Genomic DNA, 72,089 nt, shown 5'->3' with positions numbered 1-72,089 from the left:
ACGGGTAACGGTGCTGAGGGACTCAGGAGCGGATACTGTGTTAGTGAGGAGAAGTCTGGTGAATAAAAAGGATTTCACAGGGAGAATAGGCACAGTGGTCTTTGTAGATGGATCCAAGAAGGAGTTACCCGAGGCGAAAATAAGGTTAGATACTCCTTATTTCGTAGGTGTACTCACAGCGAAGTGTATGGAAGATCCCATCTATGATGTGATATTGGGAAATAGGCCAGGGGTAAGAAGGGTGGATGACCCAGTACAGCGTGAGAAATATGCTAAACACAGGAAAGAGGTAACTGGAAGCCCCGAGAGCATTGAAGCTAGTAGGGGAAGTGGGAAGAGCGAGGCACGAGGCAACGATAGAGTGCCAATGTTGGAGTGTGTAGGTGTAACCTCTGAGGAGTTCTCAAATGAACAGAGGAGGGACAGAACTCTGAGGCACGCGGTAGATAGGATTGGCCGTAAACCAACCAGAGAGGGATGTAGAGACGGAGTGTCCTACGAATCAGTCAAGGAGTTAATTTTCCGTAAGTTTTGGAAAAGAGGGACACCAATTAGACAACTGATGGTGCCCGCATGTTATAGACGGGTCATTTTAGAGCATTGGTATGCGAATGGGTTCAGAGATACACAGAACCTGCGTAGGGAAGTGACGAAGGAGGCATTTTGGCCAGGCATACAGAAAGATGTCAAGCACTTTGTGCAAAGTCACCAATGAAGCGACGGATTGTGGCATGGTGTAATCTGGTACCTTAGAGATCTTAGTGTTCTGGACAATGAACATGTGGTGTGTAGAACTAATGATAGTGGTGTTGTATGAACTATGTGCGGTGAAGTAAATTGTGAGTGAAAGTGCGTGACAAAGTGGGGAAGTGAAGGTGCGCACAAGTCAAGCAAGGAAAATGGAGCACAAGCTACAAGACACTATCAGAAGAGCAGAGGGCCATAACCATAAGGAGGAGGACAGAAGCAGTTTTTTAAGAAAAAACTCTTAAAAGGGGGCCCAATGTCATGAGTAAAGAGGCACGGGGCGCGTGCCGGACAGCGCAATGCGTCGATGGTGTGCGGGGAATGGAAAAGTACCCGATGGTGTGCACCCCCGCCACGTCGACGCAAGCCATTGGCCGGAGAAAGGCGCGTGCCACGCGACCCGAGCTGAGGTGTGGGACCACAGAAGAAGAGTTGGGCATTGTTCGGTGGAGTCGTCGAGGAGCAAGGTGGTACAAGCCAGCGTCGCACCCGCGACGAGAGCAGCAGGGCTGAGTTCTGGAGGCAGCGTTGTGCATGCCCCGGGAGGGTGGCCGTCGACCTCGGGGTCTACCGAGCGAGGCGTCCTGGGCTTGCGGCAGCCTCAGCACGCAGTTCTCGTGGCACCTGCAGCACTACCACAGCTCGGCAAGGCGACGGCGACCCACCGACAATCACCGAAGAGCCACGTCGACAGTTCGACCCGGTGGCACCAAGGAGAGGCCAGGAGTTAGGCCTAACTGGGCGAGACAGATGTTCTCGACGAAGGGCCGGAGGACCGGCGACGAGGAAGACTAGCGACGCGGCGGATCGACGACAACGACCCCAAGACGTCGACAGCAGCTGCGACGACGGGGCAGGGCGTCGATCTTCGCATCGAATCGAGGCGACGGGCAACACGAACCGTAAGAACGTTCGATTCGCGTAGCGAGACTGAGGCGCCATAGTGGCCAGACATTGGAGTCCGTAGAAGTTAAGCACAGCTTGCAGGCTTTGCGATTTGTTAGAGATTGCACGATATAGCGTCACTGTTTCTAACGTTACATTTTGATGTAAATTTTTTGGTGTTAACTTCTTGTTTGCAGTGTTGAGTTCTATAAAGTGTGTTTGTCGTGACGCCACGGTCTCCCGCATCTCTCACTCTCCCAATTCCATCACACATTGCAAGCGCTCCCGAGATACGTGACACAATAAGTGGCGTATTGCCACTTATTGTGTCACGTATCTCGGGAGCGCTTGCAATGTGTTGCCACTTATTGTGTCACGTATCTCGGGAGCGCTTGCAATGTGTGATGGAATTGGGAGAGTGAGAGATGCGGGAGACCGTGGCGTCACGACAAACACACTTTATAGAACTCAACACTGCAAACAAGAAGTTAACACCAAAAAATTTACATCAAAATGTAACGTTAGAAACAGTGACGCTATATCGTGCAATCTCTAACAAATCGCAAAGCCTGCAAGCTGTGCTTAACTTCTACGGACTCCAATGTCTGGCCACTATGGCGCCTCAGTCTCGCTACGCGAATCGAACGTTCTTACGGTTCGTGTTGCCTGTCGCCTCGATTCGATGCGAAGATCGACGCCCTGCCCCGTCGTCGCAGCTGCTGTCGACGTCTTGGGGTCGTTGTCGTCGATCCGCCGCGTCGCTAGTCTTCCTCGTCGCCGGTCCTCCGGCCCTTCGTCGAGAACATCTGTCTCGCCCAGTTAGGCCTAACTCCTGGCCTCTCCTTGGTGCCACCGGGTCGAACTGTCGACGTGGCTCTTCGGTGATTGTCGGTGGGTCGCCGTCGCCTTGCCGAGCTGTGGTAGTGCTGCAGGTGCCACGAGAACTGCGTGCTGAGGCTGCCGCAAGCCCAGGACGCCTCGCTCGGTAGACCCCGAGGTCGACGGCCACCCTCCCGGGGCATGCACAACGCTGCCTCCAGAACTCAGCCCTGCTGCTCTCGTCGCGGGTGCGACGCTGGCTTGTACCACCTTGCTCCTCGACGACTCCACCGAACAATGCCCAACTCTTCTTCTGTGGTCCCACACCTCAGCTCGGGTCGCGTGGCACGCGCCTTTCTCCGGCCAATGGCTTGCGTCGACGTGGCGGGGGTGCACACCATCGGGTACTTTTCCATTCCCCGCACACCATCGACGCATTGCGCTGTCCGGCACGCGCCCCGTGCCTCTTTACTCATGACACGGCTTAGATTCGAGTACAATGATTAAGCTTTTTTTCTGGCCTTGCGCATTTCGCGGGTCGGCTTATAATCGGGGCCGGCCTAGATTCGAGTAAATACGGTATATCTACACATTTTCCAAACCAATTTGAATCTACGGTGACAACATGTACGCATTTTTCCTTATTTTGAAGCTGTTTACATGCAGCATTTCCTGTGCTTAAATAAAGATTTGTTTCTTTTATCAGGAAAGGAGAATATACTTAAACGTGCCTGTTTTTATTGCGTTATTTACTAGAGTGCTGGAAGCAACACCTCGCCGGTGTAGCTCCAAGAAGTTCACGAAGTCCGCTGCGGCAGTGGCTCCGGTGCTCGGCTGCTTACCCGAAAGTCGCGGGTCCGACCCCGGCCGTGGCGGTCGGATTTCGATGGAGGCGAAATGCTAGAGGCCTGTGTACTGTGCGACGTCAGCCCATGTTAGAAACACCAGATGGTCGAAATTTCGGAAGCTCTCCACTACGATGGGCCTCATAATCATATCCTGGTTTTGGCTCGTAAAACCCCAGATATTATTTAAAAAATTGGAATATATTTGGATTATGCAAATGCAATATAATGGTATTTTTGCCATTGCATTTGGCTAAACAAAATATTTTTGCGTATCGCTTGTGCAAGTGACATAACTACTTTTTAGTACTGAGGAATGCTTTTCTATGACAATATATATAAGCCGATCTTTATGCATAAAAAATTATGTTCCCGAATTAAAATGCAGTAATGAAATAGCAGGAAGACAGTGACAGAAAACACAGCCTTTGCTACTCGGTATCCGAACTTGTACTTATAGATAACGTTTCTGTAAACGAAAACGGACACTATTAGCGAAATAACAGAAAAATGAAAACAGAAAACAGTTTTTTTCAGTGTCTGAAAAGTGAAACATGTTTTTAAACATAAAATTTCTGTACTGCAAAAGAGAAGATAACAGTGAAATAACAGAAAGAAGACAAACAGAAAACCAAGTTTTTTTCTGTTACGGAAAAATGAACATTGTGTTTATGCAGAAAACTTCTGTAAAGTAAAACGAAAAAAATCTGCTAAAACACAGAAAACTTCAAAATAGAAAACATAGCTTTACAGAAATTTTGTGGCAATAGAGCTGCCAGACAATTTCTGTTTTTTTTTTTTCACAAAATATTTTTTACAGTGCAGATAAACAATTTTTTAGAAGCCTATATCATTTTCATATATTAATTTTTGTCAAGGATACACGCCATGCGCAAAGTTTGGAAAAGAAGTCTTTGCAAGCACCTCTTTGTGTTGCTATTTTTACCGCTATATCATAATGAAGATTAAGACACTATCCCACTATCTCCAAAAATTTCATAAAAACTGTTTTTTACATGCCTTTTTTCTATAGGTTTGAAATTCTTTGAATATAACGTCACTAGTTTGAGCATAAGACTAGATTACCGAGCTCTCAAACAAGACTAACATGCGACGCGGCCAACCAAGTAGGCGTTTCCGTACTAAGGACATCGCTTTGCATGATTACTGACGGCGATCCAAATACACCAAGCTCAGCGAATGAGTCCCACACTGCAAACCCTTGATGTGATTGTTTCCTCAAGATCCGGCGTTGCGTTGCAAGCCCCGAAAAATCTTACGTTTCCACAGTCGCGAACCGTCGAAGCGTTGGCACCAATCCTGCTCTACGTAAAAGCCAAGTCGGAAGCAAATCCTGTTATCCTGCTGTGGCCTTGCACAAATTCGTAGCCACTTGCAAGCTTATCGCGGTATGATCCCGCTGAGCCACACTTTCGAGACAGTTTACACCGTGCAGACCATTTACGCTGTTCAAACATCCCGACTACACTGGATCTAGCCTTGTCTGTGTGTACTACATGTGTTAATGCGCTTCCTTATTGTGATCCAAACGGATCTGCCCGCCCATTTATAGACGTTCATTTTTTCGTGCTTTTACGTATTTAGGTTGAAGTATTTTTCACTTCTGCCTAAATTTCCTAGCTTCTTTCCTCTTTCGCTCGTATCTTCATTCCCTCAATCTCTTCCTTAGTCCCGAAAGAGTAGACAGGAGTTGTGCCTCTCTACGTGGCAGGTGTCAGCCTGCTCTCTCCTTATTTCTTCTGTGTCCTTTCGCATTTGTGTACGAATATCACGAATATCAAGTAGTAATAATGATTATGACAGGCTCGCACACTCTGTCGTTACGAGCTTTTCCTACTCGCAAAAACAGTTCTCTCGTCTACGAATCGCACCGCGAGGCCTTCCCTCTAACGGCGTCGTCCAATAAGAGAGGGAGGGAGAGAGAGAAAGAGAGCGATGAAGAAGTGTAAAAGCAACAGCTGTCCTCAGCTAGTGTCTCCTGCGGCCAACAGATGGCGAGACGAACCTCCGCAAGGGTAAGGGAGGGCTACGAGAGAGCGCGTCCGGGTCGGGGAGCGTCTTCGACGGTGTTTTCTCTTTCCCTTCCACAAAGCGAAGGAGAGAAAGAGAGATAGGGAGGATGTGCTTGCTTCTCAGACGTCCTCGCGCTAGCGACAGAGCAAGTAGCACGCTCTCTCACTCTCTTTCTGTTTGAGAGGTATATCGATTCTCGACCAGCAGGGATATTGAGGTGAGCGAGTCAAGGAAGGGATGCGAGAAGGGATCCGCAATTTTCATCCCGCTCATAGGGGAATCGGAACACTTAGTTCGAAGCGCGCCGTATTGCGGGGTCAGCCGCCCATTGGCTGTACTGAAAGTGCGCGCGCTCTCTTCGACTCCTCCTCCGAGGAACATAGCGGCAAAAAGTTTATAGCGCCAGTCTGCTGTCTGAATATGCTAACGGCGCATCTCTCTGCGCGCTGCTTCACGAAACCTGTGGACAGGACGGTCACTGTGCACATTACACAATGAGATCACAGGTTTAGAACTTTAAGGCATTACACGCAAAGTGAAGCACATTTGTGTGCAGTGACGAATCTGCTGCATTTTTGTTTGTGTTCCCACAGGGTGTTGGGCAAGATTACTTGCGGATTACCACTGCATTCGATCATTATGTGCGCTGAGAAAAAAATTGTCAAGCATCCGTGACAGAGTGAAGTTACCTGGTGGTTCCGTGAGTATTGAAAGCTGAATTTTCTTAAATTAGCGGACATTCCGAGAAGTGATATTTCAATTCTTTTTTGGAGATATGTATGGCGACACCTAAAATTATATTAAATGCGAAGCATTTCTTAGCGAACCTTTGGCACTTTGAGCGTTTATATCTACGTATCTATCTATCTAGCCGCCTACGTCTGGGTGTTCTCATGATCGCCCCCTTAGCTTGGTGTAGACCAATATTGGCATGGGAGGGTAAAAGGATTTGACGAATATGGCTGCCGGTTCATGACATGAATAACGTGAAAATCCTGTCGCGTACGTCGTCAAACCCTTTCCTCCAGACACGTGTGGCACATACCCGTTCACCACGGGCCGCGGTGTACGGGTATGCGCCACATGTGTTTGGCGGTTTATATCTAGCCAGGAACGCCGAGAACAGACATTGGTCATTTAAATGCGAGAGCATTAAGAAAAACCGACATTGGCAGCGTTTACCCTACGAATGGAAAGAATGAAGATTAGGATCCCAGCAGGAATCGAACCCAAGCATTCTGCGTGGCAATCAGGTATTCTACCACAGAGCCACGCCAGGTCTATAAACTGGTTTGGAAAAACAGCCTGTGTCGGCGTAATGTCAGTGCAACGTCAACTGTGGTTGCAGGGCTGGCTATCTAATTCTGCAAAAAATCAATAAACACTACATGATACTCCTACGATGTGTGCTCCTACGATACAGGCGTCATATCAGATTAACGTCTGTGGTTCCAGTGTTGGCTCTCGTTTTATAGTAGTCTAATAAACATTACATTTGCATACCTATTCAGCAAGATATATTGAAGCATTGCTCGACCCCGGAGGAATACATTAACGAAAGTTACGTATGATGTTCACACCATCGCACCGCAAAGTGCACTTAGTCCGCAACAACGACGCAGCGCCCTCTTCATTTCTTAAGAGGCCGGGCGATGGCCTCATGCTGAACGAAGATGATGCCGGATTGTTTGACAGCCGCATACGCACAGGTAGTCTACGAATACGACAAGCACCACCCACTGATGTTGGTCTACGTGTTGGTCGAATGTTGGTCTACCTCGACGGCCCTTATCGACAGAGAATTTGTCGACGAAATGACCGGGGCATTCATAATTTCCAACAGCTGTACTATACCTCATACTTCACTGCACATGGACCCTTCGTCACCGCTATCACGACCGGATGCGATAACAAGTCATGGCCAGCTGCTGGTGCTCACTGATCACGTTGGTGATGACCTTGTTCAAGAACTGTAGAGAACTTCTTCCACACATGCACACGGGTTCGTGAAACGTGCGTGCGTTCGCCATCATAAGGGACAAGTATAGGCACTACATATCAACTTACCGCTTTTGGTGTTGGTAATACCCACGTTGCCGTTGGCAGCGTTACACAACTGTAAACAACTGGTTATATAACACATATGCGGCTCCACAACATATATGTGTGCGTATAAAATTTATACAAATCTTTAGCGCCATTTTGTAGCGTTTCGCGCAGTAAAAGAATTACGCCATAGTCACCTTCCCGCCGCATGCTTCGCATAACATCGATTCCCACGGTACGTGGGATCTGTCGAATTTTTTTTTTTAGGTGGCTACAAAACGCTCGCTTTTGACAATATGAAAAACGCTTTCCTTAAACGTTATGAGCGTTTCCTGGAATGTGTTACGCGATAGGCTTAACCTTCACTTGTACGGCACACTCTTTGCAACAACCAGGGTGTCTACCGACCGGGAAAACCGGGAAAACCGGGAATTCTCAGGGATTTTGAATAGCCTGAAAATTCTCAGGGAAAACTCAGGGAAATTGTGCTCCCATCAGGGAAAATCCAAAGTAACTTTATTGAACGGCGACGAAAGTCGCGGTAGCGCTTGCTCGATATTTTGTGAATGCATTTTTCAAATCAAACGGCCGCGGCTCTAGGGAAGTGGCGCACCTCGATGCTGTCATCGCCTTCGGAGCGGTGAAGTGGGATAGAATCCGGCTAATGCGTGGCATGCGGGAACCGCGAACCACGACACATCGTATCACGCAATGTTGTCAGGGTGTTCTGTGAGTACGCGGTGTAGTTCTGTAATCTTTCTCGCGCGTGCTGTGCGTTAGTGCCCGATATGGTGTTTTTGTTATCACCGCGTGTCAAGTAACAAGCACGATTAGTTGTAGAAGCGGTAGCAGTAGATGTAACGAGCTTGAGTTATCTTGCAAGCGATCGCGATCGTGCAGGAAGCGGATGTCTTCGACAATTTTCGTATCTGGCAAGCCATCCCGATCGGCGAGAAAAAAGACGCTTGTTGGCTGTTATCGGAGAGCTCACTCGCTCTGATCCCGAGCTTCAAAGATGCTATTTAGGACTCTGTGAAGAATATAATAAATTTCCAGGCGAGAGCTAGCGTAACTAACGGGCCCATTCACAGCAAGTGAAAGCTTTTTTCTTTCTTTTTTTCCCGATGAGGGCACTGCTGAAACAAGGTTTAGGCAGTCGACTGAAATTTTTTGGGGCTGCAGCTCGCAATTACCAGACACACCACGTGGATGTTTGCTACAAAGCCGCATTACAAAACTTTTCAGAGCTATGGCATAGCGGCGACCGAAATTCGCGACACCGGCACGGGTCCCACATGCTCAATACGGCGCGCGATGTCGGAAAACAGTAACGTTTCCACCATAATCGGATGTGCCGTAATTCAGGCTGTTGCCGTGCTTTCATGCTATTTTAGCCCGCAGCTATATTGCTTTTTTTTTTGCGATAGCAATTACATAGACACTCCGACGCGAATTTCTTGCCTTCGCCATGATCTTCCTTATCGAGTCCAAATCGCGATTACATCACCCCGCGCGTAGTATGCTCCATGTGCGAGTGAAAGTGCGCGAGCGCTGCTGACTAACGGGGCTTAAGCAGAGATGAAACGAACAGACCGTCTGAGATGAAACGAACGAACAGACGGGACCACAGGTTTAACGTGGTGATGGTTTGCAAACATAATACGCCGTCGTCATTACTTGCGCAGTCGGGAACGCGGAGTTACGTCTTCAACGGAACACAAGCATTAAAATCCCATTCAGTAGCGCTTGTGTTACAGCCATGCCGAGACTCTAGCCGTGTGCAATTCTCTTCACTCGCATGTTGCAGGTTCGATCAGCACGATCGAAACATGAATATCGAAAAGAATGCACACGTATGCTTTTCGCAACGTCGAAGAAGTTAGCTGAGAGGCGTGGATTGTGGCCGTGACTGCATGTTCCATCGCTCTAACCATTTCGCTTCGCTGGTAGAGCTCGAGCGTGTTGGCGGCATGCGGCGCTCCATGATATCCACAATAATTGTGACACATGCAATGCACAAGAGGAACTATGCTTTTATTTTGATCTCGCTCAAGGATATTATACATTAAATACAATCAAAGTGACTTACGAGCGTGAAAGAACATTAACGCACGAGGGGACGTGAAGTGCAACTCGCTCCTCGTGAGTTAGCAGCTGATCGTTCACCGTCGCTGTCACTGTCGGCGCCTTCACAGTCTTCTACGTCCAGTGAAACATCCTCGTCGTCAAGATGGCTTCTTTCAACATCACTGCTGAAAGCAATCTGAATAATTTCCTCCACCGAACTACTTCGACCATTCCGCGTCATCACGTTTACAATTACAGAGACGTCTGGGCACGGAGAACGCTTCGCTCTCAGATCGGTCAACGAGCAAATCGCTTGCAGTGTGCTGCCACCTATCAACAAACGTACAAAAACAAGCGGCGCAGCGCTGGCTATGAAACCAACACACTGGCGAAGGACGGCGTGGAAAGCGTTCGCTCCACGAAAGGCGTGGGAGCAGACGCGTCGTCGAATGATAGAAACGTCGCTCGCACGATTAGTAACAGCGCTTTGCTGACAAAGGATAGAGACATATTTTAATGTACCGACAACTTGAGATCGCTCAGTTTTACAAGAGCACATCGCGAGCCGGCGCGACCTCCCGCGTACAGTGTTATGGGATTCATGCACTACAAGAAACACTGACCAATGCTATATACAAGTAAAACAGGGTGAGCTCCAACTGAATATGTCAGACGATAACATTTAACTAACCTACGTGGCTACAGAAAGCCTTGCGAAGCTGATAGTATGCGTACGCTGTGGGCTAGCATTGAAAGCGCGAGTCGCCACGTATTTTCACGAAAAATTCGCGCCTCGCAAGAACGAATCAGATTTCTCGTGTCACGGAGGGCCTGGTTTGTTCACTGATGCAGGGAACATGCCAAGTCGTAGTGTTCCTTCCTTGCCAACGCGTTAACACTGCGGTTAGCACAGCCGAACGAGGGAGCGACTGCGTAATGCTGCCATTTTGTCGTCTACTAACCCTCCTCGAGAGGACGCTCCTGAATTCCGCTTGGCGGCGCGACAGTCTATGGACATTCCGAATAGACCAAGGGCTCCTGAATTTGCTGTCGCTCGTTCACCAAAGCAGTTAACCTGGGCCCGACATTAAAGCGAGAAAAACAAAGCGTAGAATATCAATAAGCATTTTATTAGACTATTTATGTATCGTGGCTGGAGGCGTAGTACCGCCGAAGAAGAAAATATATGCCAGGCCTATTCTATACTGCCAGATAAATTGATGTACAACATTTCCTGTGCAAGTGTACCATCTGCGGGTATAGTTTTCAGATACGCTCGAGGATTTATGTTTACGGTGACGACGAAGTTGGCGCAAGTTACGGACGGACTATCAGCATTTAAAACTTTCATGGAAACCTCAGTGGAGTCAATCTAGACTATTGGAAGTTATGATAACGAAATTTTGATGCCGTGTCCCCCACTAAACTTATATTTACACAGGACTGGCCTGGCGATATCGCCTCTTTGTCATCTCTGTCAAGAATCAGAAATCATTGAACATTATTTCTTGTCACATCGCAGGTATTGATTATTTAGAAAACGACTTCTAGGTATTCCATTTTCGAAAATAGATTTAAGTTTATCTGAACAAATAGTACTAAGTTTCGGTGCCTCAGTTTCGGGACTTTGCCGCAGGGATGTATTCGATGTGGTGTGTAATTTTATTCAAGCTACAAAACGTGTCCTATTTTAATCTCTACTTTACTGAATATCCTTACAGTAATTCAAAATGTGTTGAAATCTAACAGTCTCAATTGAAATCAATTTCAATTTGTTCGGGTCATAGGAATACGGCTGTCAGGTCTGCTCAAAATTGCACAATTTTTAATACATTAGATGTCATTTCGTTTTCATTATTTTTATATTTTGTAATTTTCTTCAATTTAGTTTTTTTTATATAATTATTATTATTAATACGCATTCCTGAAGGTATGCAGTCTTAGCCATACCCCCACAGTGGGCAAGTGCCATATTTTTGAGAAAAACAAACAAACAAACAAACAAACAAACAAACAAACAAACAAACAAACAATGCGGCCAGATTGTACTCGCACACATTAAGATACTTGTTCGACTGACTGCCCCAATATATTCTACCAATATGTTTTCCACCGCAGCATTTGCTCAAAGAAGTTCCAGCCGTGCCTTTATGAGTTGTGTCACATAGATTACAAATGTGCAGAAATTTGGTCATTGACATTAACATAAATTTATTGCATCTGTATAGTTAAAATTGCCAGCCGGATTTTGGCAATACACTATTTAAAACAACGAATTAAGAATATTGGGGCCTCAAGAAATATTGTTCCGGTAACTGTGTACAAGCAAATGGAGGGCAAGATGCTCGTTCCAAGGCCCTCAACTTGTGCTTAATTTCATTTCAGGGACACAGATGCACAGGACAGGCGTTACTCGCAAATAAGCTTCATTCAGGAAAGTTTGCCTTGATATATACACAGCCGAGTGGCACGTGCAGGCGCACTGCACGTACGTTACAGTCACAGTTACAGTTGTAATGCTTATAGGGAACCAAGCTCAACTTTGGGTGCGACGCTCGTGCGGCTGAGCTATGCGTTACTGGGGGCAGACGCTGCCCGCGAAGGCAGTTTGTCGCCGGGAATTGCCAGCGGCGGCGGCAAGGACACATGCGCGCATGCGCTCCTCATTTGGCCCAGAGCACTGCTAGTCAGCAACAGTTACATTGTGACGCCCCACAGATGCACTTCGAGAGCTCTACGCGTGCGCGGACACGGGGGCAGCAGTGTCGTGGCCGTGGATGGCCTCAGTTGCGATAACAGCAGTGGTGCTGCTCGACGTTGCTTTGGAAGCCTATACTTATCCGTTACGACGGAGAACGCACGCACGTTTCACGAACCCGATTGTATGTGTAGAAGTGGTTCTTGACAGTTCTTGAACAAGGTCATCATCACCGTGATCAGTGAGCACGAGCAGATGGACCGTACTTGTTAATCGGATCCGTTCGTGATCGTGGTTTAGTGAAGTGCGAGGTATAGTACAGCTGGTGGAAATCCTCGATGCCTCTTACGATGAAATGATCTATGATGCCTCCTGTCCTGGACGTGACAGCGAGGTCTATTGATGGCCTGTCCACATCCAAGCCATCTTTCATAGAGTATAAGGACCAGCTGTTGTTGGGTATTTATATATCAATGTTGAAGTCACCGGTAATGATGAGAGGCCTGATACTCTCGGCAGATTTATTGCAGGGAGCGTTGGTCCTGATTTTTGCGCAATCCACGTGGTCCACGTTTGCGGACCACGTGAACGAGTGGATAGTAATTGAGCGTCTTCTAGGGATGTTCTGTCTTCAGCTTCCTTACTTTCCGTGCATCCGCCGCGGTGGTGTAGCGGTTACGGTGCTCGGCTGCTGACCAGAAGGTCGCGGGTTCGATCCCGGCCGCGGCGGTCCAATTTCGATGGAGGCAAAATGCTAGATGCCCGTGTACTGTGTGATCTCGGTACATAGTGAAGAATACCAGAAGGTCAAAATTTCCGGAGCCCTTGGCTGCGGCATCTCTCATAATCATATTGTTACGCTCGAAGGAGACCGAGACGTATACGACTGGTGGGGCCGTTTATTTGGTTTTGGAACATAAAAGCTCAACAATTATTATTATTATTATCACTTTCCTTGCGGGTCAGTGCGTATGTGTTTGCGGTTAGTGTTGGTTGAGGCTCTGAATAACCTGTGGCAGATACCCGCGTAACATGGTCTGGTATGCGGGTATGTGCCACACGTGACTGAGAGAAAGGGTTTCATGATGTACGCGATAGGTATTTCGCGTTATTCATGTCATGAGCAGTGAATTGTGTTCGTCATAGACTGATCCCCTGCTATGCCACCTTTGGTATATTACAAGTTATGGAGACAACTAGGGGAGCGCCCAGACGCAGTGGGCTAGATAGATAGATAGATAGAAACGGTCAAAGTGCCTGAGGTTCGCGAAGAAATGCTTCGCATTAAAAAAATCCATTGAGTTTTTGCTATTCGTTTTTTGTCCGCTCTTTCCCTAGTCGCTTCAATCATACTATGTTCGTTGATGTCTCTGGCAATAGGTTTTCGTTCCAAGTTTCGCGATTGATATAACCTGACCTTGTTACCAGGCACGTAGACAACACTGGTGTTTAAAGGCTAACTTATGGTCTGACATGACATCAGCACTCACGCTAAAGCAGATACGTCAGTATTATCGAGACGAAGTGCACAGTATGGTGCGATGATGTGAATATCATACGTAACGTTTGTTAGCGTATTCCTCCGGGGTCGAGCAACCTTTGAATATAGCTTGCTGAATCACAGAATCACAAACGTAATGTTTATTAGACTGCTATAAAAATGGAGCCAACACTGGAACCACAGGCGTGAACCTGATATGAGACCTCTATTGTAGGTGTACACATGTAGTGTTTATTGCCTTGTTATAAAATTCAGTAGCCACAAATTAGATTGCACCGATATTATGCCTGCATAGCGTGTTTTTCCAACGCATTTTCTAGACCTGGCGTGGCTCTATGGCAGAGTACCTGGCTGCCACACAGAATACTTGGGTTCGATTCCTGCTGGGATCCTAATTTTATTCTTTTCATTTGTCGGGTCAACGATGCCGAAGGCGGTTTTTCTTATCGCTCTCTGATTTAAATTATCAATGCCTGTTCTCGCCGTTCCTGGGTAGATATAAACGGTCAGTCACGTGTGGCGCACACCCGTGTACCACGGCCCGTGGTACACAGGTATGTGCCACACGTGTCTTGAGGAAAAATTTTGACGACGTACGCGACAGGATTTTCACGTTATTCATGTCATAACCAGACAGTCATATTCGTGAAATGCTCTTACCCTCCCATGCCAATTTTGCTCTACACCAAGTAAACAGGCGACCACGAGAGCACACAGACGTAGGCGGATAGATAGATAGATAGATAGATAGATAGATAGATAGATAGATAGATAGATAGATAGATAGATAGATAGATAGATAGATAGATAGATAGATAGATAGATAGATAGATAGATAGATAGATAGATAGATAGATAGATAGATAGATAGATAGATAGATAGATAGATACGCTCAAGGTGCCTTGGGCTCGCTAAATGCTCCGCATTCAAAACTATTTGACGGTGAAATGCAGCATGGTAATTCAAAACGTCGCCTGGCAGCAGTAATTGAATAATGAACGTTTCAACGATTGCATGGTTGGAAAAGCTTTGCGAAACTTACTTATACTTATGGGGCAGCTGCATCTTGTGAAGCATATTTCAACTTGACGGACAAAAAGTGGAATAGACGAGCGCACTAGGCAAGATTAAGCGCGGAGTCTTGTATGCTGTCGACTGTTTTATTGCACGGGCTACGACGAGTATTTCAACTAACTCACGTCGAACTTAAGAAACTCACGTGGGCGTCGCGTGAACGTAACCAGCGCTGCATTGTTTACACTCTCTTTCTGAGTTACCCAGATAGCGTCATTACAATGTCATTACGCACAAATAATAATCTAACGAAATACCAATTTTTGTGAAATGTAACTTTTTCGTGGCGACAGCTTGTGTAGTTGAAAATATTCCGCAATACCTGGATAAAAAAATTGGCGAAGATTTGCACTAAGCTGCGCAAGGCTTGAAACAGCAAAAGAAGACGATTCTGAAGAATAATCTGGCTGTTTCTAGGCTTTAGCTAGGTGATGCTAGGTTGTTTCTACGTTGATTCTCGGCGCAGAAAGGTTCGAGTTAAACCACAGACGGTCACAGACACGACACAGATGTCCAAACTGCAGAGACAGAACCTCGTGCTGGAAGCAAGCGTTCGCACCTATCATAGATCTATGGGCACGTCGTCGTTTACCCAATTTCTGTGGCACATACCCGTTTATAATGATGATAGTTCTTTGGTTCGCCGGAGAAGGAACGATTTACTGAACAGCTTTGCTGTTAAAAGAAGGAGATGAAAATAAGTTTTCTGGAGCAAAGGTTCTTCCTCTAGCATTCAATCAGCACAAATGATGATTATAAGATGATGGTGCGGATGGCATGGTGGTGGTGGGTCGCCACGATGGTCTAGTGCTTATGGTGATCGACTGTTGATCAAAAAGACACGGATTGGATCCCGGCCAAGGTGGTTTCATTTCTATGGAGGCGAAATGCGAAAGTCCGAGCACTTTTCGATTTAAGTACACGTTAAGAACACCAGGTGGTCGAAATTTCCGGAGTTCTCCACTTCAGCCTGCCAAATCTACGATAATTGTATCGTAGATCTCCAACGTTAAACACCTGAAATTATTATTAGTAGTATTGGCGCGGGGTGGTTATCGCCAAATGCGTTCAGGATACTCAACACATCCACAGTTCCTCAATTCTTTTCAATTTTTCTGACCTCTTACCTGGGTATTCCATCGGCTGTAAGAAAATAAAATTACCAAGAGATTTCTGGAGCAGAGGGTCATCATAATATATATGTACGCAAAAATAGCTGCGATGATTCACTTCTCCAACCGTTCATAGGGCCGTAGACGAGCTTCGATCTCAAGGTGACCTCCTTACTTTCCCTTTCCTTCAGCAATGCGAAGAGCTCCTCAACCAACGAATGTGAGGGAATGGTTCCATGTTGTGCTATTTCCGTGCTTCACTTCCGAGGAGAGGAGTGGCTCGATGAGAGACAGCGGCATTTGTTATATTATGATTAAATAAATGCATTTATTACATTATTACAACTGGCAGACAATACACATTATAAATATAAACAAACAAAATCTCGCCATATCCACGAAGTAAATGATGACTGAGGAGCTGGCTTGGAGATAATCGGGTAAACCGTGAATGCTCCATACAATTCCTCTACTGTCATATAAAGACGTCACATGTTTTTATAGTAGCGATTGTGGTCAGGTTGTTGTCGAACCACAAGCGGTCGCAGACCTTGCGGCTGTGGCCGAACGTGTGGTCGAGGAAATCGAGGAAATGTGGTTTTGCCTGCGTTATTGTCATCATCAAGGCGCTCGAAGAACGATAAGAAGAAAACTTTTCCTTCGCGCGAGCGTGCGCATGCTGCAGTTGGCTATGCTATATGTGGCTTTACCTGCGTCAATGTCATCATCAAGGCACTCGAAGAAGAAGAGGAAGTAGAATTCTCTTTCGCGCCAGCTGCGCCTGCAGCTGTCGCCTATGGAACTAAGCTTACGCGTACGACGCGGACTATTGCCCCAGCTTAAGAACCTGGTGAGCCAGCTCCTAAAATCAAATAAAAGTTCATATTATTCAGTTGTATTTAGGAATAAAGAGGAAGAGAACGAGTACACGTAGGCAGCAAATTTCAGTTTTCTTTCACGCAAGGAAAAAGTGTAGGCAGTTTGCACTAGTGTTGCAAGGATGGACTAACGGCGGAGCTTGTGGCCGACATCAAGGTCTTAATTGGGAAGGTCATAATTAGCAAGATCTTAATTAACATGATCTAATTAGCGCTATAATAAGTAGCGTGGTCTTAATTAACATAACTTAATAAGTGTGGTCTTCATCAGCAAGGGCCTCTCTCCCTCTATTCCTGTCAGTTTCTTTTTCTTACGTTTATCTTTTCTGTGCTTCTCTGTTGTTTCCTTCAGGGGGCTCACGCATTGAAGAAACGTCTATACCCCACATCAATTGTGTCAACTTCAATGGATGTGCTGGCCGCAGGCCTTATTATCCGCCAAACTTCCAGGCCATACAGGAAAAATATACTATAGCTATCCTCTTATCTCGAATATACGTCGCCAAGAGCAAACTATGTTTATTTATAGTCAATCATAAAAAGAGGACAAAGAGAGCGAGCGCCGGCCGAGCTATTGCATTGTACGCACTAGGCGCAGCTTAGTATTCTAGTCACGCGAAACGGCGGCTCCGATAGCTTTGTGGCCGTGCTTGTTGATCAGTGCGGTCCCGTACTCAAATCAGCTTCCGTTTGGAAGGTTTCTGCCTCCGTAGCAGAGCAGGTGGCGATACCTCTAGCGATAAAGGACGCTTCGCATTCTCAGATATTCACTGACTTCAGGGCTGCCATCCGGGCCTTCACCTCGGGATTGGTCTCCAGGCAGGCTGCTGCTAACCTCAGTTCGAGGGTTGTAGTATACTTTCCCAGAATTACCTGTTTCCCAGTCCACATGAGCTCAGCGGTTCATCCGTCAGTCCCCAACGCCAACGAATTTGCCCGTAACCGTGCGCGATAAATTAGGTCCGCAGGTGGGTTCGCGGAGAGGTTCAAAGATCCACTTGACGCCTCCCATGAAGTGACGTCTCACTATCAAGGCCGAGAGACCGCCTCCCGCATTGCAAGCTCACCAGACCACAGTGGTCGCCTCTCCGAATGGTGCAGGCAGGTTCGTTCTCCTCTCGTAGCTCATTTAGTCACTTTGCTGAAGGCATAGATCCAGGATGCCCTAGCTGTGGGTGGATGGAATAATTGCGCACTCGCTCCCATGCTCTGTTATTACCCGGCGTTACGCAGCGCCAAGTTCAGCACAAAACAGGACAAGGAAAGGGCGCTTAAGAGCAGAGAACTCTCCGTCCTGCTCGCGACAGTACAGTAATCCTGCAAACGGGCGGAATGCCACGGTATTCCAATGCCGGCTTGGGGGCGGCCAGCAACTGCGGCGGACCCTCCTTCGGGGGGTGTCTGATCGGGGTTCTCCAGGACAAAATAAATCTCATTTCACCTTACCTCACCACAGAAGCCTAAACAGCTCCTCTCCTAAAAAGCTGTATTTAGAATTGTCTGTACGGGAAAATGGCGCAATGTTTAAATGACGGTGGCTTCTAGTGTTAGATGGTACAGTAGTGTTAGTTAAGAGAACTGACTAGCGGAGTTAATTATGAAGTGCGGAAAACTTAAGCGATCTGGTGAGGGATATTTGAGAGCGGTTGTAAGCCAAGGTTTGAACGTGCTAGGAAAGTGCTGTGCAAGTGCCGTTAAAGTATTGTGGCAGAAAGGCTTTGAAGATGTCCTGTGCGTGTCATACATGTTTGGAAATCCTCGGTTATGTTTAGTCACGTTTCTTACTCGACCTTGCGCAGGTATGTACACCAGTGGTCAAGACCTAATTATGGCGTCACCGAACTCGTCGACGATATTGGAAATGATCAGCAAAGGAATCGTAGGCGTCGACAGCGCTGGTGGCGCCGTTGCCGCAACCGTGACGGCCATCTTCAACTGCACCCCGGACGTTGAGTCCTCGACGTCGGCCGGTCCGAGGCGAGGCATGTCTTCCAGGCGCCATCGCGTCGATGCCGTTCCTGACCATCCTTCGATGGCCATTCAGGTGCTGGATTTCCTCAACGCCACCTACATGCCGGCCGTCATCTACCTGGGACTCGTCGGCAACGTCCTCTCTCTCATCATCTTTCTCTTCACCAAGTTGAGGAGCCGTACGTCCAGTCTATACATGGGAGCCCTGGCTGTTTCTGACTCGGGCTTTCTCATCGTACTTTCATTCGCCTGGCTGAACGAACGTGGTATCAATGTAAGTCACAGTCAGATCTTTCTTAAGGCGAAAGCCTTCAATGCCATATCAAACGCGAAAATTGACTGTCAGTCGGCGTAAGCGTTCAAAAGATTCGTGCAACAAATTAGCAGGTATGACGTCACCATGTTACCATATCATGATGTCACAGATAACCTAAATTTTTACGTCATCACGACGTCACTATGGCGTCACGTAACGTGACATCACATGATGTCCTCACATGACATCGTCGCTCCGTAAAAGGTGGGCCCGTAGCGGAGGCATTGAAAAACCTGGTGAGGCACGGAAATCTTTCAGAGGGGCAGGGAGGATCGATACATTGACTGAGAAGAAAAAAAAAACATGGCTTTCGCGGTCGAGTCATCATAGGAGAATGCGTAAGGGACGCTGTGAATTTTTTTACAGGTGCATACACTGGGGGCTACCACAGGCGAGAAACTCACTCATGTGTAATTATAATGTGCTGGTGGTCTTAAACAGAGAGCGAACAGTCACATCTAATTACATTCACATGCATCTGATGAACGTCATGGATGGTCGGCAGTAGACTTCACCTTAGGCTTTTGTGCTGTGAAGACGACACGTATGGCAAACTGGCTTATACGTACGTGCAGTCAGCCACTGTAGATGTGCTTGGGAATGGTTTGCTGCTCGACTGCATTCTGCACTGAATAAAGCGCTTGCTACTCTAACATTGCAGTTCACTGCACCGCCAAGAGGGGCAATATTTCTTAATAAACTGCACGCCCTTAAGTATACGCATGGCTATTAAATTACGTCCGTAATCTACACCTTTGCATCCCTTGGTAAAGTGGCTATAGAAATTGTTGTGTTTATGCTAACGTTTTTCTTTATTCAGTTAACATTTTATCAAAATAGACTTGAATGCCGATCACGGCAGGTACATATTGTTTTGTCTTTCAGTGTTGGACTGATATATTTGATACAGAAGCCGTTGAAGTTATAGTTGGGAACATTGAATCACAATTTTGGCGCAGGTGTACCAGCACGGGCTCTGTCTCGTCACCGTATTCTTCACCTCTGTCTTCGCCTGCTGGTCCGTGTGGTTGACGGTGAGCTTTACGGCGGAGAGGTTCGTGGCAGTACGTTACCCTCTCTGGAAGCTGCAGGCTAGCTCTCCCAGCAGGAGACCGCGCCTCGTAATAGGCGCCACTGCGTTTCTCAGCTTGGCGCTCAACGCTCCGTTGTTGCTGATCGTGCGAGTCGGCGACGGAGAGCACTCGGACTGCAGCCTTCACCCCGAGTACGAGAGGTGAGCTTGACCTGCATGACGTCACGGTCTTTAGCCAATGGTGACTTTGCGGAAATACTGCATAAAATTTGTACAGCTAGTCGGATTTGTTGGTACGAGTTGGAACGATGCATGATTCTTATTTCGTGTGGTACGTTTTAAACGTTGATATGCGTCATACATAACAGAATAACCAACGGAATATCAGCTGTGGCGCCCTTCCGGAAAAAAAACTAAGTACGTGTTCACAAGTACCTTATTGCATGAAGGTTATATACAATAATTGTTATATAAAGGTAGGGCCTCGTAACTCTCGCAGGAGTTGTAAAAGGAGCCGCTATGCTATATGACTTGTCTAAATATACGAGCGCATGAGCAAGAAAAAATGCGACAATACGTCTATTTCATGTTTAATTACTGAGCGATGTATGCATGAATGAGTGAAAGTTAGTTATATAAGCGACAAACGACTGTAGCTTAGTGAGATATGTCGGTCGTTTATTCCAAAGCCGTGATGCAGCACGTGAAAAAGAAAAAAAAAAAGCCCGTAATTAGTTCGAGCATGTGAATCATACGTGGAATTTACATTAGAATAGTTCATGTCCATATACCTTACCTTATCTATCAGCAAACATATGGTTAACAGCACAATGGTTGCTCTCTTTTTGCTGCCTCTCCGTACATGTTACGTTGCTTCGTCGAAAAGAAATGCCTCATTCTTTCCTCACCTGAGCTGCCACATAATGTTGGCCACTGTGTATAAAGGGCACATCTTGGCCCGTATAGGCTCAACGTATAACCTGCCCGAAGAGGTCACGTTCTTTTGGTTCCTAACGAACAAAATACGGTCGCGAGAGATAACCAGACTTTGGTATAATCAAGCATTCAATGTGAATTAATTTATTCACTCAGTTTATCCGTCAGGCAATGGTTACCAATCATAGCGTAGACATACACGGACAACAGGGTGCTGTTTTCAACTGTGTCCGTAATAAATGCAAAGCATTCCTTCTATCTATCTATCTATCTATCTATCTATCTATCTATCTATCTATCTATCTATCTATCTATCTATCTATCTATCTATCTATCTATCTATCTATCTATCTATCTATCTATCTATCTATCTATCTATCTATCTATCTATCTATCTATCTATCTATCTATCTATCTATCTATCTATCTATCTATCTATCTATCTATCTATCTATCTATCTATCTATCTATCTATCTATCTATCTATCTATCTATCTATCTATCTATCTATCTATCTATCTATCTATCTATCTATCTATCTATCTATCTATCTATCTATCTATCTATCTATCTATCTATCTATCTATCTATCTATCTATCTGCCTACGTCTGTGCGCTCTCCTGGTCGTCTCCATACTTGTAATATAACAAATTTGGCATAGGAGGGGATCAGTGAATAGTGCAAACGCCTGCTGCTTACGTCATGAAATTCTTCCCCTCAGTCACGTGTGGCACATACCCGCATACCCCAGTTCATGTTATGCGGATACCTGCCACAGGTGAATCGCACCCTCAATCAACACATTAACGACGAGCATACGCATTGAAACGCAAGGCAAGTGAGGGAGCTGAAGACAGAACACCCCTTAAAGACGCTCGACTGCCATCCCCTAGTCCACGTGGTCCTCCAGAAGGACGCAGTGTTCTCTTCAATTACATATGAGGCTGGGCTATGGCCTCATGCTGACCGAGGATGACGTCAAGTTGATTGAGAGCCGCTTTGGGAAAAGCGAAGACGGCGCCGCTAAGTGCCCTGATGACATACGGCTATATTATAGCAATGCGGACGTCGACCACTGTAACGCACGTCGCCTCGACGACGCTGCGGAGAACGTGTTATGTCATCCCGCATGCAATCACACAACAGGTTATAACAACGAACAGATACAAAGGGATACCCTGAACAAGGTTGCCAACATTAACGCAAGCGATATGGTTAGCCTGCCGGCCTCAATTTACTGGAGCATCGGCAAACCGTACGTGATCACGGCCAACATCGGAGTGGTCATGGTTGTGGTGATCATGTTGGCACAGGCGGGGTTAGCCTGGCAGACCTGACCGGCAGTCGCTGCGCCTGAGCGACTCTTTCCATGGCGTAAGTCTCACGATACATCGCTTAAACCTGTCTCGTTGAAAACGTAAAAGTATAGTAGCCACTTCCTTGCGGACCATCCGCACACTGGCCGGAAACACAGTGTCTTCACAGCATCCGTGGGGAAGCCCTCTTTTCTTATTAGAGTCCATTAGTTTCTCCCTTCAGGAGCAAAAGCGCTTATAGGACCAGGTCTTGTGATGTGTATCCCCGGGTTCATTGCACTCAGTGCACAACGGAGAAGGAGCGTCCCTTACTTTAAACAACCATGCAGGAGCGTCGGCCGATGGTGTTCTTACTCTATACGAGAAGTTTAGTCGGCGCGACTAAGTTCTTTTGTGACACAGGGCTGATGAGGCGAATTCCACAAAGAAGGCAAATGGCAGCGAATTGTCTCTTTTGGTAGTTGATGATTCGTAGGAGCTCTGACTCTCGGTTGTCGTGAGAGTGTTTCGTGGGCTAGGGTATCTGCTCTTTCGTTGCCACTGACACCAACATGTCAATGTATGCACTGGAAAGTTATCTTGATACCTTTTTTTGGGGGGTAGCGTCTTTCAGTGATGCTAACGAATGGCGACCGAACTTGTTTGTGGGCGTCCCTCGCGAAAGTTGTTGCATTGCCGACTTACAGTCCGAGAGAATTACAGCTTGTTGGGTGGGTCCAATCTTCAGTTTGCGTAGAGCAGCAGCAATAGCTGCGCTTAGAGCACTGCACGGGCTCGGGCCTACCCGGAAACCCGGGCCCGGCCCGGGTTTAGGGCCGGGCCCGGGTTTGAGGTGGCGGGCTTTGGTCGGGCCGGGCTTGGACTTTGCTAGGTTCATAAATGGACACTATATTGAAGCACTGAATCGGTTTAGACTGATAAAGTGAACCCTAAGAACTCGACTTCACAATCATAAGTTTATTATCAGACGAGAAAATCAAGGTCAAAATTCCATTTTTTTTAAATTTCGCGCCGAAATCTCCGAGCGTGACGTCACGGATTTCAAACTTTATTTTCGTATTTGGGGACATTGGCTCTATAAAATTTTCTTAAACCTCGTATGTTAAGTCTATGGCCCCCTCAGATGTCAATGTGCTTCATTTTTAGTAATTAGGAACTACGTACGCCCCATTAGACGCCGTCAGAATCTAAGGTGTCACGGTGTCTGCTGCACGAATTTAAAGGGAGCGTCGCCACCCGCATTTACCTTTTTGCGCGTTTTCTCACTTACCAAGAGTCTTGTCCCGGCGAGCGTGGTGATTTAGGAATCGCAGAAGAGTAATTTACTGATAACGGAGAAATTGTGTTTCTTTCTAGTGCCCCGTGAAGTTCGTTCCACATACGTTGTGCATACATACATACATGTTTCACATTTTCTCTCGAAAAAAAAAAACGCTTTTTTATGTGGGGGCAAGCTTTTTAGAGAAATTTTATTAGAGACAGGGGCGTAGCCAGACATTTTTTTCGGGCGGGGGGGGGGGGGGGGGGGGCGGATCAGCCATACTTTATGTACGTTCGTGTGTGCGTTTGTATGTGTGCGTGTAATATACATATGCAAAATTGAAAAATTTCGGGGGGCGTTCGAACCCCCCCCCCCCTGGCTACGCCCCTGATTAGAGACAAGTACTGAACTTCTTTCGCTCCTTGCATATGGGGCTACTTGATCTATCTTACATGGCAGAGCTAAAGGTAGATATACCAGACGCTTATATAGGGAACATGTCGTTATTCTGTGCTTTATTTGCATTCGTTACCATTTTATATCCCAAATGTTATTCTGTAATCGCAGTAATAAATGTAGTATATTAAATATATACCTGTAACTTATCGCAAGAGCGATCACATAGCTCCAAAGCGGGGAAGCGTTTTTGAAGTTTCCAGCCTTCCACTAAAACGAAAGGACTGCACGGAGTCTCGTTACATAGAATTCGTGTACAGACACATTGTTTTTCCGTGGCTTTGACACGGCCCCCAGTGGCCATGTGGCGCGAGATGGACGCGCACAGCTAGCTTGGTGTGCCCAATTTTGACTTTCGCCTTTTTCGCAATTTTGACTTTCGACATTTGAACTTTCGCCTTTTTCGGCTATATCAGGGGTCTCAAACCCACCTCAGCTAACGGGCCGCATTCACGAAAATTTACTCCCGCAAGAGCCAGGACAGTAACGCAGCTAAAAGCGCGCGCGGAGGGGAGGGGAGGGGAGAGAGAGAGAGAGGGGGGGGGGGCTAGGTCGTACCAAATGTTAGCTAACGTTGCCATTTAAAAGAACAGCTTTCCCATATATCACAAATATGTTGTTTCTGAAGGGTATTTGGCGGCAGGATTCCAACAACATAGGGATACCTATCTTGAACATGACTAAAATCCGGACGCCGATTTTGAAATATAGAGTTTTGTTTCACAGTTAGGTATCAACACAGGGTGGCCGCAGGGGATGCCTCACGACGAAAAAGCTATAGACCTGTCACGCCTGTGTAGCTTAAAAACATACTTATAAAGAAAATTAAAAAAAAAATGGGACGAAGACGGTCATGTGCGGGCCGCGGTCCTTTATGGTGTATCCAGACGACGGACCGACCCGCGGGCGGCTGAGTCACGTGACAGTAAGAACGCGAGTGGCCCGTCCGCTTGCGCCATACACACGCGCAGTCCGAAACGGGAGGAATAAAGCCCGGACCGATTGCAGTTCCAACCGCAAACGATGCTGCGTCTCGAAAGGCAAACCGCCTGTTCGAAGAGCCGCCGGCACACTCGGCTACCGAAAAAAGAAGAAAAAAACCTGTCTTGTTGACACCCCACCCCTCTGAGCACGCGGCCCGCAGGCGAGGATGGGGACGGACGGTTCGTGAAAATGTTTTCAGCACTGTTGGTCCTCCCGATCAGCGGCCCAGCTACGCACTCCCCCAACCGGAAGTGGAGGGTCACGTGACGGCGAGGCCGCGGCCAATAGAGTGGTTTGGGCCGTCGTCTGGGTCCACCACGGGCCGCGTGTTTGGGTCGCCTGCGCTATACAGGTATAGTGTGAGAGCTACATGACACTGCCGCAACACCGTTGGAATGTGCAGGAATAGCATAGGTTCAAACAGCATAGGGCGTGAGGCAAAATATCTTCGCTTGACGAAATATCAGGCTTGAAAAAAGACAATTACGAATTCCGTGCCAGGTGATGTCCCTTTACCTTGAACCGTAGGCATCGAATAAGTAAGCGCCGAGAAGCTTATTCGCGCCTTTATTACCAAACTGTAACGAACAGCAAAAATAGATCGAAATCGTTTCGTCCACCTCCTGCCAGTCCTACTCACGTAGTGCAGTGGTCACCTTCTACCAGAACAACATCGTTAGGAAGGCACACAGCATTATGATACGAAAAAAAAAAAGAGTGCGGAGCAAGCCGCGCATAACATACACTGCTCAAAACTGCAGGCAGAAGCCCTCAAACGGGAGTTTTATAGGTGGTACTGAGTAGTGTCACGACGTTCGGGAAGGATAGAAATGAAGGGATAAGCTGCACATTCTGCAGAGGTCCACAAATACATCCTAAATTTGCTGCAATGCTGGAAGTTAAGAAAAGCGACTGCCGACACCTTCACAATTCGCAAGGCAGATGTACACAACTGCGGCTAGCGTGTGCAGTGCGAGAAACTTTAGCGCGGCAGGATATGTGATGCAACGGTGGAGGGCATGCTTAAAGCCGGTATCTCTAGATAATTTGATTTTTTGCACAATATCACGTGAAGAAATAAACTATAAATATGCCACAGAAGACTTGTGGATTGTATAAGTAGCAGTGGTGATATATGAAATATATATGATATATGAAAAGAATGCTACCACAAATACTTTTTTCGTCCTTTCGGCTGCCTATAGGTATTTCTAAAAGTACACGTGGTGCACACGGTTCGTTATAATTTTTATCTAGGTTAGTGTACATACAGCAAGGTAACAAACTTGGCTTTCTTCCTCCAACTTGCTGTGGCAAGGCGCTACCATGCTGAAGACAGGTGTTACATACCCAGAAGGGTGCACGATTGGCTTTGTCGTTAGAGCATGCTTTAAATTTCAGTAAAGAGCGCAATAAAAACAAATTGAAGAGAGCGTTCTGTTCTCTGTCTCCTGTGTTTTTATTGCGCTTCCTATCGAAACTGAACTCATGTTACAAATCACTTTCCTTGCGGCAATATCTGCTACAAAACTCTCTTGATGATCCCCATTGCATTAGCAAAAAAATAATAAAGTTATAGTATACTATTGTCGAACAAACGTTCATTGTGCCCAGTATGTCCACTCAACTGTTTCTACCGTGAGCCCCTTTTTACACGAAATTACCGTAGGTTAAACTAGAATTGTTAGCGAAATATTCGCCAACAAAGCGTAGATATTTGCAACTTAAAACAGTTTGCTGTAGATTCTATGTTCTTGCAACACCACCTATATTAATGGCTCGGGCCTCTGTCGGGCCTGATTTGCCGTCGGGCCGGGCCGGGCCGGGTAGGCGAAACTTTTTCTCGGGTTCGGGCCGGGCACGGGTTGCGTATTGAATCACCGGGCCGGGCTCGGGCGGGTAAACTTTAACGAGTTCCGGTCCCGGGCCGGGCCCGGGCCGAAAATCACGGCCCATGCAGTGCTCTAGCTGCGCTCTCTGCAACTGTTGAAAAGACCAAGCGGCCAGACCATCGACGTAAGCGACGGCCTCGTTAATGAAAACATGAGCGCCTTGTAGTACATCGAGCGTGATGAACACGGCAGCCTCTTGACTTGCATCTCCAACGTCCACGGTAGCCATTGTCGTCCCAGCCAGGACGAAGCTCCTCACTACCTCACACCCTCAATAGAAGTGAAATGAGTGCCCGTGAGACTGCAAACCATCATAACCATGATATACGCCAGAAAAATATCTAGTGAAAGAGGGCATAGTTGCCCCCTGCGCAGGCAAACGCCATAACTATTGATAACTCACAAAAGGCCCCTACGCCCGGTAGTCTTCGGATACGATAAGCGCCATCCACTAAAGTTGTTCTACGCAGCACTTTCCAGGGCTACCAACCTCGACGGTCTTTACCCCACCAACGCAAAAGGTGATTTCAGGTTCCGGCATTTCACCGACTCTATCGACAACGGCTGTCGACGACATGGCCCGGCTAGCAAACACGCCTCTAGACATCGTCTGGAACCGGGCTACCACCTTCGTTCGGTGCCACAACCATAACAATCACCGCATGCTCGCCGCTCTCAACGTACAGTTCGTGCGTGCGCACGTGCACGACCTCGAAAAAGACATTCTGCTCACAGATATTGGCGTGTTAGCACATTCTGAAACCTGAAGCGATGAGGCCGCTGCAATCACGGGATTCCAATAAGTTGTCCACCGCAAGCGGCTTCATTGCAGGCACGGCGGCGTGGGCCCATACAAGACCAGGGCGATGCAGAACTTCAACGTAGGCCGCATACCACTTTCCTGGCCGCCAGACACCGAACACGCACGTACAAGCACCGGAATCGGCGAGGTTTGCGTTGAGAACATTAATCACAATAACAAAGACATTGCGTTCACTGCCATCTACATGAGAACTAGCAAGAACCCCTTTTACACATGAACACAGGTTTGTGAAACGTGCGTACGTTCTCCATAATAACGGACAAATATAAGCACTACATATCGGCTTACTGTGTCTGGTGTTGATAATACTTATGTTGCTGTTGGCATCGTTACGTCACTGTAAACAACTGGTTATATAGCACATGTGGGACTCTTAAACATATGTGTGTGCGTATACCATTTGCGCCTATCATTAGCGTGATTTCGTATCGTTTCTCTCAATGTAAAAAAATTCGGCAGATACCACGTACCGTGGGAGTCGGATTTATTAGTTTAGACACGAACACGAAAAGGGTCCAGTCTGTAGAGCAAGGCAGTTGATCTTATAAGTCTCCTCACCGAAGCCTACTTCGAGAAAACTACAGCCTCGACTTTCACTGTGGTTTGGGAGGTATCGGTTGTCGAAAAAAAATGTCGAAAAAATTTCCACAAACATCCAGAAGAAAGTAAAATGGAAAAAATTCATTCGAGAAACGAGAACGGGAAGATCGTAGAAATCTGAAAATGGTATTGTAAAAGAAAAGCGAGGTAATTGCGACATCTTCAAAAGAACATGCACATGTTGGATGGGAGCAAAGAGACTTAAGGCCCGTACCAGATAGCCAAACAAATGCGAACGCAATATATGAGCGTTTGCGAAGCACTTTAAATGAAGCCAAATTTAATGAGTCGTCCAAAGCAAGCCCGGAAGTGTAATCGTACCTTGCGGAGCGTACCGCTGCTGGGCTTTATTGAAAGTACTGCTCCAACCGCACTTCCTTGTTTTGCGGTCCGGTAAAGAGAACCTGGTTTGGTTTATTAAGTTACTATTAACGACCGCTTCTAGTTCTTTCTGATCGTTATACTATATTAACTGGCTGGCAGTGGTGACTAGAATAGCGCGCTTTGAACCATAAAAAATTAAGCAGATATTGTGAAACATGGATTGCATGTAATATAAGCCGTGATGGTTATATGGGGCAGGAGATAATGTCTGCCGCTAAGTGTGCAAAGTAAATGAAAAAAAAAATCGTGTACTGTGATTCGAGTAAAAACAAATCGAGTTTTGTGAAAAATATTCGTAGAACTGTGATTATTTTTGAGAGACATTTCCCTTCGATAGCTTTTGTTGCAGCATAATTGCTCTCTTGTTTCTTTGCTCGATATTTTGCCCAAGGATCTCGAGACTCCATTAGTAACATAAAAATACGGCAGATCCCACGTACCGTGGGAGTCGATGTTATAGCATGCAGCGGGAAGGTGATTGTGGCGTAATTTTTTTACTGAGTGAAACGTTACAAAGTGACGTTAAAGATTTGTATAAAGTTTATACACACACATATAGGTTGAAGAGCAGCATATGTGTTATATAACCAGTTGTTTACAGTTGGGTAACGCTGCCAACAGCAACGTGGGTATTACTAACACCAGAAGCGGTAAGCTGATATGTAGTGCTTATACTTGTCCCTTATGATGGAGAACGCACGCACATCTCACGAACCCGTGTGCATGCGTGGAAGAGGACTTTGACAGTTCTTGAACGAGGTCAACATCACCGTGATCAGTGAGCACCAGCCGCTGGTCATGACTTGTTATCGGATCCGGTCGTGATAGCGGTGACGAGGTGTCCATGTGTAGTGATGAATGAAGCATAGTACAGCTGTTAGAAATTGTGGGTGCCTCGGTCATTTTGTCGACAAATTGTCTGTCGATATAGGCCGTCGAGGCTGGTAGGCCTGGATAGCGCTACGTAGACCAACATCAGTGGATAGTGCTTGTCGTAATCATATATATCTGGCGTATGCGGCCTACGTAGCCTAGTCTACAAAGGGGCTGTCAATCAATCTGGCATCATCGTCGGTCAGCATGAAGCCATCGACCAGCCTCGTAAGAAATCAAGATGACACTGCGTCATTCTAGCGGACTAAGTGCACTTTACGGTGCAATCATGTGAATATCATACGTAACTTTAGTTAATGTATTCCTCCGGGGTCGAGCAATGCTTCACTATAGCTTGCTGAATCACAGGAACACAAATGCATTGTTTATTAGACTGCTATAAAAGCGGATCCAACACTGGAAGCACCGACGTTACTGTGATATGACGCCTGTATCGCAGGAGTACACATCGTAGGAGTATCATGTAGTGTTTATTGCTTTCTTGCAAAATTAGCCAGCACTACAACCACAATTGACATTGCACCGCCATTACGCCTGCATAGGCTGTTTTTCCAAACCAGTTTATAGACCTGGCGTGGCTCTGTGGTAGAATACCTGATTGCCGCGCAGAATTCTTGGGTTCGGTTCCTGCTGGGATCCTAATTTTCATTCTTTCCATTCGTCGGGTCAACGCTGCCGATGTCGGTTTTTCTTAACGCTCTCGCATTATGTCACCATTGTCTGTTTTCCACCTTCCTGGGTAGATATAAACTGTCAATCACCTGTAGCGCATTCCCGTGCGCCACGGTCCGAGGTAAACGGGTATGTGCCACACGTGTCTAGAGTAAAGCGTTTGACGACGCACGCGATAGGATTTTCACGTTATTCATGTCATGACCCGACAGTCATATTCGTCAAATCTTCTTACCCTCCCATGCCTAATTTGGTCTGCACCAAGCTAAGAGGGCGATCATGAGAACACCCAGACGTAGGCGGCTAGATAGATAGATAGATAGCTAGATAGATAGATACGTCGATAAAAACGCTCAAAGAGGCAAAGGTTTGCAAAGAAATGCTTCGCATTTAAAACAATTTAGTAATTTTTACATGTGTCTGCGAAGACTGCAACTTTAACATTAGAAATTCGATGCAATGTTTTCCTCAAAGATTTAGTGCTAGTGAGTAATAAATATAAATGCTGCCAGGTGATGGTGTGAATCTGACAATAGAAATAAAGAAATATTTTGTACATGGCTCTCCAGCTCATAATAATTAGGTTGTGTTGGAGGGTGTTATAGGGGGATGGGGGATGTTATAAGCAATTGTTTTTATGACATATTTGATATTGTAGGTCATTTTTGCTGTTTTTCCATGGATACTCAGATGATTATAGGTTCGAAAAGAATATTTATTGTTTGAATGAGATAAAGCACACGGTAGAGTGAAAGCCAGAGTAATATGGAAGCTCGAAAAACTTTACATTCCAGCAATATAGAAGAAATAACCACAAGAAGAAAAGGAGCTAGATCTTCCTATGCTTACTTGTCTCCAGCGCTACTGTGTCCGTGTCGTCTATCTTGTGGGTGTGTGTTCGCGCTGTTACTCCCTTGCTCCACAATGAACCAACTCGCCCAAAAAGAAGCATTAATTACGTGTCTCACTTTGAGTACATAGTTTCGTTTTGACGCTTGAAAAAAAGAAAGGTAACACCGTTATTGCACCTTGCCTTCGTCTGTGTGTCACGAACACCCTATGTTGTAAATAGCCCGTGGTGGTTAGGTGCATCGACCATAAGTCCGGCAACACAATTTTCAATATGTCAAGTGTGGTGAATTCATGGTTTTCTCTATCACGGTAGCTTCCATTATCTTTTTGGAATTTCAGTGTACTGTACTACCTGAACATCCTGGACACGGTGGTCACCTTTATCGTGCCGTTTCTGCTGATCACGTTCATGAACTTCATGATCGCCCGGGCCATATACCTGTTCTACCTTCGCTACAAGAAGCAGCGTAGCGTACCTGACATCCAGATAAACTGCCAGGATTCCAGTGAGTCTTCCTCATGCCTTGCTATACCTGTTACAGTCGACAAGGAGTGCACCGTGGTGTGCACTCCTTTGAGTGCAAACACAGCAACGCAAGAACTTAAAGAGGATATCGATTTTTCGACGCTTAGCACCGAACAAAAGCTGTAGTGCTAGGTAATCTGCACAAAAACTCGTTGAGAAGTTCATCTTGAGGCTAGAACACTATTTCCGAGTGCACTCATTTGTTGAGATGGTAACCATCAGGTTTGTATTAACCTAACCTACGTTGGTAATGAGAAGGACATTTTTGTCTGTTATCTGTGGGTGTGACTTTGGATGTATGGCTTTCTTGAGGCAAATGAGGAGGTGGAGGTGCGGCGTTCACCTCCTTCGAAGTTATGTAGGACATCCATATATCGGTGAGAGAATACCTGCAAATTGTGTACCCTGCTTTTGAGGAGTATATTAAAGCTATGTTTCAATAGCGTAAGAGTGTAGCGGAAATCTTGCATGATAACTTTTTAAGCTAAAGGAATGCTTTCAAAAAGCAGCAGGATCACCAGATTATTACTGCAGATTCTGGTCTGAGTGGGTACGAAGGTGGTCCATAAGCAATACCACATAGGCACCAGTACAAGTGGGTCTGGGCAGCATGTCTGCAGGGCGGCCTGTCTGAGGCACTTTGTACTTCAGGTTACGCAAGTTTGGTTCCACAGTGTGCTTATATTTGCTGGTTTTTGTTTTTTCAGATTTTGTGTAGATAATGTGGTTTTGAAACAGTAAAAAATCTGGTTATAATGTTGCCTGCAAGTTTCTCATTGTGTCATTTTTCTTTTTCCTGTCTTTTTCAGCTTATTCGCCACAAAGGCTCAATAGTGACACGGTGGTCTCCAAGGACGGCACGGTAACGGCGACCAGAGGAGGAGGAATAGCTCATGCCACTCAGATCAGCATTACGCGCATGCTCCTGCTGGTGTCGACGGTCTTCATTCTTCTCAACCTCCCGAGCTACGTCATGAGAATCTACGTGTTCCTGCTGTCTCTGGGACACTCGGAGCTTCAGGACGCCGAACACAACTCCCAGCCCTACGTGCTGCAGCGCTACTTCATGCTGCTGTACTACACCAACTTCGCCATCAACTTTGTTCTCTACAACGCCAGCTCCCGGATGTTCCGGGTGACGTTGTGCGAGTACATGCAGGGCAGGTGGGACGCACTGCGGGAGTCCATGCCGAACATACGATCCAGCATCGGCCGAACTTCGACTGGCCAGCACGAAGACATAAGCATCTAAACATTACTGCATCATTGAGATATCAGGCCACATGAATAATCCTGCGCAACAAGTGACGTCACCGTTGAAAAACTATTGCTCAGTCGTGCGACATTTGTACTGTCGTAGCGTGGCGTGACGATGATTCAACAACAATGCTCTTTTTACAGCCGAGCCGTTAATGGCTAACATCCAGGGTTTCGTGGCGTCCGTGTACCAAGACTCGGCTCGAAAACCGAAGCTGTATATGGCTCACGTGAGTGCGTGAGTGTGCGTCCGCAACGTCCACTTCGTCTTTGCGCCGTTCGTGTGAGTAAAAAAACAAAAGAAATATCTACGGCAAATCCATTCCGTGAAGATTATGTTACAGAAAAGATGTGCGCGCGCTATGATCCCCCTTGTGGCATCCCTGGCACTTGGCCTTGCTGCCTTCAGTAGTGGCGGCAGCCCTTCGTTGCCGTGTTTCCTCGGCCTCGTGAGTTCGCCGTTTGAACTCTTCGGCGCTTCGCTCACGAATTGCCTTAGCTTGGCGATCTCGCAGCTTGGAGTCGTCGGCTATGTGCTGCAGCCGCTTGGCCTCTGCTTCGCGAGCTCGCAACATGGCGCCTTTGGAACACCGACGTCTACAAGCGCGGATCGACACGATTGGCTAACGAGATCACGTGAAGTTGTGAACCCACCGCTAGACTTGAAATGCGCGCGCTTACACCTGATTGGCCAAAGCGAGGTCACGTGACCTGCCAACTCAGCCAATGGACCGGACAGGAGCTTTCCGCGCACGACGACTTCTAATACTAATACGGCACAGGCTAGCATGTGAGAGCTTAGCTGCAAAAAGCATGTGAGTACGGGAGCAGCGCGTCCGCTTCGCCTTTGCAGCATTCGCGGGAGCGTCAGCGCAGTGGGGAGGTTGAGCGCGAGCGAGGTGGTGGTGCTTCACATTCTTAGAAGGTTCTAAGCATGCCCCTCAATTGGGTTTCGTGGCATCCTCGTCGACGATCGTCGTCGAGGATGCCAAGAACCCGATTCAGTGCGCAGGAGCGATGCACACGGTGAGCCACAGTGTCGTGTACTGCCGTACGTGCAACCACCTGGTCGCTCTTTAAAAGCGGACTCATTACTTGGCCACCGCACCCGATGAAGACGACGCGCCGATATCGTTGCTCCACGACGAGCGTGCGAAGGAGTTGTTTCCTCTGATATACCTCCAGCAGTCGTGCATGATCATTAGTGCACGTGCCACGCTTTTCGCCAAGGCCAGTAGCGAGATACGGCGTACCCATCTTCTGGGCGTCGAGCCGTTTTACGTCCCCTATACGTCCATTAAGGTAATGCTCTTCTATGGTCAACCACCTACACAGGGTGTAAGGACCGGCGAATTTTTTCTTCTCTTGCTCAGGTCCTGCTCAAAGAAAGACTCGACTAGGTAGCTTAATTGATAAGGCAGTGGCAGCGGTGCTACAGTGGCTACGGTGCTCCGCTGCTGGCCCGAAGGTTGCGGGTACCAGTACAGCCACGGCGGTCACATTTCCGATCGATGCGAAAATGTGCGAGGCCCGTTTGAACTTAGGTTTAGGTGTGCGTTAAGGAACCCCAGGTGGCCGACATTTCTGGAGCCCTTCACTACGGTGTGCCTCATAATCATATCGAAGTTTCGGAACTTGAAACCCCAGTAATTATTATATTAGTAGGTAAATCGACGGGCTGTTAAATTCCAGGGAGCGGGTTCGATTTCTGGCTGCGACAGTCGTGTTTCTATAGAGGCGTAATGCAAGGGCACTCACGTGCTTAAATAAAGGTGCAGGGTAGAGACACCTGCTGGTCGAAACTGAATCCGGAGTTCCCCCTACTATGGCGTGCATTGTAATCATATCGTAATGTCGTAGTTATGGCGCGTAATACCTCAGAAATGAATCGTTGCTCAAAAACGATCGAATCGCCGAGAAAACCGATGGGTGCTAACATTCTAGGGCGTTGTGTTATTCATTGTGAGAAATGTCTTTCACTTTCGCCTTCTTCTGTACAAGTCTTCGGCCAGCTCAGCACAGAGAACTGGCATTTGCTCGGTACAGGAAGAAGTGTCATTGTTTATTACTGCTCTGTCGCAGGTTGTGCCTGTGTTCAGTACCTGAAAATCATAATTACTCGACAGGGTGCTGACACCTCGATTTACAGATTGTATGAATGCATAATAACAGAAATGTACATGTCTCCGTGATGTTTTACTGCGCGTTAAGCGAAGAGTAAGCTGGACATGCAAGAACGCGGTAACCACACGTACTTTGGGTAGTGCCAAGACTGATCAAACGACTGCCGGAGAACTTCGTGAAATGAGGAACTGTCGAAGCATCGGCTGGTGTGGTGCAGTGTGATGGTAGGCCACCTTTGTGATCACAGTTGTTACAAAGGGTTTTACACAGAGTTGGAATGTTCATGGCTTCCAGCTTAGAACGAGTGTTTTAAGAACTATTCGAGAAGCTTTCCTGTTGGAAAAAGTGCATTGCAGAGAACTTTGTTGTGTACACAATAAATATTGATGTCGTTTTGACAGTGGTTTTGTCAGACTAGGCTTCTGCGCTTTATACAGTGGTGAAGCCTATAAGCACAGTACAGATCAACGCACGAACTTCGCATGTTTCGCTCTTCCTTTTCGCAATTTGAACAGCAGAGCTGTTTAAAGTCGCGGTTAATCCATGAAAAGCGTAGTGCAGCACTTATCGGCTATGTGTAGGGCTCTGTGTTTTCGGATAAATCCAAAAAGTCCTTATAACACTCGCCGGTAAAATTTTTGACAATTCGGATTTATCCAATAAACTTCAATTTTATAAGGGCATTTTTAGCGTTCAATGGGCATTTTCAAAGCTGAAAATCATCACTCAAAAGGAGCGCACTTCCATCAGCGGCAGCAACCTCGTAAAATATGCTTGGGGCTATTACAACAAGCTTTAGGGTTGTAAAACGAACAAACGTAGGTGTTTTGTATTCAAGTGTTTGTGCTTGTACGTATATGTGTTTGTCTGCTCAAACCTTCCAGGTATCTAAAATATACTTAGTGTGTTCGCATGTTTTCGTCTTGAGATGTCATTCCATCTAAGATGTCGGAGTATTGAGAATAATAATAATAATAGGCCCTTCATTCTTCATCACGAAGATGAAGGAGGCTGGGATAAAAAAACTGACGAGGAGCTTGACTAGCTCCTGCCTCCCCCCTCCCCCCAAAGTACACTTTGGCGACTTTACAGCAGTGCACATCAGCAGCCTTATTGACAGGGCAAATGAAGAGGAAGTGAGAAAAAGACTAAAGGATAGAGAAACAGGATTATCAGCAGCAATGTAACACATTTTCATTGGAAATAAAACACATAAAAACACATTCCCAACAACTTATGAAGCAAAATAAAACACGGAATTTCGGAGAATTGGAGATTTACGTGAAATAAACTTCGATAAACGCCGAATTTTCTCCGAAAAACGCCCACTAAATTTCAAGAAGCTCCGAAAACACGTAGCCCTACCTATGTGCCACAAAAAATGGGCAAGCCCTAATTTAGAAGAGTAAAATAAGAGCCACGCGTCACAACGCGAATTCTGTAACCAGGCTTCACAGAATGCGAATTGCGGAAAGAGTGGGTTGTTGAAGGCTTCCAACCCATTACAAAGGGCTCTGGTATAATTCTTCATCGTCATCAGGCACATCATCGACAAAGTGCGCAAAATGCCTTACAGGTGTTTAGCGGGTACCGCGGTTCTCCGCACAATGACGAAAAAAATTGCATAGTGCCTGCTTCTCTACAGCACAAAAATTATGATGATTTATAGCGTAGGGGGTTCCTCGCAAGTGCACTTCTAGTGGCTGCCAAGAAAGCCCATAAGGCCCGCGCGATCCATTTCCTCAGGGTCTTCGTTCGTTCCCGCTCTCTCTTTCTCAAGTTGACGTATGTTATATAGTGTGGTGGGAGAGTGAAATAACGACGGGTTGTCACACAATGCAAATTACGTAACTATAGTGGGTCGTTTAATGCTTCCAACCCATTACAAAGGGCTCGGCCATAAATATTCATCATCATCAGCCGCGGCATCAATAAAGTGCATATAATGCCTTACAGATGTGTAGCTGGTACGTCGCTTCTAAGCAGAATGAAGAATACTTGCGTAGTAGGTGCTTTCCAACTTCACAGAAATTATGATTTGTGGCGTAGTGGGTATCTTTCTAGTGTTCTTGTATTAGTAGCCCCAAGACAGTTTATAACGAACTCTAGAAATACCGCACTTCCAGCTTCAGCTGTGGCTGTGCTGCGCTTTCCGCGCATGCCTGGCCTTTTTTTATGCATTTCGTGCTATTTGTCACAAAACAAAACGAATGCTGCTTTAAATACGTACTTGTATACGTATTCTTATAGTAGCAACGAATCAATAGAACATAGATAAGTAAAAAAATCACAGCATATCCACGGAGTGAATGATGAGTGGGCGAAGCTGCGGAGGTTCATCGATAAACCGTGAATCTTCCGTGAATTCTGCCCAGTACATCATCACCGACGTGAGATCGGGCGCGTTTCTACTAAAGGTTCGATGAGTTATGACGACTTGCAGCTCACTTTAATTTTACATGTACGCTGTGAATTTTCATTGTTTAGAAAACCATTGCTTTAGAAAACATCTGGCGTCTTTCGTTTTGCTTTTACAAAACATCTGGCGTCTTTCGTTGGTTTATTTCATCAATCAACGGCGTTTTGAACAAAATTTTTATTGTCTAATCACGCACAGGAGAAATCTCACCAGGCACTACCTTGGAGGTAAAGAATGGCTGCTAATGGGAATGAGAGACAGAAGAAGTCGGCTTTTAGCTAACGCTGCGAATTTTTTATTGTTCAACAACGCACAGGAAAAATCTCCCACCGGCACCACCTTGGAGGTCAAAGCGTAAGACTCGTTACGCACTACGACTACGACTACGAGGGACGAACGGGTGCCGCCTTAAGGAGCTTCGCCCCTAAAAGAAACACATGTTGAGCTACAATTCAATACCATTATTTTAATATCTCTTCAGGATTAGCTGTCTGGTGAATGTAAAAATCATTATGGCACTATTTCCTTCATATGTTTGCTTTCATTTTTTGTTTTATTATATTCATTCCTGTTCATCTTTAAAACTTCGTATAAACAATTCTCGGACCATTCCACAGTGTGGGTACAAGCCATATGTGAAGGCACAACACCAACGACAAGCTTAACCGACAAATGCCCCAGAAAATGGGCAAGCTCCGCAACTCACCTCCCGTCGACTATAAATGAAGAAGCTGTCTACAGCGAGCCTCGCGGGTATGTGCCACAGGAATTGGGCAAGCACCTGCACTCATCGCAAGGCCCCTAAAAAGTCAAGAGGCTTTCTATAACTAGCCTAATGTTTATATGCCACAGAAATTTGGCACACCCCACTGCTAACTTCCGGTCCACTAAAAGTTATGAATTCGAAATTTGAAGCAGATTTAATGACTTAACATCACGAACACTGGTTAAACAGTGCAAATGGTGGCAAAACTGCTATAGAACAATATCAAGCAATGGAAGAGAAATACGATGCCGCCAGATCCGCTGTTTAACCATTCTTAGCGACGTTTAACCAGGAAAGCTGCTTAAATTTTTCCTTTTCTCTCCTATCCCTGAGGCAACTCTTGTATTCCCAAATATACGAGGCGGCTCGGCATAGGCTTGCAACAGTCTGAAACTAAAAATCACAGCATATCCACGGAGTGAATGATGATGAGTGGGCGAAGCTGCGGAGGTTCATCGGTAAACCGTGAATCTTCCGTGAATTCTGCCCAGTACATCATCACCGACGTGAGATAGGGCGCGTTTATACTAAAGGTTCGATGAGTTGTGACGACTTGCAGCTCACTTTAATTTTACATGTACGCTGTGAATTTTCATTGTTTAGAAAACCATTGCTTTAGAAAACATCTGGCGTCTTTCGTTAAGCAGCTGGCGTCTTTTCCTCTTGCTTTAGAAACATCTGGCGTTCTTCCGTTTTGTTTTTACGAAACATCTGGCGTCTTTCGTTGGTTTATTTCATCAATCAACAGCGTTTTGAACAAAATTGTTATTGATTAATCACGCACAGGAGAAATCTCACCAGGCACTACCTTGGAGGTAAAGAATGTCTGCTAATGGGAATGAGAGACAGAAGTCGGCTTTTAGCTACCGCTGCGAATTTTTTATTGTTCAACAACGCACAGGAAAAATCTCCCACCGGCACCACCTTGGAGGTCAAAGCGTAAGACTGGTTACGGACTACGACTACGAGGGACGAACGGGTGCCGCCTTAAGGAGCTTCGCCCCTAAAAAAAAGAGTGTGCGCAACTTGCACTAGTGGGGCAAGGCTGGAAACAACAGCGGAGCTAGTGTCCGACCTAGCTTCTAAGTTTCTGTTAGTAGTGTCAAAGTTTTGCTAGTAGGACTAATACCCTTGTCACACGGGTAAGCTTAACCGCTGTTATACCCAACTGCAGTTAGCGGACGTAACCACAGTTACCGCAAACCAGACAGAGGCGCTGTCACACCTGTCTGGTTGCTTTTTCCGAGAAAAAAAGAAAAACGCGCGAAACACGCCAAATGTTAAATAGACGCGCGTTTGTGCGCCTCTAACGCTTCCAACCATTCTTTAGTTGATACATGGCTGCGTTCGTTCAACACCGCTATAACATCGCCTTTTACAGGGCCTCACGCTCGATTATGGACGCGTCAGCAGCGTGTTTTGATGCGCGTCTATCAAATAGCGTGAAGCCCTGTTCAATGAACGAACGCAGCCGTGTATCAATCTTGTGAAATGCACACTAGACTTTTGCAGCACGGACAAACTTGTACCTCAAAGCCGGTAATTTATCTTCCCAAATGTGTATCAACGCCTCCATCGTCGCAACGGTCCAGTTGACACGCTTTTGGCTCGATATGTCGTTGGGAGCCGAGCTGCTCGCGTCCGACATGGGGGCCGCCATGCTGTCAGTTTACGGCGCTAACAGGAGTTACCTACCTCCGTTTACGAAAACGGTCGTTAGCGGTTTAACTGCAGTTAGGGTTGTCGTGTGACAAGGTACGACAGCCGTTAGACTTAACGGCCGTCGTACTTAACTGTGGTTAGACTACCCGTGTGACAAGGGTATAAGTATGGATAGGCATGGCGATTCTTCTCCGGCTTCGATCGGTTCCCAACACTACGCACGTGTTACGTGGTCTTGGCGGGAACATACCACGTGACTAGCTGTTACGTGATGTTATTTTAGTCACGGGACTAGCGAGTTACGTAGTTTTGGAAGCACCATGTCACGTGACTAGCAGTTACGTGATGTTACGTGATTTTAGCCACGTGACTAGTTGTTACGGGATGTTGCGTGATTTTAGTGACGTCAGTAGCTGCTATGTGATGTGTGAATTTATTGACGTGACTAGATGTTACGTGATTTTAGTCATGTGACTAGCTTTTACGTGGCTTTTGGCGGAAACATGTCACGGGACTAGCTGCTGCGTGTTCTGGCGGGAACCTGTCACGTGACTAGCTGTTACGTGATGTTACTTGATCTGAGTCACATGAGTAGTTGTCACGTGACGTTACGTGATTTTTAGTACCGTGAGTAGTTGTTACGTGATGTTACGTGATTTTCAGTGGCATGACTAGAGGTGTCGCGGTGTTACGTGATATTTAGTCACGTGACTTGTTCCATGATGCTGTGATCTTTAGTCACGTGAGTAGTTGTTACGTGATGTTACATTATTTAGTCACGTGACTAGTTACGTGATGTTACCGGACTTTTAGCGACGTGACGACTTGTGATGTGATGTTACGTGAGTTTTAGTCACCTGATAAGTTGTTACGGATGTTACGTGGTTTTTAGTCAGGTGAGTAGCTGATACGTGATACTACGTGATTGTAGTCACGTCACTAGATGTTACGTAATGTTTAGTCACGTGACTAGTTGTTATGTGATGTTGCGTCATTTTAGCCAGTAGACTAGTGAGTGAGTGAATAAACGTTTATTTGGTCCAGCAGAACGCGATTAATCGCGCACCCGGCTAATCCCACGACGGGACCAACAGGTCTAGCCTGCCGGCCCGATCACGGGCGCGCTGGACGGCCAGGATTTGGTCCTCATAGACGGGACTTCGTAGGAGCGCGTCCCACTCTTCCTTGGTGAACTTCGGGCCCAACGACCCGCACTCTCAGAGCATGTGAGATAAAGTAGCAGCCTCGCCACAGGCTGCGCAAGAACTATTCGGGTAAATTTCCGGATATATGCTATTAAGGGACGCCGGATTTGGGTAGGAGTTAGTTTGCAGGAGTCTGAGCGTGACCGCCTGCTGCCTGCTCAGCTTGGAATGAGGCGACGGGAAGACCCTTCTCTCTAAGCAGGGTGTCGGAACGGAAGGAAAACCGAAAACGAAAAACGAAAAAAAAAAACGATATTGTGGACAGGAACGATAACGTAACCGAAACTTTATCTATTATTTCGTTCCGGAGTGAAAACGAAATTTTTTCAATCGTTTTTCGGTTCACGAGAGAACTTCGCAATCCGGAGCAACTGAGCTCGTGCAATGTGAGCATATTTCAGGGTACGGTATTAGCGCGTACCTCAGGCAGGAATTGCAAAGCAAAGATATGTTGAAATTGTGCGAAAAACGAAAACGTAGAGGAATTACATTGATGGAATTGAACTGCCCGGCCATTCCCGGCGTGCGAATGGGCTAAGTTTTTTTCATTCCGAGGAATCGAAAAGAATGGAATTGCGGCAAGTTCTAGTTCCCCGCAATGGAATTGAAATGCAATGGAGGCGCCCATTCCGCCACACTGCTTCCCACCCACTTCAAAGTGTTCAGCCATAATTCTTTATCGTCATCCCTCACAGCGCAAAGTGCACATAATGCCTTACAGATGTCTAGCGTGTACCACGAGACTCCGAAGAATGACGAAAAATGGCATAGTAGGAACTTCTCTACTTCAGAAGAATTGGGATGATTTATGGCGTAGTGGGTACCTTGCATGTGTACTTGTATTATTGCCCCAAGAGACTCTCCAGCGGGCTCTACAAAGTCCGCTCTTCCAGCTTTTGTTGTGACTGTGCTGTGTGTGTCGCGCAGGCCTGGAGATCTCTTTATCAGAACAGCGGTCTCACACATCAGAGAGTACACTCAATGACGTGCTGCTTCTGAGATCGTGCTCACTCCCTTGACACAAAGCAGTGAGCCCACTAAAAAAAATCGTATTTGTCTTTTGAGAAAATAAATACTATGACTTTGAAATTAATACTGGTTTGTGCTAGTTGGTAGAAATTCGTGGTACAGTTACTTCCGCTCCTCTGAAGAACGTATTTTACGTTTGTCCCGCTTTCCTAAGAGGAGGGCAAGTATCCACATCACAAATCCAATGTTCGTTATGATTACCTTAACTTCAAAGTTTTCCGTAAGAAGAACCGTTACGAACCGTTACGGAACATTTTTTTTTCCTTCCGGAACAGAAACGGAACGGAACTTTTTGCGGTGGAACGAAACTAAAATCGAAACGAAAAACATTTCGTTCCGACACCCTGTCTCTAAGTAAAGGAATTCAGTAATTTCATTGTGCGTGCTAGGAGCGTCCCTGTGTCCGGGGGTAAGTCGCCCGATCCGAGGGCCGCGCGGTCAGTAAAGCCACGCGCAGCCTCGTGGGCAGACTCGTTGAGGTTCAGAGGAACCCCTTCGCTCGGCCCGACGTGGGCAGGGAACCAAAAGATGGAGTGTGTGGAGCTGTCACTGTTTTTAGAGCCTTTCAAAATTTCAACTACCTGCCGGGCAACCCGTCCTTTCTGGAATGCCCTGACGGCCGCTTTCGGATCGCTATACACGTTGTCTCTCCGACCGTCTTGCATGGCGAGTGCAATGGCCACTTGCTCGGCCACCTCGGGGTCCGTCGTCCGAATCGAGGCACAGTTGATGACTGCCCAGCGTGTCCACGACGGAAACCGCAAAAGCCTTGCCGTCTCGGTACGCGGCGGCGTCCACGAAGCTTGCTTCAGTCTTGTCATTGGCGATTTGCTTTAGAATATTTGACGTTCTTGCCTTGCGACGACTTGCGTTGTACACAGGATGGACATTGCGGGGCAGCGGAGCGACGACAAGCTTCTCCCTTATTTCTCTGGGGATTTTGGTGCTGCTAGCCAAGTTCTTGGTGGGGGCGAGTCCGATCTCCTCTAGAATCCGCCTACCAGCCGGCGTGGTGGACAGCCGAGTTAGCTGGGCCCGTTCCTGAGCCTCGGCGATTTCCTCCATGGTGTTGTGTATGCCGAGCCGGAGGAGGTCCTCGGTGTGCGTTCTGACGGCAGCCGGGTGCTCGCTTGACGATTTTTCTAATGAGGGCATTCAGCTTGTCCCGCTCTGCTCTGAGCCAGTTGTGCATGGCCACCGTGTAGGTGAAGTGACACAGCAGAAAGGCGTCGATGAGCCGAAGCAGGTTGTCCTCCTTGAGGCCTAGACGTCTGTTCGTGACCCTTCGAACGAGGCGAAAAGCGTTATCGGTTTTTGCGATGATCTTGCGCAACGCAGTGCCGTTGCCGCCACGCGATTCGATGAACATACCCAGGACTCTGATCGTGTCGTGAATTGTTACGTGATATTACGTAACTTGTAGTCACGTAACAGACTCGCTCATCACAGTTATTGCAATCCAGGCCTGACAAATTGGCGCACGTGTTGCGAGAGCGAACCAGAATATGATGAAGAGGACAAAGTGAGCGCGTGGCGGTTCACGATTATGATAATTTCCGTTCTCACAACCCGGCGCCACGGAAAGCTTCAACAGCTGTGCTGTTAAAACAGACTAGCGATGCGAGTGAGATATAGTAAATAGAACGACAGGAAACGCGTGAGATTACTATTTCACGCCTACGCCAAAGAACCGATCTATGACGTAGGCTTAATAATAATAATATCTGGGGTTTAACGTCCCAAAACCACGATATGATTATGAGAGACGCCGTAGTGGAGGGCTCCGGAAATTTCGACCACCTGGGGTTCTTTAACGTGCACCTAAATCCAAGCACACGGGCCTCAAACATTTTCGCCTCCATCGAAAATGCAGCCGCCGCGGCTGGGATTCGATCCCGCGACCTTCGGGTCAGCAGTCGAGCGCCATAACCACTAGACCACCGTGGCGGGGCATGACGTAGGCTTCAAATACCATACCCTAAAATGTTCACTTCCTGCTTGCGTCTTTAGTTTGAGCCCTGAGGCAGTGAGATAAGCCCCGCTTTCGCTTGCGTTGCCAGTGTATCTGCCAATTCTTTGAGCTTTTCCTTAACCGTCGGCACACACACACAAAGATGTGCATCATTTTCTGAGCGCTTGCTTTTCCATACCCCTACGTTTTATTTCCTTTGTACTCGGGGCTGCACAGTGCTTAGTCCTTTCTTTCTTTAAAGAAAAAAAGTCACAGTTTCGCCGCAAGGGCGAAGCAATGAATGCGATAGCAAGAAACTAATGCTATACGAAGTGAAGCTCGCCAATGGATACTCTCAGTTTGAACAGCGCTCCTGTTGCAAAGGCGGCCGAAGCAGCGAAGGAAACTAGCGTGCTTCAAGTGTCGAGCTGTGACACTTGATAGTTCGCGCTCATCTTCTGTTTGTTCGTTTAGCGGCGTCCCTTGAGCTCGAGTGACTTTGTACGCTCCGTAACATGAGCGCGGACAATACGGTGAAAGCTTGAAACATCCCGCCTCCACTCACCACGAGAAAAGCGCGCGAGCAGACAGCAGAAGGGGAAGGTTCGCCCTGCGCAAATATAAGAAGCGAGCGAGCTCGCTGATGACTTTTAAATGCGCCCGTCGCGCTCCTAGCACTATCTCGCTGGTAATGAAGAAACGCTTATACGCGCCTGCAGTCTCTGAGTCCGTTCAGCGGTAAAGGGTGTGTATATAGCGCTCGCCGTTAGGTACGTGGAGGATCTGCGTTTCGTGGCGTAGTGGTTAGCGCCACTCGCTGCGGAGCAAGAGGTCCCTGGTTCGATTCCGCGCTTAGGAAGCATTTTTAGATGTGAGGCATCTTATAGCGGAGTTCAATCTGGTGGTGGTGTGCGGTGTGACCACACTTACTGCGCATGCGCAAGCCCTCTCAACACACATCCTCTCCCTCTCCACTTGCCCTTTCCCCTCACTCTCTCCCCTTCTCCACTTCCCCTCTCCCCTTTGCCCCTCTCCCTCTCCACTCCCCCTCTGAAACGCGGGCTCTACACGTCGAAACGCTGCTTCGCATCGCCTCATGGTCCCCTTTAGCGGGAGATGATGTGATTTTTCTGAATTATTTTTCTTGGAGGCTTTTGTGTATATATATATATATATATATATATATATATATATATATATATGCATACTTATACATATACGGTGTATGACGGCGGCGACGGTGACGGCAAAATCCAACCGAGACTGTCCATATAATTGCTATCGGAATAAAAAGGAGACAATCTTTGTGTCAGTTAAATCCTTTTGATGTAATGTTTCAGCGAGGAAATCAAGACACCTGCAGTCGCCCTCCGGAAAGTTATTGCGGGAAATTATGGTCTTAGCCTAGACGTATATCACGTTCTAGGTTTGGATGTAACCGCTATTGTTCCTTGTGTGCATTGCTTACAGCTGAATAGAACAAAAGGAAAGCTAAAGCTAGCATGCCTGGCGAGCAAATATTCTTTCCTTCTGCAGAAGGTAAATGAACGCTTAGAACGGGGCCGATAAATGAAAGAAGCAAACGCTCGCGAACATAACAAGGAAGCACGCGTGAGAAGGAACGTAAGACGACGACAAGGCGCAGGGCACAAAAGAATGCCATTTATTATTCGCACGGAACGGCTGTTCCACAAGAGATAAGCTTAGTGGGCAGAAAAACGGAATGGCGCAACAGAAATATAAACGTGCGCAAATGTACAGTCAGATAATACACACGACTTATCGAATTATTGAAATTGATAGCAACGTTTCGTGTTTCTCTAGAGCTCTTCATACGCTCTTCTTAGCCCCTCCTAAGGGCCTTTTTAACAACCTCTGAAAATACAAAGGACGAGCGGGTTATTCTCTCCTGGCGTTTCCCGTCTTTTCGGCACAATCGCTGACGCCAACAGTCTGTTCACGTGAGGTCATGAAGGAAATCAGCTCTCGATTGATCCATACATTAGGTATATCGGTTGTCAATTTTCTCCAACGCTGCTTTGCCATGCAACCGCACACCCGTTCTGCCTTGTCTCGTACGACCATTGTGCGTGATCGACTGAACTTCGTTTTGTGCGTTTTCGAGTGCGCGAGCTGGAAATAAGAGCGTGTAGTCGAAAAACGCGCAATCCCAATAATATCTTCTGGGGTTTTACGTCCCAAAACCACGATATGATTATGAGAGACGCCGTAGTGGAGGGCTCCGGAAATTTCGACCATCTGATGTTCTCTAACGTGCACCTAAATCTAAGTACACGGGAACGCGCAATCCTGGTAAGCTCAATGCTTAGTGCTGGTATCGTTCACGTGTATTATGAAGAAATAAGTGGAGAGGAGGAGAAGGCGCCTGTAGGGAAGGTAGTGGAGGCGAGGAAGAAGCCACTCTCATCTTTGAACTCGGACTGGTTTAGGGGCCCTAAACATTTGCACCTCAACAGCTCGGGGCCATGTGACCTGAACAGAACGTGCGAAATTGAGTGCTAGAGCATTGCGGCACGTATCGACATTTTGCCAGTATCATTGATTGACCCGCGTCACAGGAGGGCCAGTAAAGTATGTCGTGGCACTTCGCGTGTTCTAACTAATTTACCAGCATCACTACCGCCATATCTAGGGTCAACAACGACGCGCCGCTGCCACTAAAACGATTATTTCTTGAAAGCAACTCAGAAGGCGAAAATGTTTGAGGCCCGTGTACTTAGATTTAGGTGAACGTTAAAGAACCCCAGGTGGTCGAAATTTCCGGAGCCCTTCACTACGGCGTCTCTCATAATCATAGCTTGGTTTTGGGACGTTAAACCCCACATATTATTATTATTAAAAGCAACTCACCCAGCAGCTCTAACTATGACGCCATATGTCACGTTTCCGCTGACGTCACGTGCCACCGGGCTGTAGAGGTGCGATTAGAACATGGTGGAAGGAAAGCTTAGGAAGAGGCCGTTGCGTCGCATTTTTTGAAGCCGGATTTAAGGGTTCCAATTCGCCAGCTTGGTCACGCTTTAGCTCATTTGCGCATTCGCCGCTAACGCAACGAAGAGCAGGACGAGCAGACGATCTCGCATTGCCCCGGGCCGCCGCCGGCTGACGGACGAGCCGGAAATGCCAAGCTTCTCAACAAGAACGAAGTTGCTGCGATGCCCACCTGTGGCTGCTTGGGTGCCGTTCGCGAACCAGTCTTCACCTTTCAGGCATAATAGTATTGCATTTTCATTCTATTTGACGTACGCCATGTAAGTAACACGCAAGCTGACAGAACATAACACATAATACGGCATGCGTGAATGTAGTGTTCCGCGGCTTCGTTCATAGCTGTTCACCCCTATGTTGCGAATATAGACGAATTCACGTATATGTCCTATTGCTTTCGAATAAGTTTCTTTAGACAACCCCGTAGAAGGCGGCTATGGACCAAGACCATTAGACCCAGCCAACGCGACTGCGAACCAGCGAAGTGGGCTCGCGTGCGCACAATACATTTCACGCCTAAGCAATTTAATCTGATGTCGCCGCTGGTAGTTCGCCGGCACACGGATGCGGTCCCCGCTCCTACGTAGGAAGATGCTGCGCATTCCATGCCTGTGTACGTCATTACGTTCGCACAAATGTCGTGGCACTCGAGTCAAGCCGCAGCAGCAGGGGTCGGTTGAATATGACCGTATTGAAAAAAAAAAACGAAAAACAAACTTGAGCGCATGTAAGATTACCACTAACCAAAGGGAAACCGATTATCAACAGTTCGAACCACGCCGAAAATCGCCTTACTGGGTGAAACATCATTAGATCAAGCACGTCTTCAAGTCTTGTCGACCGGCCTCCGCGGTCTAGTGGTTACGCTGCTCGGCTGCTAACCCGAAGGTCGCGGGATCGAATTCCAGCCGCGGAGGTATCATTTCGACAGAGGCGGAGTGCTAGAGGTCCGTGTAATTAGATTTAGATACACCTTGAGTTTGACGTTAGCGTTCGCGATAGTCGTCTCAAGGATAATGTCACTTCGCTCGCTGTGGTCGGACTGAAGTCTGACCTGTCCTCATGCTGCATTTGCACTTTCAACCCAGAGTCCAACGTTCAAAAGATTCTGGCTGAATTCCCTGAAATCACCAAACCTCGGAACACCGAACTGCCAATCAAACACAAGGTGACGCATCACACTGTCGCCACCGGACCGCCCGTCACCGCTAGACATAGGAGACTCGCGGGACAAAGACACGAAGTCGCCCGCCGTGAGTTCGACCACATGCTCCAGCTCGGCATTATTCGACCTTCTTCCAGCAACTGGTCTTCTGCGCTGCACATGGTGCCAAATCAAGAGCCTGGGTACTGGCGGCCTTGTGGTGAGTATCGGGCACTCAATGCTGTGATAACGGCAGACCAGTATCCTCTTCCTCACATCCATGATTTCAGCGATCGCCTCGCGGGAACGACCATCTTCACTAAGCTGGATCTAATGGCCGCTTACCACCAGATTCCAGTAGAACCAAGCGACATCCCAAAGACGGCCTTGACAACGCCTTTTGGCATCTTTGAATTCGTTCGTATGCCATACGGACGGAAGAACGCGGCACAAACGTTCCAGCGTTTTATGAATGAGGTCACCCGCGGACTGCTCTTTGTCTTCGTCTACTTAGACGACATTTTGGTCGCCAGCAAAACGCCGGAAGAGCACGAAAATCACCTGCGGCTCCTCTTCAAGCGTCTTGACGAGCACGGTCTGGTTTTGAAGCCCCAAAAGTGCGTGTTTGGTATTGAAGCACTAGATTTCCTAGGCCATCGAATCACCCCGCAAGGCATCTTGCCGCCCGAATCACGGGTGCAAGCAGTTAAGGAATTTCCCACACCTACCTCTTTCCGCAAGTTGCGCGAGTTTCTCCGGCTGATCAACTTCCATAGGCGCATCATCCCTGCCTGTGCACACATTCTACAGCCGCTAACTGACTTGCTACGCGGGACGCCAAGAAAACGCCCGAGCTTCACTGGTCAGCGGAGCACGAAAAAGCCTTCCAGGACGCCAAAACTCAGCTTGCCTGCGCAACACTTCTGATGCACCCGCTTTCCGATTTGCCAATGCGACTCATGGTTGACGCTTCAACGACAGCAGTGGGAGAAGTGTTGCAACAATACGACGGCAAGGACTGGAAACCGATAGCTTTCTTTTCGAAACGTCTGAAACAGGGCGAAGTGCGCTACAGCACATTTGGAAGAGAGATGCTGGCCATTCATTGCTCCGTAAAGCATTTCCGTTTCTTCCTAGAAGGTCGCACTTTCCCCATTTTAACGGACCACAAGCCGCTGACACATACGTTCAAGAACAACAGTTTCTCATATTCGGAAAGAAAACTGCGCCAGCTTTCTTTCATTTCCGAATTTTCCGCGGGCATCCGCTACATAGCGGGGATCGAAAATCAAGCAGCCGACGCACTCTCCCGCATCGACACCGTTTCAGCGTCCGTCGACTTTGAGACATTAGCCGCCGCCCAGCGGGAAGACCCAGAGCTAACCGAGATGCTGCAGAATCCACTGTCACTGGTGCTCGAAGAGATCCCGCTACCATACACAACGACTATGGTCACATGCGACACATCGCAGAAATTTCCAAGACCCTTCGTCCCCGTCCAGTTTCGGCGTGCAGTGCTTGACAGCCTACACGACCTCAGCCACCCAGGAATCCGCGCGACGCAGAGGCTCGTCACCGACCGCTTTGTGTGGCCAGGCATTAACGCCGACATTCGACGCTGGGCGAAGACGTGCCGAACATGTCAAGCAGTCAAGGTGACTCGGCACACGCGCACAGCACTCCAAGCATTTCGGCCACCAGAGTGTCGTTTCGACCACGTGCACTTGGACTTAGTAGGACCTCTTCCGCCTTCCCAGGGTTACAGATAGCTGCTCACATGTGTCGACCGATACTCACGGTGGCCAGAGGCGACGCCGATTCTGGACATCGCAGCCGGGACCGTCGCACAGGCGCTTGTGGCCACATAGGTTTCACGCTATGGCTGCCCACTGCGCGTAACAACCGACCGTGAACGACAATTCCAGAGCAACCTATTCTCTGCGCTGGCAAGGCTTCTGGGAACACGGCTGCAGTACACCACGGCCTACCACCCCGCGAGCAATGGAATGGTGGAGCGGCTACACCGTCAACTGAAGGCATCTCTAACGGCCAAATTGGATAGAGGGCACTGGGTGGAGAAGCTCCCTCTCGTTCTTCTGGGCCTGCGTACCGCGATAAAAGAAGACCTCGGATTCAGTGCAACAGAAATGTTGTACGGCTCTACGATCCGACTACCGGGAGAATTCTTTGGTGAGAATCCAAGCACTACGCCGACACCTTCACACCATATGGAAAGGCTACATTCCTGGTTAGAGCACCTGCAACCCAACACGCCACGCATCAGCCGCAACCAAAGAGTGTTTTCGTTCCCAGACATGAATGCGGCAACCCATGTGTTTGTGCGACGGGACACAGTGAAAGCGCCGTTGACTCCTGCGTACGACGGGCCCTTCAGTGTGCTGTCGCGGTCGCACAAAACTGTGACCATTCGTGGTCGCGACAGAGAGGACGTCGTTTCTCTCGACCGCGTGAAACTGGCTCACCTCATGGACTAACTCGTTTTAACGCGATAGCGTTAGAGAGCTCGTGTCGCGAAAATTCGGCCGTCGGCGTCGGTGTCGGCACCGTTGGTTGTGAGCGAAAAATCGTCCGTGAGCGAAAAATCGAGACAGAAGCAAATAAAATAAAGAAGAAAATTTTTGGTCTAATTGAGGATCGAACCCGGGCCGTTCGCGCGGCAAGCAGGTGTCCTACCACAAAGCCACGATGTTACTTACAGCTACTTGGGAAAGAACGCTACATAAGTGCCATATAGTGGAAGGAGTCTCCTTAACGCATTTGTTCGGTAGGTGTCACGACGAAAACGAGCCCAATCGGCGATTTGTAGGTGCATTTGGGAGGCCATCAAACTACGTCGAAAAGGCCGGGATAGTGCAGCCATCGCTGCTAAAAACACACACGAACTTTCAAACAGCTCTAAAAATGTACAACTATGTCCATCTAGCGGAAAACGTATCAAGCCAATGCCGGGTTTCTAGAGGAGGCGTTGATCAAGCAAGCAGCAAACGCTAGATAATGTGCTGCCATGTGTGAGGCATTGTGAGACTCTTCATGTCCTCCGAGATGGCAAGCGCGCGGCGTGTATCTTGGAGGCCATGCGACTCTTGCTTTAGATCAAAAACCTGTATGTACCATTCGCGCGCGCGCGCGCGTGTGTGTCTGTGTGCGTGTGTGTGTAACAATACACATTAATAAGTATGCACTTAGTGGTTGAAGTGCGCACTAGGGGCCGGATTTCGCTATTGCGTTCAACTCTTAAAGGCGAAGCTTAAGGGTCCCCCAATTTTTTTGGTAACATTTCCTCGTTTTTTTTCCCTGGCTCCGCGTTCTAGGGGAGGGGGGGGGAGGCTCTTGTAGCGGGCGTTGATGCCGGTGACCGCGATAATTTTTATTTGTGTGCGCATGTATGCAGCGGCGCACGGCGCATACGCGGCCAACATGCCTCACGTTATCACCGGCGTGCCGCGGGAGATAAGCAGCCACGCCCCCTTTGTGTTGGCGCTTTCGAAGCCTGTTTTTCTTGGAAAATAAAGTAGTTCTTGTCCCAAACTTCGAGGAGTGTGGGTGTCTTCTATGCGCTCCTCCGTGGGGCGAGTACGCTACAAGCTCTTTTGTATTAAGATTAGCACGTGAGCTCTTTTGTGTTAAGATTAGCAATTATATTGCAGCCCGTAACGAGGGCAGCTCAATTCGCCTAATTACTTCATTAATTGCGAACAGAGACGAGAACGCGATCCGCCCGAGGGCAAGTTTTCCCTCTCCTCTTCACCAACCTTTATATCAGTGTCATTAATTTTTCAGCTATTTGCCCGACATTCAGGGAGCGTTGACAAGGGCGCCTAACACAGAGCCTGCGACCAACAGAGTTCTCTTAATACGACCATCCACGACTTCGTTGCTACATCGAAGCATCCAGAGAATGAACGCTTGCCCGCACTGTCATTACAAAATAAAAAAAAAAAGCTTTAATCAGTTCACCGTGTGCATTGGGAAACGAGCAAAGTTGGTGTAAACGTGTTAGAATAAAACTGACGAAAGCCCGGCTTCCTTTCGTTAGTCCAGGCACATGTAGCTGCATCATGAAATTTACACAAGTGTTATACACTGTTATGCAATATTACACAATGCTTTATATAATGTTTTATGCAATGCGTCAATTGTATACATTGTTACGAAGTCCCTACATTGAATGAAATCATGTAATGTGAAATGCAATGCTTAGAAATGTCCGTCTGAAATTAACAAGAGCTGCAAACACAGTAATAATGGCCTGCTCTTTGTCCCGCTGCTTTGTTCAGCAAAACTTGCCATTTGCTAGAAAGCGCGCATTTGCACGCGTGACATTGTTCCCATTTTAGAAACGCAAATTGCACAGACTAATATGCGAAAGGAATTCAATGTCGCATTCATTAAAGACTATTGCTCGAGACAAAGAGTTGTTGGCTCAATACGGAAGAAACCATTAACGAAACCGTTAGAACTTCCTGAATCGTTAGTCTTTCGTAATAAAATACAAGCTCTCAGTTAGGCCAGGGTCATTGCCAGGCAAGCTTTGGGCGTAACTGCGATGCTTGGCAATTACACATAAAACGTTGTAACGTGCTCTCTAGGCGGGATTTATGAAAAAGAAGCTTATGCGCGTGCTTTAATTGCTTCACGAATACCCGAGCACCGTTGAAATGTCCCAAATCGAAAGCTTTGCTCATGACGTCACAAATAATGGAATACCCATCCCCGTCTACGAATGCTATGGATATGAAGCAAGTAGTACGCTGACATTCAGAGCGACGTAAAACTTAGGTAAGCAGTTCTTCCAAAAGCGGGTTTCAAGTAATATATGTGTACGTACCGACGAAGAAATTCGGCATAGACCCGCCAAGGTGATCTAGTGAATATGGTGCTCGACTGATCTATCTATCTATCTATCTATCTATCTATCTATCTATCTATCTATCTATCTATCTATCTATCTATCTATCTATCTATCTATCTATCTATCTATCTATCTATCTATCTATCTATCTATCTATCTATCTATCTATCTATCTATCTATCTATCTATCTATCTAGAAGCATGTCTGGTATGTCGACGGCCGGCGATAAACATTGGCTGTAGATGACTAGTGTTAATTCAATTCGCTGCAGCGGCGGCGTCGAGAAATATAAAAATTGGCCCGAGCGCCAGCTTCTCCGCAATGCATGGTTGCTAGCGGCTCTGGAAGACAGACACGCAACTCTGCTACCTAAAGGTACCATATACAGTAACTCTAGCTATGCGCGCCGACGAACGCCCTCTGCCACGGAGGAAGGAAACCCTTTGCACAAGCTCATGTTTCCCGATGTATTGCCAAATGGCGTCCATATCTCACGCAGCGTAGACGCAGCGCCTCCTCTATCGTCTTTACACGGCATTTGCAGCGGAGCACGCAGCTACGCGGCCAATTTTTTTTAACGAGGTGCGTAGTTTTCACGCGATCTACCCAGGCAATCCACAGCACGCCCTCTGATAGAGGTCGCTGCTGCGGTAGCTACACACAAAAAGCACTTGCCTCGCGGCCCTTGAACTCAAGGGCGTTGACGAGCCACTTGTGCTTATGCTATATATCTCCACCATAGTTTTATCACCACGAGCAGAGCCATCCATTCCAGTTACACACAATTCACGTCGCCCCCATGATATTAATACTTGTATGTTTTACCCACCTTAGAGCGCGCAATTTTAGGCCTCTATACAGCCACGTAACACTATCATACCTCACATTCGTTACATAACGTAAATCACGGGTCATTATCACTTTTTCACCACTGTTCATGGCGCTCTTTCGCCAAGCATGGCCCTCGCGACATTAAAACCCACATAAGAAGAAGACATGATTTACATGACACTGTCATGGTGCGCTTCCGGACGTTTTGTTAACTGGATATATACCAAAATTTGTATGGCATGACACTAGTGTGTGATGAACATAAATGAGAAGTCATGCATTGTAAATTCCAGAATATTCGTTTCATTAGCATGGCAAATACCGGATTGTACATGCATGCATGCATCTCAAACATGCGACATTTAGTGCACTAGATGCCATGACATGAATGCCTTCGTCTGTCTCAAAGACAAAGAAGACGATGTACGTAGCAGCTCTCTGCGGGCTGCTTCGCATTACATCGATTCCCACAGTGCGTGGGATCTGCGTATTTTTCATTTTAAATTCCTTGATTAATCAAGCATTGAAAGTCACTTCAGATTACGAGCACAGGCGAAAGCGTATGCTCGCATCAAATACTCAGTAAACTACGTTGGCGTTTTCAAGTCAGCTGCATGGTTCACTTCACCGTGCTTTAAGAGCGTAGGTGTTATTCGCTAGTTTCCCGCGGATCGCAGCCGGCAGTAAGCCATAAGCCACGTGCGGTGCCGTCATGCGGCGTGAGGATAAACAGGCCCTTACAATGCTCTGTCCCCGTCTTTGCGTTGAATCATCAACACCTTCGTCGCTGTGGCTTCTCTCCTTTGATTCCAGTTGGTTCTTTTAAGTGCAATGCGCATAAAACCGAACGCGAACGGCGCCCACTCGTGGTCACGCAGTTCCAAGCGAAACAGCCGCCGAGCTTCGCCGCTAAGCCGAGAGACGGCGCCACCATCTCATCACCGGAACGTTTCTCAGGGTTTCGCCACTAGGGGCACACCCACGCAGCAGCCAATAGGAAGGCTCCGGCTGGCGGAGAGGCTGTCCCGGTATGGAGCGCAGCTGAGGAGGCTCGCCGAGAACGACAGCGCGCGCTCACCCGAGAACGGCACTGCTGAGGAATAGGGGATCCCGCCGTGAGGGCTAAGCGAGCAATTATAAACACAGGAGAAAGACAGGGACAGGGCGTGCATTGCACTTTCTCAGAATTCACTTAGAGTGGAGCTGCCCACAGTTTTTTCAAGGCAAGCTTGCTATGACTCGCTGATTTCGGTGGCGGCGTCGTGCATGAAAGAGACGGTCCCGGCGAGCAGACTCTCGAGTGCGGCCCTCGAGTGTGCGCTGGTCGCATGCGTGTTTGTATGCACCGTTTTGCAATAATTTATGCTCGCTCGATCGTGCGCTTGTCGGCGATCGGCCGTTGCTGATATGGTAATCCGGTCTATTATCAAGGTCACGCATCGTTCCACTTTGCCACATTTCAATTTTGCCTGAATATGAAATCACGACCGTCATTGTTGCCCTTAGTAACTGATGTGTTGAGCTGTTAAGCACGTGGGTGAAGCTTCAGTTCTCGGCATGGAGGAAGGAACCAGTTGGGAACGCAGGAGGAAAAGAAAAACGGAGGAAGGGTTCCGGAATTTCTTTTCCAGAAGTCAATTCCGTCATGACTTACACTTGTACGTAAGCTTTCACAATATCGGCACTGAGTTTGCATGAATGACAAATATACTGAAAGCACACGGATACCCGATGCAAATGGCAGCGTGAAAAGCGCATGTGCCCAAGGTGCTACGGAATATAGTTGCTGAATAATGAGCCCTTAAAGGTCCATCGGTGAAAGAGATAGCGGCATTGCGACAGCGTTGGAAGCTCGTGCAACTCTGTGCAACGGCGAAGTGGCTGTGTTGAAACAGTTGTAATGCGAGCTGCTCCTGAACTGAATTGCACGTCCGCGACCACTGCAGTTCCGCCTTTCGTTATTTGTTATTGTCCCGCTGGAGGATGACACACGACTTGCGAGAAGACGGTGATGGGATAATCTGAAGGCTTACGTTACGTGTTTTATATTGACTACCATTACACCAAGCAATTTATTCCAAGGAAAAATTCCGATATCAATACTTCTTGTTTTTTTTCGAAACCTATGCAATAGAGCATGAAATGAAAGTCGAGCGCTGTTACCAGGAAAATGCAGCAAGCCTTCGTTTGAAGTCACCGCAGTGACGTAAGAAGTATAGCGCAGTTGCCTGGAAAATACAGAAAGCCTTCGTTTGAAGACACCGCAGCGACGTAAGAAGTATAGCAGTTTTGTTTTCTAAGGCCCGCCTGAATCCAGCTTCTTCTCTCGACTTGATGGTCTGTAAGCAATACGAGTAGTATAGTAACTTGCTTCATTTCCACTTCCGTAAATACGTCAATGTTACTGACATAATTATTTGATGTCCTAATTATTTATCAAGATTATTTGAATAATACTACGCATTACTTTAGTGAAGATTAATAGTAATTACTCACTGTGTGCCTCCGGAATGATGAAAGAAGACCATTAGAAATCTCATTCGCGATTTTGACGCCGCAGATTTTGGCAGATCACTCATATGTAATCCCGAATTGTTGATGTTTAAAAAGGAACAACTGTTGTTCATTGAAATGCCAAGCTGGAAACTTTCCACTGTGAAAAAGCCTAAGTTTTCTTGCTAGCTTTGCGTTGTTGAGTTGGGTTTATAAGTTCTTTTTTTCTTTCCCGACAGTGTTTCCAACTCAATGAATGACGAGGTAAAAAGAAACTGCTTGCTTAATCATGTGCTCGGAACACAGAATGCTAGAATAGGAGTGCTCTGAGCTCAGAATTTCGTTTTTGTCAACATATATCTACACAGCTCACTCTGCTCAGCAAAATTCATCCAAACTTTCTCCCGACAGTGAGTTGGTCTCCGGGGATACCTTTCCAGGAAATACGAAGCTCGTTTCGGTTTTGTTGTGATGTTTTAATGAAACACACTTCGCCGACCACGTGCGCTAGTGTTCGTAGTCTGCGTAGAGGCAGGGCGTTGCGATGTCAGACTCAGAGCACTGCCGCGTTCATGCTCTAGTGGAAGGGTATACGACTGGAACAGGCATCACCTGCTTTGAGACCATGTCGGTCTCAAAGCAGGTGATTGGATATACAATCCCTAAATGCAATCGCTGAACATTGTCACTGTCTCATAAAGTTTTCGCCAGCGATTAATACGTAGTATTTTTCTAAGGCAGCTGCCTTGAGTCGTTGCTTTTAGCTGCAGAGCAGTTCTAGGGACCGCCATGCCGTCGTCTCATGCAGGTCAATAGCAAGTGACCTTAGGGTCACGCAGGTCCCACATTTGATACACATAAGCCGAGCAGGCTGCCGTATTTTGGAAAGCCAGCGCGTGCTTGCCCGTGAACGCCTGCGTGGCCGAAAGGCTTATTCCTCTGTCCGAGCCAGCGAAACGACAGCGAAACGACAGCGAAACGCCAGAGTTTGGAGTTAGGCACAGATCTACGGAAGAGAGACGCGGAGGCGAAACGCCAGCCCCGGGAGTTAGACGCACCGCGCTCGGCGCAACAAAGTAGAAAAACAGTAGAAAGGAGGCCATAGAGTAGAAAATAGAACAATCGCAAAATAAATCAGATAATCACAAGAAAAGAACAGAAGAGGCTAGAAAATATCACATGATCACACGAAAACAGAAAAGAGCAGGAAAGAGCACATAAACACAAGTAAACAGCACAAAAGAGCGCATAAACACAAATTAAACACAAGGGAACGTAGGACCACTAAAGCTCCGCAGTTCGTACAGCCTTCTTTTGGGTTTGTACTGGCTTTGATTATTTTTTGTAAAAACTGCGACGGGCAAAGCCTTTCGAAAGGGCTGCCTTATATCATTGCTTTGAGCTGAACAAGTCGCCCTTGATTAAACTCTACAGCTACGCGTCGCGCACACAGGGGGAGGGGGGGGGGTGCAAGCAACAACGTGTCTTGAAGCCATGACCCCAAGCTTCGCGCAATATTTGTGAATTTGTGTTCGTGTACTTGGCAGGTGCGCTTCTGCACGCGCTTGTGCTTTTATTTGGGAGAAGATTGAAATGATTGCGATGTTGCAATGTTGAAAACTGTTGACTAACGAGTTTGCAATGCACACAGAAGCTTTGCTATTTTTTTTTTCTTTCGAGCGTTTTCACTGGGACCGACTGGGAACATTTTCAAAGAGGCTTTCGAAGCTTTGAAATCAGCGCCACCTGCACAAAGAAATGCGGGTTTGATGCAGGATATATCATAACGAGACGGTCTGGCTTGTTTGTGTATCTAGTTTTTTTTTTTTTTTTTGCTGCTTTGAAGCCTAAGAGCCTTCGGCTATGCTTTGACAACTGCATGAGAGGAAAAGTTTTTCAGGTACTTGCTGAAAATTGCGATTCAAACACACGGCATAAAAAGTGAACGTTACGCACAAGGCCACTTTAAGCGCAAATTTTTTATCGTATGCAAGAAAAGAAAATTATTTCAACAAACGCAATTTCTCCCATGGTGGCTTGTTCGTTTCCTCGACGTTTCTTGATGTTTGACAACAGGAACTACCTTCCTTGATCTCAGACACGCGTTGACATTTTCAACAAAATAGTGTTTATTTCACACTTGAAATGTGTATTTGACTGCTTCATTAAATGGTGCTTAGGCGTAAGACGACAAGGCGGAACCATCCTCTCAAAGCTCTTATCATATTGTTAGAATTCATTGCTTTAGTTTTTAGATAACTTACGTCGAATGCTTGTACATCGCTGGTGTTGCGCTTCCACCCAAAAATGTTGTTTGAAGTTCAACGTGGTAATCCCCGTCTTCACACGGAAACTATGCATGCAAAAAATAAAGACTGTTTAAGTTCTTCTTTTGCTTCACGTGTTCCGAGGAACTGTTTAAACATTCTTTGTAACTTCTTCTGTGATCCAGATATATTCATTATTTCAAAACAACGCTTTCAATCTTTGCCACTGAAGCAGTGAAAATTCGCGAAAGGCAGTTTTTCGTCCTCTCATGCACGCAAGCCTGGCTGAAAGTGCTGCACTTTTCGATCTTCTGGGCCCCGGTGAAGCTGCATCAAAGTTTGATAAATAGCCTTAAATTTGATCAAGAAACTTCGAAACATTGTTTGCCTCTGACCATTATTTCCCGGAATGCCCCTTTCATGCGTAAGTTCCCGTGGATAACTGTAAACAAGTAGATGGGCGCAACATGTCTGTTTGCTCTGTTATGCTTGACTGCCGTGGAGGGATTGAGGCACACAGCACATTGGCTATTCCCTTTATCTATGTTTTGCAGCAAAGGAAGGAACGAAAGAAAGGAAGAAGGAAAGAAAGAAAGAAATAAAAAAAGGAGAGAAAGAAGGAAAGAAAGGAAGCATGAAAGATGGAAAAAATGAAAGAAATGAGGAAAGAAGGAAGGAGGGAAGGAAAGAAGGAAGCAAAAAAAAGAAGGAAATAAAGAAAAGATGATATCTAAAAATAAATAAAGAAGCAAAAAATCAAGCAGTAAACTAAAAGCGATAAAAGAATTAGGAGCCCTTCCTATTTCGGGAAAAGGGAAAGGGCATGTGCGTGCCCGACACCCTATTTTTCTGCATTTCTTTCTTCCTATCGCATTGCGCAATGTTCCCTCCTATCTTGTCCTTTCTTCCTCTGTGCCAGGAATCAGACCTTCATCACCGTGCTTAGCAGAGCAACACTTCAGCTGCGACTGGCAACAACGATGGTCATGCGTTCATGTCTAGGAAACAATGAGATGATTCATATGATTCAAATGATAACGCAAAGCCAAAGGTCATTTAAAACAACGGCAACGTTCATTTAACTAACGTTCTCTTATTCCTTCAGTCATGCTACTCACCACGGGATGACGCGTTCAGTCCTCGGCCATGGCAACTGGCAGTGCGGCTGCGTACGAAAAAACATAAGCCGCATGTTGCGTTTTCTTGGTGCATACGTTAAAAACCCTCATTGCGCACTTCTGATAAATGTTAATAAAGTATCTTACGGGTTCTTGGAACTTTCATGATAAAAGCTGCGCAATTTTTAATATGATGTGTACTTCTGTCAGAATGGAAGCACTATCGCAACCGTATATAACTTAGGCCATTTCTCGACACTCTATTGGCTAATCCTGCTAAAGGCTCGCTTGTGCTGACCTGTAACCTATAGTGTCCAAGCACAAAGCTCACGGCACAAAAGCTTTATACGATATGCTTTAATTTCAGTCAAGTCCACGTGGACCTGAAAATAGTTCATTGAAAGAACCAGCGCATGTGCAAGCAACGACACCTAGTTGCGACAGGAAAGCTCGCGCTTAAAGCAAGCTAGTAAAACTGAAGCAAAAAAAAACATAAAACGAACTTTCAGCAACAGTTGATGAATGAGTTTTAATAAGGGCGAGCTGGCGTATGGCTTGAGGGTGCCTTAACCCAGATATATGCCCAACCTAAAAAAAATGACAAAACAAAAAAAAATTTTTTTCACAAAAAGTGTACTTCTACTCTCAAAAGAAAGCACAAGTTCTTTATTTACTGCCAGGTAAGCGCAACACTGTTTTTCAAGCCGTCCTATACATATAGGACATTGGGCTTAGGGGTGCTATGTGCGGATGTCGTAAGCCTTGAAACATTTCAAGTGCACACCTACATTGCACTTTTTCCTCTCCATGACGTATTTCATACAAAGTACGCGTTTGCCCGGAGAAAGCGGTCGGCACGTGGCAGCATGAAAAGCAAGCAATGTCTAGGCTTGCACACGTTGAGAATGAGGCCTGCTTGATGTGCTGTAGGCGGCGCTAGTCATCAGCTAAAGAAATAGCGATGTTAGAGGGCATCAAAGAAGCGTCCTATATGTAGGACACTGGGCATATATGGGTTTTAATGTACCGAAAATAATCGCGCCTCTTCCTTTTAATGAACGAAAAGCAATCTGCCGTATACTTTGCTCGATGATATTTTGATACCGCTCGCTATACTTCCAGCCAATAATGATTCAGACTATGCTCATACCTCAACCTCGCCAGAGAAAGCAACAATAAAAACACGGCTCACGACGCGGCTCGAGGGTTTACTGACCGAGTCACGGCCGGTAGTACAGCCGGCACCTCAGTGTCTCCCGAGAACGAGGATGGAGAGGAGTGGGAATGTGAGGATCGCATGACGAGATCTAATGACATCACACAACAGGAGGAGGAGGAGGAGGCGGAGGTGGAGAGGTTGAGGAAAGGAAAACCTCTCCTCCTCCTGTTGTGTGATGTCATTAAATCTCGTCATGCGATCCTCCCATTCCCACTTCTGTCCAACCCCGTTCTCGGGACTCTGCGTGTCTCATCAGAACGAACTTTCCTCTCGGCCTGAATGGTAGAGGTGTTGGCGCGGGCACCTTCACGACAGTGGGCGACGCGGACAGCGAACTCTTCTGGAAGGGACGCTGATGGGACAGAGGGCGCGGACAAGAAGCTGGTGTCAAGAACAAAACACGGTGCACGGCCATACACGAGGAAAAATGGGCTATATATATATATATATATATATATATATATATATATATATATATATATATATATATATATATATATATATATTACTGGAAATAACGGCTAGTGCGAATATGGCTTCCGAAGCCCAGTAGGATGTCTCCTCGCTTACTGTTTTTCCGTATGCCAATGATTATCGTACAGCTTTTCAGCAGCCGAGGAGTTTGCCCTCCCCCCGTTTATGGATATTTCTCGGAGTTTCTACCATATCTCGTCCTTGTCTTCGTCACTTGCTCTTTTTCCATTTCATACCTTTTTCTTTCCTCGCGCCTTCCTCTATTTATTCCCTCTGTCCGCAAGGCAAGCGCCGTAACTCTATCTGCACGAGTTGTCAGTCTGCTCCCTCGAGGCTTGTTTTGTGTACTCAGCTGGGGAAACAGCGCTAGAAAGGAATGAGGGCGATGGAACCAGTACACTGTAAGCGCGTTGTACTTACAACTGTACACTCATTGGGACAACCACGCGTTTTTACAGCGTACAACCCAGCACCTCCTTTCCAGTCAAAACTGCCACGTCAAAAGGCATCAAGAAAGCAAGCTACATGGTCACGGTGCTGTACGCTGTAACGCCGAGTGCTTGGTTGGTTGCTCTAACTTCATTAACTGTGCCGAGAGACGCGACATGTGCGCGGTTGGCTCCTTTCAGATTGTTGTCGCAACGTAATTACAGTTGTAGCTACAGCGCCCGTCCTGTGTACTACGTTCCTTCGTCCTCGTCTTTTCTTGCGCTGTGTTTCAACCAGCCATGCCTGTACCAGCTCGCCCAAATGAAGGTTTTGTTCATGTACTTTTCCTCGCCTACTGGCTTACCCGTATGTCAGTTAATATCGCGCAACACATGCATTCACTACTTCAATTCTGACGGCGCGAGAACATACGGATCGTGTCCATCGCGCCAAGCCACCGTGGAGCCTCTCACGGCTCGCCTAACTTCCGGGTGTTTGCTTCCTTTGCTGTACGGGCCCACGAGCAACGTATTACGAATCAGTACTGTGTTAACTTAATAATGTCTGAATACCAGCCGCTTGGTACGAACCCAGAGGTAACACAACGCAATGGAAACACGGACAAGTAGACACAGGACTAGCGCTGACTACCGACTACTTTCACTTGTGGGAGCACACTAGTATGCCTTGAAAGGGTTCACGAAGGGGAGGGCCGCACTCATCTGAGTCCTAAAGCCTGTAAGAAGCAACAAAAGTTTCCTCACTGTTGCCACGTGGGATGCAGTTCCATAGAACCCTGCAAGGCCGAGGAATGATTATGAAAGAGAAAATTGGCATGCACACGTTCGTAGTACCAAACTGTAAGGAAATCCACATGCATTCCTCAAAAAGTAAAGAGGTTCTTACGCTTAATAGAGCAGCCCACTCGTTTAAAAAGGTCGCCGAGGGGAGACCCCGGTGAGTAAAAGTGCGCAAAGGAGTGCAACCGACGAAGATGTAGTACTAGAGAATTTCAATTGGAAGAAGGCCGAAGGAAAAATTCCTAAGCGCACTACTCCGGGCTTAGATGGGGCTCCCGTCAGCCTCATTAACGAACTCGGACATAACACTAAAGAAGCACTGCTGAAAGCCGTAGAAAAGTGCTTACAGGAGAGGGAAATACCAGACAGTTGGCGGAAAAGTAGAATGAACTTAATCTATAAAGGCAGGGATAACATTCGCTCGTATAGACCGCTAACCATTACATCGGTGCTATACAGGTTGGCGATGCAGGCAGTAAAACTAAAAATAGAAGCGTGGGTGGAACAAAATGATATTTTGGGAGAACTTCAGAATGGATTTCGAATCGACAGGCGGTTAGACGATAATCTGTTTGTTCTTATCCAGTGTATAGAAATATCGAAAATATAAAACAGGCCCTTATACGTAGCTTATCTAGATATCACCAGGGCGTATGACAACGTTAATCAGGAAATTTTGTGGGATATATTGAAAGAAGTGGACATAGGTGACGATTGTATACAGCTTTTGAGGGAAATATACCGAGAAAATACAGCTTGTATAAAATGGGAAGGAATAAGTAGCAAGGACAGCGTTAAAATTAGCAAGGGGCTGAGACAGGGATGTCCTTTGTGCCCGCTGTTATTCATACGATACATGGTGAGGATGGAAAAGGCGCTAGAAGGTAGCAACACTGGATTTAATTTGTCACACAAACAGGTCGGCACGATGGTTGAGCAGAAGCTTCCAGGTCTATTTTATGCTGATGATATTGTCTTATTTGCGGACAGTCAAGATGATATGCAGCGACTCGCAGATATATGCGGAAGGGAATGTGAGGCTCTAGGACTAGGATTTAGTGCAACAAAATTTGGATTGATGGTATTCAATGATCACGAAGACCATGCGGTCCTAATACAGGGCCAAAAAATACCGAGGGTAAGTAAGTAGAGGTACCTCGGAGTATGGGTAAATGAAGGGGATAGATATATGGAGTTACAAGAGAAAGCATCGGTAGCAAAGGGAAAGAGGGATGCTGCAGTTATGAAGCACAGAGCTTTATGGGGATACAACAGGTACGAGGTGCTTCGAGGGCTGTGGAAGGGTGTGATGGTCCCGGGGCTTATATTTGGGAACTCAGTGGTGTGCATGAAGTCAGAGCTGCAATCAGAAATGGATGTAAATCAGAGGACGGTGGGCCGCCTCGCGTTGGGCGCTCACGGGAAAACGACAAATGAGGCTGTAAAGGGTGATATGGGATGGACAGGCTTTGAAGTGAGGGAAACTCAGAGCAAAATGAGATTCGAAGAGAGGCCGAGGAAAATGAAGGAGAGTAGATGGGCAGAGAAGGTTTTCAGGTATTTGTATAGAAAAAGCGTTGACACGCAGTGGAGAAAAAGAACTAGGAGGCTCACTAGTAAATATACGGCTAGCAGTGCGGGCGATATGGCAACAAAAACCATTAAGCGGAAGGTCAGAGAGGCGGAGAGGACTTATTGGATGACAGCGATTGAAAAGAAGGCGGCTCTGAGTAACTACCGAAAGGGAAAAAACGAAATAAGAAGGGAAAGGTTTTATGATAATTCAAGGGGAAGCGCTTTACTGTTTGAAGCTAGGTCGGGCTGCCTTAGAACGCGTAGTTATAAAGTGAGATTCAGTAACAAAGAAGAACAATGTACATGCTGCGGGGGAACTAAGGAAACGATGGAACATGTACTGATTGAATGTGGCGATATTCACCCAGGTATACGTGTGGGCACGAGTCTACACGAAGCCTTGTGTTTTAGGGACAACAATGGAAAGCTGAACGCGTCCGCGATAGAAATAAGTAAGAAACGGTTAGAGTATTGGTGACAGAAAAGTAGAGATAAAGTACAAAAATAAATAAAGGGGAAAAATAAGGTCATTCTGCCTTAAGAGGCAGAGAGATGGACCGTGAATTCATGTGTTTTTGGTATATGAACATAGATTGAATCAATGTAGATAAGGTATTAGGCCAACATAAAACAAGGAAGTTTTTTTTTTCCTTTTTTTTTCTTCGAGCCTGGTGGCAGACATGTCACCGCCCCGTTATAAAGGGGACGCTCATAGCAACCATCCATCCATTCATCCATCCATCCACGGCCTTGACTTGGCTCTTACTTGGATATTCTCTCGTGGCTTCGGCTAGCATGCACAAAGGCCAGCATAAGCACATGGTAAGCACATGTCACGCATGTGGCTGCCGTGACTCTGGGCGCGTTTTCAGCGAAGACCTGTGCAACTTGCTTCATCCGCGAAGGCTTCATTTACATGACGGAACGGGTGTAGCTTCACTTCGGGAATGCCAGGCAGTTGCTGCGCCCCAAGCTGTAGGTCGAACTATGGCGGTGTTCCGAGAAGCACGAAGGGCAGCATGGGCAAAGGCAAAGTTTCGTGCCAACGAAGCACACAGTGGTAAGCATTCCTTTTTGTTGTGCTTTTGAGAATGCTTGTGCTAAACTTACGTGCTTCATGCCGCATTATTTTTTTTCTATGTCTTACCTGGGAGAGCAGAACGATCTTTTTTTAATTATTGCGTCGCTTGCCGAGTTCTGGTTCTCGGTTATTTCGCATGTCGAATTTTTTTAGCCTGTCCCCCTAAACGTAACTGACCCCCGGTTCACTTTTTTAGGTGTGTGAAAAACACTTTAAGCCGAGTGACTCCGTCAGGGTTGCAACGTACACGGACGTGAAGACTGGAAAAGTTGTTGAAGCGCTGCTGGAGCGTGTTGGCCTCAAGCGAACTGCTGTCCACAGTCTTTTCCCCGGCTGCCCGAAATATATGTCTCAACCAACACCAACCCGGGAAGCACCTGCAGAAAAGAAGGCTCGTCTCGAGGCAGCATCGCTCCGAAGAGCGATAGAAGCTTTCTGTTGCTGCGCAACAAGATGAAGATCGCAGGAACAAAATTTGCAGTTTTGAGGAACTTTGCCGTGCTTTTCCGAGGCTAAAGACTTCAAGCTTCTGGACTGTGATCACCAGAGAGCCAAGGATTTTGTTTCTTGACCTCTCCCTCGACTGTGCTCCTGCAGTGCGTTCGTCAGTGGTGGTGTTAGAGGACCTGTCTCTTCAGGTGTTCCTCGGAGGGTCCCGCCTTCACAATTTCACAATCTTCCAGATGTGTGCGTGACATTTTAAGGGAGCTTGACCAGTCGCTACAATCTGTGGAAAAGCTACGAAGTGGCTGTGCTGACAGTGAAAAAGAAAAGGAATACCAGCTGCTTTCAACGGTGCTCATGCTTCTGGATGACGTGAGCAAGGAATATGAGCTCCAAGAACGTCATGCATGCAACTTACAGCTGCTGAAATTTGTGAGAAGCCAAGTCGAGCTTGTGTTGAGAAATGTGCCGCGATATCCACCAGATGTGCTTGTGTTTTCAGGTCTGCTGTATAGTATTTCTCCACATGCGTACAGGTTCATAAGAAGTTCCCTTAAAGTTAAGCTGCCGCACCCAGACACCATTCGATGATTATGTTCGTCATACTACTTGAATCCAGCTCTTGAGCAGCAAGGTTTTTGTTTTTTGAACTATGCTCAAACTGTCTTGCAAGCAATGGCCGAGCATGAGCGCACTGTAACATTAATGATGGATGAGATCCATCTTCAAAGCTTTTGTGAATACAAAGCAGGCTTCCTTACAGGTGCCGCAGGCAATAATTCTAACCCGGCTAAAACAGCATATGTGTTCAAGTTGCAGAGCCTTTTGTCGAGCAACAAGGATGTGGTTCACATTTTACCAGTCGCACAGATCGATGCAAAAGCATTGCATAATTTTTTTGCTCAAGCTCATCATTGACATTGAGTCACTTGGATTCAAGGTACTAGCAGTTGCTTCAGACAACAATATTATGAACAGAAACGCCATGACATTTTTTGCTAGCCCCCCTAAAGCTAGTATTGTTTACCCACACTCAGTTGATTCCTCTCATCCGCTGTTCTTTATCTTGGATCCTGTGCACCTTCTGACGTCGTTCAGGAACAACTGGATAAACCAGAGAAACATCGGAATGTGCATATATTACCCTGATCCGAGTAGCAATGGTCCAAAGCCACCTATTCTCACTGCATCATTTAAATCTTTGGCTGATTTACATGATGCTGAGCAGAATAAGCTTTTAAAGCTGGCACCAACGCTCTCAATGAAAGCACTGAACCCCTCAACTATGGAGCGTCAGAATGTTAATCTCGCTCTCAGAATATTTATTGAATCGACAGTTGCTGCGTTGCAATGCTCCACAGCTGAACATGCCAAAGGAACGGCAGATTTCATTAACACTATTTTGACGTGGTGGTGAATAGTAAATGTAAACACTCGGAGAAAGGGCGAACGCTTGCGTGATGAAATTCAGTATCCAACTGTGTCAACAACATGTCCACAGCTGGAATTATTGCGAAAAATACCAGCGTGGCTTGACTATAGACCTTTTTCAAGCAATCCAAAAAGGCCCCGCGGGCGCGCGAAGCACTATGGGAAAAGTGTGTACGGCGAGCCCACCGGCTGTTCCGTCGCTCGCTGCTCGTTGGCGCCGTGGGAGCACCAAACGAAAAAAAAAAAAAAACACGCGTCACCGCTGGTTGACTATTATTAAATCCTAAATACTACACATGTCTGAACGCACCTGCATGTATCTCAACGCATGAAATGCGAAAGGAATGAGTGTGGGTATTACCGAGCAGGTGTATGCCGGATGTAGCAGTCAAACGGCATGCGAGCTATCACGTGCCGGTACATGCAGCCAAAACGTGCTTTCGTGAGCGACGTGAGCTAGAACATCGAGTTTGTATTAATTCAATGATTACTTGTTCACAAGCCGCTATGGCATCTAATGCCATAGCGGCTCACAATCGGGTTTAACCAAACTGTAGAAGGGTGTTACAGTGTTCAGGTATACAGATGATTGTTTGATTTTAATTGACAAGTCACGCGCTGTGCAAAGAAGTGAGCACATTCTAAACGTGTTTAAAGAAAACGGGATCGGAGTAGATTTCATTTGCGAGATGCTTTGCTCTGATAATTTGCACTTTCTTGATACGTGCTTTTAAGTTTCACTGCGGAGCATGTTTGCGGGCAGTACGGCCCGCGTTCAGCGAAATCGGTGTTTATTTTCGCGTCGGCGCATTCGAATATTGTGAAAGGAGGAATTGTGATGTCATGATTACGCACGGCATTGAAAAAAAGAACTTGCGCACATAAGATTAACAGTAGTTTCCAGCTGCAAAGTGATCAAAGAGGCGGGATATCCTGCGCATCGTTGTATCGGTTCGCGAAAATCTGTCAGCATGGCAAAGAAAGATTAACACGGACGTCCTCCATCCGTAAATAATGAAGAAATAAGAAATATCGCAGTTGTTGCATATATATATAAGAAGTCAGATGGTCTGAAGAACTAGGGAAGCGATTTGGGGGTGAAGGTTCTGTTTGCCGCCCCAAATAAGCTTAGTCGCATTAAGGTCGCAGGGGCTGCGGTGGGCAAAAAAAAAATGCGGTCAGAGGCATGCCAATTGTTTTGTAAATTGTGTAGGAGTTAACAGCAAATTTCTCTCTTTCTTGTATCTACATGTACATCGGCCAGGCTGGTCGATGTATTAATACGCGATCCAGCGAGCATCGAAATTCATTGAATGGAGCCGTCTCATCTCGCATCCCTATGTCAGTCATGAAAACGTAATCCCATCTTCGAAAGGACAGTAATTTTGTATACCATCAACCTAATCAGACAACGCGAGAAATTTCGGAGGAACATCAAGTCACAAAACGCTACACTTTGTGTCAGTCACCCTTCTCAGTCGTTACAAGACAAGGAATTCAACTGTATTAATCGACTGTAAGGACGCGCCTTGGTTGTTTGACTATTGGTGCCTCTCTGTGACACGCGCGACGCGCTCCCATTGTTGTATATATGCTTTTATTTTGTCACGCGTGCAATAAACTTTCAGTTGTGTGTGAGCGCTCGTTTTTTGCATTTCCTTCCTTGTACTGCTCCTTTCTTTTTTCGCTCTAAGTATTATTCCAACCTGTAGTGATAGCACCAACGAACGTTAGTAAGCACTTATCGTTCTTTATATATATGGTGCGAGCGACGCAATAAATCTATCTCATTTCCCCAAATGCCGACTGCACGTTCTATAGTGTGTACTCTTCAAATATCAGAACCTCACACTGTACTCGACGACAGTGTCGATGGACGTTGATCTCAAATGCATCCGCGAATCATATCGACCGCTCCTGCACTTCTTAGGCAACCGAGTTGTATTTTTTTTATTATTTATGCCGTAAGACGCACTGGCGGCAAAAAAAATATAAAAAGTGACGCTTCTGAGCCGCTCAACTAGTCCAACAGTGGGAAAGACAGACGGAAATAGTCGAGAAGCTGTCGCAGCTAAACACTGAAGTTCGTGATTGAATTGCGCAGTAACATGTTCACTGTGTCTAAGAAGTCCTCGCACGGCGCAAGCGGAAAGTTACAGCGCAGGGCCCGCGCGCTCGTCGAGGCGGCTGCTGCGGCGTACACACATTTCCCATGACCGCTTGCGCGTCCGTTGGTGGCGCTCGTGTGCTTGAAAAAGGTCTATTGGGCTAGCCTGAAACACGATTCCGGCCGCCTGACGAAAGAACCGCACATGGCTTTTGGCCACACGAGCCACGCTCTGCATGAGATCTCTATGTACTGCCTTGAAGAGCTAGGTTTTCGGTATGTGCTCCTTGGAAAATTTCAGGCCGATAGCCTTGAAGACAGGTTTGGGAAGTACCACCAACTATCTGGTGCCCAATATCACATCTCGATCAGGCAAACCTATGAATCTGAGAACAAGCTCAGGCTCCAAAAAGTACTGGATCTGCCTGACCTGGAGGTTATTGCACAGCCAATCCCTGCTGTTAGTGTTGATTCACTTCGTGGGCAGTTCAACGTAGCAGTGACCGATGCTGATGTTACTAAAAAATCATCAGTGATTCCCGCTGTAACATATGTTGCTGGGTACTGTGTGTATGTGACACCGAAAAAGCTCGTGTGTGTGTCGTGCAAAGAAAACCTTATACTGGAGAACACCTTTTTGGACCATGAAGACACACTGCTCACTGCAGGTATGACAAGAGGAGGACTGAAGTTCCTCGTGCTGTTTTAGTGAATGCTGTGCTTTATACAGAAATAGTCATTGATAAATTGAGGAGTGAGGAGTATGCATCAAAATTTTTTGCTCTTCCAAATCAGAAAGAGGCCCTTGTTGCTCTTGTGTCAACCGTTTTGCACGATTCTGATGGCCGCAATGACCTTGAAGCCTGTGATTCTGGTCGCTCGCCACAAAAAGTCATGCACCATATTTTGACAGCAGCCGCCAGCACTCTTTTGAATAGTGTATGTAAGACAATGACGAAACAACAGTTTCAAAAGAGAAGCGTAAATTGCAGACTCTAAAGAGCTAAGAATTATTAGTATTGTTTAATGACACCTGTTTTTTAGTAGTGGATGCTTCTTTTACATCTAATTACATGACTATGATAGCTCTGTATTAGGCCATGTTATGCTTTGTACATAATCTTTTTATGCTAAGTGACTGCTCCATATAGCACTGTATAGTGTGAGAACTTGTGTTTCAAAATATTTCCCGTTGTTTGATGGACATGTATAATGGCAACTGTTTTTCAGTAGTGGATGCTTCTTGTACATCTAATTACATGACTATGATAGCTCTGTATTAACCCATCTTATGATTTGTGCATGATCTTTTTGTGCTAAGCGACTGCTGCATTAGCACTGTAGTGGGTGCAGACTTGTGTTCCAAATTTTTGCCCATTTGTGTGATGGGCATATATATGTAAATGTCTATGCTTGTTGCTGTTTCACACACTGTGGTTGTGAACAAATTGTACTTGGTTTTTCGCTGGTTGAGATGCATATCTCACCATGTCACACAACTTGGCGACATCTGTCTTGGGCGTGTATGTGTGAAGTGCTGAAATAAAGTCTCGAATCCTTGTATTCATTGCAATCTTTTCGAAGTTTTGCAACCTTGTTTTGACACAGCCATGGAGCTTGATGTAGCCATAGATTAGCATATGAGGGAAGCTACCATTCACCACAACTGAGGAAAGTGTAGGGGTAAACAAGTAGTTGCAAACAATGGGAAGTGAATATGGCAATCATTTAGTGATTATATATATATATATATGTGGTAACTGACTAGAAATAATAAAAAATAAACCGATGCCGCAGGTTGGATCTGAGGTCATGACCTTCGAATGGATTTGTTAGGGATTACTTGCTACGATTCCTAACAAATGGGTTTTTTGCTTCCAAAGCTGCGTTCAAGATATAATTTCAGGGAGCAAAGAGAAGCACGAATACTAAGTTCACCGTCCAGTGTAGTAATTGACAAAGGCCAGAGGCTTCTCGTGACTGAATGAGCCTAAAAACAATGTGTCGTCCTCCCGAGGAGTACATCTGATATTATAGACATCCTAAATAATAACGGTAAGCTGGCACAACAAAGGCGATATCTTTGAAAACAGCTGTTCTGATGGCCAGGCGACGAAAACCTCGTGGGGTGAAGCTGACATTCAGGCCCATCTCTTGTGCGTGATGTCATGGACGCGTGCGGTGGCCTTGAGCTTATCTAGGTGGTGTTGGATGCCCGCACTGGGATTCGAACCAGCACCCTTTCGTTTAATAGTCTAACACCTTAGCCACTGGTCTATGGGAACGGTGATACGAACAGCGCTTACTAGTTGGTTTGTGCATTGTTGCACCCCATAATCATAAAAATTAATGCTAGATCTTTTTGTCCAAACCTCGGTAGCTAAACCGCTGCAGAAAAATGTTTTGTATGATTGATTATGAAGGTTATAGCGTCCATTAACCTTCTACTTCTCAATTTTTAGGCATCCTCACAATTCTATATAACGAATCACGGAAGCATTTTTGACTAAACAGGAGAGCCTATAGGCTTACTGGTTGGTGAACACTAGCCCTGAAATCTATTTTATGTAAATTCAACTAAACATTCCCAAGTAAAAAAACTAGATTAGCTGAGCCTATAGCTTTCCATTTTTTGATTAAAAATGCACCGACACCATATGGTTCAGGAAAATTTAGGATAACATTCAAAAATTATAAAAATCAAAATTTCCATAGGCTTGCAATTAGGGTTGAAAATGGTCGCAAACTTTTGTCAG

General features: G+C 46.6%; 1 protein-coding gene across 1 annotated transcript; it reads left to right on the top strand.

The window, feature by feature from the left end:
* Positions 1 to 18,535: 18,535 nt before the first annotated feature.
* LOC119403065 (pyrokinin-1 receptor) lies at positions 18,536 to 33,115 on the top strand. Its single transcript, XM_049418159.1, has 6 exons — positions 18,536 to 18,952; positions 19,954 to 20,228; positions 31,438 to 31,660; positions 32,054 to 32,068; positions 32,478 to 32,812; positions 33,052 to 33,115. Exons 1-6 carry the CDS (start codon positions 18,536 to 18,538, stop codon positions 33,113 to 33,115), a joined length of 1,329 nt encoding a protein of 442 aa, XP_049274116.1.
* Positions 33,116 to 72,089: the final 38,974 nt, after the last annotated feature.

Source organism: Rhipicephalus sanguineus, chromosome 8, assembly GCF_013339695.2.
Source record: "Rhipicephalus sanguineus isolate Rsan-2018 chromosome 8, BIME_Rsan_1.4, whole genome shotgun sequence".
Taxonomy (NCBI): Eukaryota; Metazoa; Arthropoda; class Arachnida; order Ixodida; family Ixodidae; genus Rhipicephalus; species Rhipicephalus sanguineus.
The sequence above is the reverse complement of the archived record's forward strand: the minus strand, read 5'-3'. Positions and strand labels throughout refer to the sequence as shown.

Excerpts from the sequence above, each read along its gene's own strand:
- LOC119403065 (XM_049418159.1), top strand. The coding sequence starts at position 18,536 with ATGGCGTCACCGAACTCGTCGACGATATTGGAAATGATCAGCAAAGGA. Across the intron at positions 20,229-31,437 it reads CTTCACCCCGAGTACGAGAG|TGTACTGTACTACCTGAACA; the intron begins GTGAGCTTGACC and ends TTGGAATTTCAG. Across the intron at positions 32,813-33,051 it reads GACGCACTGCGGGAGTCCAT|GGTTTCGTGGCGTCCGTGTA; the intron begins GCCGAACATACG and ends GCTAACATCCAG.